Source organism: Erinaceus europaeus, chromosome X (genome assembly GCF_950295315.1).
Source record: "Erinaceus europaeus chromosome X, mEriEur2.1, whole genome shotgun sequence".
In the NCBI taxonomy this organism is placed as follows: Eukaryota; Metazoa; Chordata; class Mammalia; order Eulipotyphla; family Erinaceidae; genus Erinaceus; species Erinaceus europaeus.
In genome coordinates this window covers 2,476,641-2,546,962 of record NC_080185.1, presented here as the reverse complement: position 1 = coordinate 2,546,962, position 70,322 = coordinate 2,476,641, and the positions used below count along the sequence as shown (strand labels likewise).

The following is a 70,322-nucleotide window of genomic DNA, read 5'->3' as shown; positions in this document are numbered from 1 at the left end:
CCATATCCTGATCTCATCGCTGGCCTCTGGCTTCCTGGATGCTTCTCAGTAGAAACTGTGTGCATTCTGATGTGGATTAGGACACTCATATGCGCATGTGCAGAAGTTTCGGTCTGCCAATCTAAGCTCAGTGAGTGAGCTTAATGAACCCAAGTGACAGAAAGAGACATGTATGAACACTAACTGGCCTGGAAAAAACAAAGCAGTGACACTGTTTTGGAAGCAAGCAGAGACTAGTGTCGAATGCAGTTTGGACTAAGGCGGGAAGACCAGTCTTTTAAGAGAGGCAAGTAGAAGGTAAAAAGAATGCTGAAAGCAAGAGACATGCATGGGTGGGAAGGGTGTCAGCCCACTTGTGCAGTGCTGGTCAGAGCTTAGGGTTCACTTGTGTTGCCTCTGCCCCCATGGACAAAATGCTATGGGCTCTGCAAAGGCAAGAGTGGTCTCTGAGGTTGGGTACAGAGCAAGCTTTGAAAGTTGGCTCCAACTAACAGTTTTGCGGACCAAAAACCACTGTGCATGCAGAGGCGACAATGGACAGGGGCCGTGCATGCAGAGGAGCCCAGGTTCTCAGATCCTCAGAGCCGTCCTGTCTCCCTCACTCTATCTGTGGGCGGGGGGGGGGGGTGTCTGCTTGACCTACCTCGCTTACACCTGACACCACTGCGCCTCCTGTGCCCTCGCTCGTTCACTCTGCTCTGCCCACGGCCTCTCACACCAGGCGCACTGCTCTGCCCCCCTGATCTCCCTGGCTGTCCTCTAACAACACCAGGCACAGTGTTGTGCCCCCAACCTCCCTGGCAGTCCTCTCACACCAGGCACACTGCTCTGCCCCAACCTCCCTGGAAGTCCTCTCACACCAGACGCACTGCTCTACCCCAACCTCTCTGGCAGTCCTCTCACACCAGGCACACTGCTCTGGCCCCCTGATCTCCCTGGCAGTCCTCTCACACCAGGCACACTGCTCTGGCCCCCTGATCTCCCTGGCAGTCCTCTCACACCAGGCACACTGCTCTGGCCCCCTGATCTCCCCGGCATTCCTCTAACAACACCAGGCACAGTGTTGTGCCCCAACCTCCCTGGCAGTCCTCTCACACCAGACACACTGCTCTGCCCCCTTCCCCCTTCCGTCTCCCTGGCAGCCCTTATACCGGGACCTGTGCTCTGTTCCGACCTCCCTGGCAGTCCATTCACGTCACGCACTGGGCTGTGCTCTGCCCCACTCCACCACCACATTCCTCTTTCCAAGTCTCCCTGGAGGCTTTAGTGCCATGGTACCTTTCCCTCTCTTTCTTTCTCTCTCTGAGAAAATGTGTCTCAGTGTAGCAAAGTCCTAGTGACAACAGCAACAAAGGGAGAGTTCTGAAAGCAGATGCTTCTTTGGGTGTCCAGAAGCAAGTGCTGAGAGTCCTGAGAGACCTGGGTTTGAGTCCCAATTTGACCATTTCCTGTGTGCCCACTGGCGGGTTATTCCAGTCAGAATCCAAGGTGTGCCCTCCGTGAGGTGGAATGCTAAGGCCTCCTAGGGCAGTTTTGAGCCCAGAGCTTGGGAGGCAGGACGTTCTCAACACGCCGGTGCTGTTGCTTACCACAGCTATACTCATGTATGGGCCAAGCCAATTGCCTCCAGTTGAGTTGAGCTGGCCTTGGGTCACCTTCAGACACTTCAAGAGGTGTCTGTGAAATGTCAGTGGGTGGGTGCCTGCCTCCCAGGAGGGCAAAGCAGTGGGAGAAGTTGTCCTGTGACTTGCTGAGCCAGCTTGTTCCGGCTTCCTCAGTCACAAATGCCCCACCAGCCTGGGACAGAGCCAGGGTTCCCACTCCTACCCTAGTAGGAACCCCTCCAGGATCCTCCTTGGTTCCGTCCAGTGGTGGGCCAACGGCTGCTCCACTCCATGGTGTGGGGAGGGGAGGGGACAGTCAGGTCCATGAAGGAAGGGGCTTCTGCCCTTTGCGGGACGTGCAGTCCGGCGGATCTACCCATGCAGCAGGCAGGCCAGCAATCTCGCATTGTAGGATGTACGCCCTGAGCCAAAAGCTTCATTCTCTGCAAAGTCAGCACAGGGGCCATTCAAGCATGGCAGTGGCCTCTGGTGACAAGCAGCAGCCGTGTCCCACAGCTCAGGTGCTTTGCACTGGTGAGCTCATTCAAGACACGAAAAGCTCTGTGATGAGCACAGAAAAGCAGTACAGCCGGGAGAGCATCCGGACTCCTGGTCATGGTTCTCAACGCACTTACCTGTGAGACGGCAGCAGCCAGGTTAAGACGTATGGCTTCCATTTTAGCACGGCTGTCCTCTCTGCGAGTGCTGCAATAAACGGTGGAAAGAAAGCTAGTAAGCACATCTCACTTGCCGTTTAAATCTAAGCTTTCAGTCATATAGGAAAACTAAGCTTTTCAGGGGAAAAAATAGTTTCGTTTCCTTAAGTAACACCATCCATATTAGTGGTGTCACTCTTCCCACAGAGAATATTATTCTGCAGTGTATCTACAAAGTCAAACTTGACTGGGTTTGGTGTAGTACAGCAGATCAAAGGACTGTGGGAAGGAGGGACAGCCAGGAGGGTGCTGGCCAGCAGCTTTGGGGGCCTGGTCCACAGTGGTGAACAAAGATCTAAGTTGGAGGTGAGCGTGCTTTGCAGGTGAGAAGTTGTACCCATGTGTCAGTAACTGTACTGTAAACCATTACTCCCCCTCCCCAATAAAGCTGGGAAAATGAAGCAAAAAATCACCTGGATCCTCAGGAGATGAGTTTGCTATAAGTCTCTGAGCTTCTACTTTTTAAATTACACTGAGAAAAACAAGCTTAAGAAAAAAGAAAGGTATACGAGTAGATATTCTTAATCTTAAAACCAACTGCAATTACAAAAAAAAATGCCTTCCAGTCAATTTTAACTCTGATTCCTGTAATTAGAGAAATTCTCCATTCTCCTGTTCATTAATAATTCATTTCTATCAAAATTAGAATTTTAATGCCTGAGGTGAGAATGCAGCCTCAGAGTACACTCTATTCCAAACTCCAGCTTACTTTTCACCAAAGAAACAGAAGAGAGTAGGAGTAGGAGAAAAGATCAATACAAATCTTTTAAATAATTAGTATCTTTATTTATTGGATAGAGACAGCCAGAAATTGAGAGAGAAGGGGGTGATAGGAAGCGAGAGAGACAGAGATACCTGCAACATTAATTCACCACTCACAAAGCTTTCCCTCTACAGGTGGAAGGCTTGAACCTGGGTCCTTGTGCACTGTAACATGTGTGCTCACAAGGTGCGCCACCACCTGGTCCCCAAAATACTGTTTTTACTATTTAATTTTAAGTCTTAAGTTTTTCTTTTTTAAAAAATATTTTAGCTACTGATTATTGGATAGAGACACAGAAAAATTGAGAGGGAAGAGGGAGATAGAGAGGGTAACACCCAGAGAGACACTTGAAACCTTGCTTCACCACTTGTGAAGCTTTCCCCCTGCAAGTGGGGACCAGGGGCTTGAATCTGGGTCCTTGTGCGTTGTAATCTGTGTGCTTAACCAGGAGTGCCACTGCCTGACCCTAAGCCTTAAGTTTTCCATAACTAAGAATTTGTATTTTGGTTTCAAGATGTTTTCTTTTGCAGACCCAAAAGTGAAAAGCTCTTATTGCTCCATAAAATGAGGAGAATCTAACAATAAGTTTGATTTTAAAAAAAAACCCTCAGGGTAACAACACAGAGGGGAAAAATGATATCTGTGAAATCTCCCAATTCCTTCAACAGACACACAATTCACAGAACAAGATTATTCTTCATAGTTTCAACAAGTGAAAGCCAGTCTAAGAGGGAGAAGGACTCCTTTTCAAATTTCACAAAACTCAGCTTTGAATAGAATTCATTTACTTATTATTGTTATTTTTTAAAAAATATTTATTTTATTTATTTATTCCCTTTGTTGCCCTTGTTGTTTTATTGTTGTAGCTATTATTGTTGTTGTCATTGTTGGATAGGACAGAGAGAAATGGAGAGAGCAGGGGAAGACAGAGAGGGGGAGAGAAAGACAGACACCTGCAGACCTGCTTCACTGCCTGTGAAGCGACTCCCCTGCAGGTGGGGAGCCGGGGCTCGAACCGGGATCCTTATGCCGGTCCTTGTGCTTTGCGCCACCTGCGCTTAATCCACTGTGCTACAGCCCGACTCCCTTATTGTTATTTTTTAACCAAAGCATCCTCCATTCTGGTTTATGATGGCACTGGGGAGTGATCTCTGAGCCTCAGGCATGAGAGTGTTACGCAAACCACTATGCTATATTTCTTAGTCTAAATCCTTTATTTGGGGAGTCGGGCAGTAGTGCAGTGGGTTACATGCAGGTGGCACAAAGTGCAAGGACTGGCGTAAGGATCCCTGTTTAAACCCCCGGCTTCCCACCTGCAGGGGAGTCGCTTCACAAGCGGTGAAGCAGGTCTGCAGGTGTCTATCTTCCTCTCCTCCTCTTTGTCTCCCCCCCATTTCTCTCTGTCCTATCCAACAATGTCGACAATAATAATAACTACAACAATAAAACAAGGGCAACAAAAGGGAATAAATAAATATTAAAAAAATAAAACAAATCCTTTATTTGTGTGGTAAAAACTTTCTAAGAAGTGTTTGTAATTACATACACATATTTATATGATCAAAATAAATGATAGCTTAGAAAGATGATTTTCTGATCAATTTAGACATGCACTACTTAGTAAGTATTGATTTAAATAGTATAAAACAACTAGTTAATGAGTTAATGGAATCATTTGTGATGGGGTTATAATATATCTAATGTGTGGTTCCTACTGGCTTGCTCTTCAGAGCTAAGTGAGTTAGACATAAACACAGGTATAGGTATTTCTGCTACCACATCAATAAAAAGTACAATTTCTAAATGATCCTTTTGTGCATTTTAGGTTTTTTTCTCAGTCTTTGCTTGAATTAATATGTCAGCTTAGCCTAACAGAGCATCTTCTTTCGAAGGGGAGGTACTTCTTCAAGGCTTTTCTTCACTCTGTTCTATGGACTGTCTGCTTTGCAGGCTGTGATCTACCCCGCCTTCGACCAAGAGTAATTATGCCTCTCTCCCACCAAGCTTAGGCCAACTCAGTCTTTCGTCTTTTCTTTTTATTTTTTTAAAGACATATTTTTTTCAAATCTTTTTCATTTATTTATTATTGGATAGAGACAGAAAGAAAGTGAGAGGGGAGAGAAAGTTAGAGAGGAGAGAGAGACACCTGCAGCTCTACTTCACTGATGAAGCTTTTCCCCTCCAGGTGGGAACCAGGAGCTTGAACCTGGGTCCTTGCACATGTCATGTGTGAGCTTAAAAGGGGCACCACCACTTGGCCCCTTTTTTCTTTTAATTCCAGAGAACATTGTATTTATTTATTGGGTAGAGACAGTATAAATCAAGAGGGAAGGGGAAAAAAGAGTAGAGATAAAGAGAGACACTTGCACCTTGATTCATCACCCATGAAGCTTGCCGCTGCAGGGAGGGACCAGGGGCTTGAACCTGGGTCTTGAGAATGGTAACATGGGCACTCAACCAGCTGTGCCATGGCCTCCCTCCCAGTTGTCTTGTGGACATATGATGTGGATGTCTATCAAATACCTGAACATAGCATGGTCCAAAAGTCAACAATTCCCTTATCTCTCACCTTGGGAGCAGAACCACCCTTCACCCATGCCCAGAGAAGACCTTCAGATCACAGCTCCTTCTTACTCAGGTTGTTTCTGTTCTCTACAAAAGGTTATTATTCCATTTTTCTGGCCACCTTGTCTATCAGATGAGTTTCCTGAATATGGTGCACATGTTTCCAAACTCTTCTATGCCCAACACCTAACGCAATGCAGAGCCAACTGCTTCAGAAGTATCTGCTAACTGAAGAAAAAAATCAGCACACCGACTGGTCAACATTCCTCCTGCCAGAACTGTTGGACTTGACACAGTTATTTTCAAGGGAAAGCTAAAGCTTCTATACAGTCCTTAAGAACCGATGAATGTGTGCATACTGACTTCCAAAGTCCCTGCATTATACCTGAAATACACATAGGTGGCGCTACATTCTCCAAGGTGGTGCCTCCTAGTCACACGTGGGCACAGCACAGTCCCCATCAAATGCACAGAGCACTTGGCTGAGTCACAGTGGCCACAGTCCACAGCCTCAGTAGCTGCCCATGGTTGGCAGTCACTGCATCGGGCACAGCACATTTCGGAGCATTTCGGTCACCCCCGAGCTTCTGTTGGACATTGTGTATCAGAAAATATAGTGGCTTGAACTGAAGGAGACACGGACTTTAACAATAAGACATGAGACAGACAAATCACACCATCAAATGCAAAAGTAATCAGGAAGCACACACACTGTTTAAGAAAAGGAATATTGGGAGTCGGGCTGTAACGCAGCGGGTTAAGCGCAGGTGGCGCAAAGCACAAGGACCGGCATAAGGATCCCAGTTCGAACCCTGGCTCCCCACCTGCAGGGGAGTCGCTTCACCGGTGGTGAAGCAGGTCTGCAGGTGTCTATCTTTCTCTCCTCCTCTCTGTCTTCCCCTCCTCTCTCCATTTCTCTCTGTCCTATCCAACAACGACAACAACAATAATAACTACAACAATAAAACAACAAGGGCAACAAAGGGAATAAATAAATAAAATAAAATATTAAAAAAAAAAGAAAAGGAATATTTCAGACTTGAACTAGACTGTGTGCAAAAACCAGGAATTGAGATTCGGGGTAACAGCGGTGACAGAGGACCACATTCATGTCCACTGCTGGTCTCTGAGGAGCAGATAGAAACAGAACTTTCCTTTTGAAAATTTCATCAGTTAATTTAAAAAGGGGGGGAGACAGAGAAGTAGCTAGGAACATTCTGCAAGTTATATTTACATAAAAAACACCTTCCAATTCTGCAAAGAAGAGTTCCTGTGTCTCATCATGTAAAATCTCAAAAAAGGTTACTCTCAAATTGAGCACCTGATGTGCTTACTCTCTCCTCTTAAAGTCTTCATGAGGCCTGATATTCACTGGCAAAGCGCTCAGCACTACTGAAAACTTTAGTGGAAAGGTATTCTTGGCTCACAGAAGCATCTACTACTTGCTGTATATGTGAAACTGTAAATATGAAAAAGGTCTGCGAGATGGTGCAGTGGATAAAACATTAGCCTCTCAGCCATGAGGTCCTGAGTTCAATCCCCAGCAGCACATGTGCCAGAGTGATGTTTGGTTCTTTCTCTCTTCTCGTATCTTTCTCATGAATAAATAAAATATTTTTTAAAAAAAAGAAAGTAAAAAGGTCCAATGAATGCTGTCCTTCCACATGCTGAAGGATGTTTGCCACAGTCATGGCAGAGGTGGGAACCCGAAGGCAGTAAGAACATAATGCCACAAGTCTCTCTTGTTTCCATTCAGCTAGGAACATCTGCTCTCAAGAATGGAAGACAGGAGGGAGTTGGGCTGTAGCGCAGCGGGTTAAGCGCAGGTGGCACAAAGCACAAGGACCGGCGTAAGGATCACGGTTCGAGCCCCTGGCTCTCCACCTGCAGGGGAGTCGCTTCACAAACGGTGAAGCAGGTCTGCAGGTGTTTATCTTTCTCTTCCCCTCTCTATCTTCCCCTTCTCTCTCCATTTCTCTCTGTCCTATCCAGCAATGACGATGACAATAATAACTACAACAATAAAAAACACAAGGGCAACAAAATGAAATTTATTTAGACAGGAAAACCCTCTTGGTTGCAGGTTGTGTAGTGGCAGGGCTCTTTGTATAATGCTCGCTTCCAGTACCCATACCAAATGGATATCCTCACTGTCCCTCCTGGGGCAGCTTAGCTACCCTACCCAAGGTGTGCCAGGACCTTCCTTTCCAACAGAGCACCTTTCAGTGAATGGAGCACTGGGTAGTGTCAACTAAGTAGACATGTATTATTCAGAGTTGGAATGAGCTCATTTTAGGACCCCTATCCAAAGGCACACAGGCAAAGAGGCTTTTAAGCAGCTCCGAATGTCTGTGACCTGAAATGAGTGTTTATCGTCATGCCGGCTTATCCTGAGGCAACAGCTAACAAACCCGGCTTCCCTTCCAGCACCAACCTCATCTCCAGCCAACAGGCGAGAGATATGTGGTCTCTCCATCAACGGTATTCCCAACAGACTATCCCTGATGGCCTCAGTGGGTACTAGGCTGTGCCGTCTAGGCTTGTGTGACCACACTCTGATGTTCATACAACAGCAAAGTAGCTTAACCAATCTCTGCCACTAAGTGACAGTGACGCAGACCTGCACTCTCTGTTACACCCCTACCCCTTGGCAGGCATCTCCCACATGGCGTCTCTTTGGATCCCAAGAGAACTCAGTGACACGTGCTCTCTATCGTCCCTCCTTGACAGAGGAGGAAGCTCAAGCTCCACAGAGAGAATCATCTAAGATCACAACCGATAAACGACAAGTCCCCAGCATGACCTTGGCCTGCCTTCTCCCTCTACCCACCAGGTCACCAGCATTCAGAAGAACGGGAGCAGAATCTGCCTCCTCACTACGCCTAACCTGACAGAACCACTTAAACATTACAGAGCAGCCAATGTAACTTGCCTCACCCAGCTTGTCTGAGAAGGAAAAAAACCAACACCAACAAACCACTTCACTTGACAGGATGTCTCCATCAACCATAGGAAGCCCAGTCAACTTGACATTTTAAAGGTAAATATAGTTGAAACTGCTACCAATTATAACCTGCATTTAGTGATGCATGCAGGAGCAAGGGCTAATAAACCAGGGTGCCTGGAGTTTGTCCAAGCTCGGCTATTTCTGTGTTGAAAGATGTCTGAGCTGTTTTTTTAAAAAAGGCAGACACAGAGAAAACTCTTCAAGTTGAGAGAGAAAATTCTATTTGGAAGAGAAGCTGACGTGCACAGGAAAATCTCCCTCATCTCAGTGACAGTGACTACCTCTCGGTACCAGGGAGAGGAGGAAGCCAGGCTCCTTCAATCCTCAGCGAGGGAGAAAGTGCTGGTCTGGGCCTGCACACCTTCCTTATGCTGCTTTTCCTGTCACCTGTCCACTGGCTTGCCTACCCCCTGGCCCCCACCACACACACTCCCAACACCATGTGTCTGTAACTGCAGATGCTGTTTATGGGGGTTTGACTTGGGCCGGCCATTTTGTTGTTTTCTTTCCTGTCATGAGGGGGGTTGCTGTTACTCCAGAACCTAGAAGGGTAGAGGGAAATGTATCCATCCTCCCCAAGAACAGAGTAGCAGAAATGACAATACCTCTCGCGTATTCAAGTCCATTTGGAACTGTTCTGATTCTGCTCCATGTTCAGGGTGACTCTGTGTTAACCATCAAAGTATGCAGCCTTGCGAATGAGTGGACCACATGCTAAAATCTGCTCATTGCTACACACAGCCACACAAGCCCATCTACACACATCCTCTACAGAATAAACTGCAAGCGAGTGAGAGCCCTACCACCTCTGCCAAGTTGCTTGTGCACGCGACGAGGCTCCGCTCATTTCCAGAAAGAGTGTAAAGGAACTTGACATACTTCCAACTCCTTCTTAGCTTCACTTGTGCAAAAACTCTGCTTTTCGGGGTAGAGGCAGACCGATTCTCCAAGTCCATCTACTAAACCAGATGTGCTGAAAGCCAACTTGTCAGCAGAGCAGTCACAGTCCTGTTGAGCAGGATGCTGCTCCACCATCCTGATGGACTAAGCTGACTCGAGGCCCCACGCCTGAAGAGAGACTCACCACTACTTACAGAACGCAGAGCACCTACACTGAGGGATGTCTCCAGAAATAACCTTTAACCAGAGCGACCCGTCTCAGGGTAGGGCAGACACCCAGAGCCCCACCACTGGATAGAGAGCATGATGGCTTCAAATTGTTTGTGACCATGGTTTCCTCTAACAAGGGTCAGGAAAAAATATTTCTCTACCAGAAAGTGGCTCAAGTTCTCAAAAAATATTTCTCTACCAGAAAGTGGCTCAAGTGGCTGGGTTCAAGTTCTCACTGCCTACCTGTGAGGGAGGGCGGCACTTCATAAGTCTGGTACTATAAGTATCATTATTGAACCACAAACAAAAATAATATATAAGTAGGGGTGTTTGTTTTGCTTTTTAATCAGGAAACTACTCAGTTCTGGCTTACAGTGGTGCTGGGAATTGGATCTGAGACCTTTGGATGAAAATCTTTTTGCGTTACCATTATGCTATCTCCCCAGCCGCAAAGAATATATTTTAAAAGAAGTGTGCATTTTCTATGGCTTAAACAGATAGAGCAGGGGAGCAGGAACATATGGTATGTGTGTTTGCATGTATGTGAGTGTACACATGCACATATGTACACAAAATTGGAATATAGAGAGAAAGTGAAAACAAGAGGCTTGGGAAATAATGGCCTTTTTTCCTCCTAGACTCCCTACTCTACGCACCTTTTCCTGGGCCCATACCACCACTGTTCCTGGCCACGGAAGAGAATTAGTGCCCCTCAGATGAGAACTCAGGGCCTAGAGGGCCAAATATGGCAACAGCATCTTCCCTTCTTCCTACTCAAGCTACAGATAGACCCAATGAATGATGGTGGGTGGTGGGAGTGGCATGTAGACACCTACCACTGAGATATTAAGAGCTTATACCTACGTGCCAATAACTGTCATGTAAATCAACATTTCTCCCAATAAAATGACAAAAAATCCCATTATTTGTGTCATCTGATATGTGTTTGATACATAATTGATATCTGAAGCTAATATATCAAAGCTGATCTGCAACCGAACTTGCATTATACTGGTGAATTTCCATACCGGAATATGACATTTTAAAGAAAATAGTATGTAAAATATGGGTTATTTAAAATTTATCTGACATGTAATTACTCCTATCTTATATCCAAACCACCCTTTTCTTTACTAATAGACTTGCCTCTAACTACTAGTCATACACATCTAAAAAGGGGAAAAAAGGTCCAACCCTCACATATTTCATTCTTTTACAAAGAAAATAGTCCAAATGGGAGAATTTCTACCAAAAGCATATACTATCCATTTAAAATTTATCTGACATGTAATTACTCCTATCTTATATCCAAACCACCCTTTTCTTTACTAATAGACTTGCCTCTACTAGTCATACACATCTAAAAAGGGGAAAAAAGGTCCAACCCTCACATATTTCACTCTTTTACAAAGAAAATAGTCCAAATGGGAGAATTTCTACCAAAAGCATATACTATCCATTTCATAGAAACACCAATTTCTACAGGGCCAGTGCAAACCTCCCTAATGTGATGTTTTGGTTACATCAATTTTGCACACACACATCAAAAGAGGAAAAACAGATAGCAGCAGTCAGTGGTATCCCCTCACCAGAATGGAAAAAAAAAACTAGAAATGCACAATATTCACAAAGGACAGTACACACAGGTGACCACTCTGGCAAGAATCAATGTTGGCACAGCATGAAAGGGACGTAGAGGACACAGGGCAAGTAAGAGTCCTACTGCTCTGGAAGTATGACAGGCCTCAGTAGTCTCTGAACTGTCTCCAGAGTCTATCGTCTCCAGAAGAACACTGCTGTTATGGGCCTCTTGTGGGCAGTGTAGAAATAGTAAGCAAACAAGAAGGGCCCTCAGAACCTGATGGATGTTCTGTGACATGCCCCTTTTGCAGACTTATGGAAGGCGACATAGATGCTGCTTGGTGAGTCATGGATCGTGCCTGGAGCCCAGCCTGGACCCGGCTGCTAACACTACCACGTTCATAGGCAGAATGAACGTCAAAGCTGCACAGTTCCCATCACCTGTTTGTGGAAAATTCATTCCAGGAGAAATCCGTAAATCAGACAAGCAATTACACTAAGACCAGCACTGTGTCCTTACCTTCTGCACCCCATAATGACTCTAGGTCCATACCCCCAGAGGGATAAAGAATAGGAAGACTATCAGGGGAGGAGATGGGATACGGAGTTCTGGTGGTGGGAATTGTGTGGAGTTGTACCCCTCTTATCTATCCTATGGTTTTGTCAATGTTTCTTTTTGATAAATAAAAAATAAAAAATAAACTTTTAGAGAAATTTTATATGCCCACTACTGTATTACACCAGGCCTTTCCCACAAGTATTTAATTGTTGCTGAGGAGTTATTCTGATGCAGTCTCCGCCCCCAGGTTTTTCTATGCCCCGCTAAATCCTAGAGTGCTCCCTTTCAACCAATCCTGGCCCTACACATCACCCCTGGTTGTCGCCCAATAAAAAGCCCCCTCACCCCTCCCCTCTCTCTCTCTGGGCTCTCGGCTCTCTCTCTCTGAGGTCTCGCTCCCTGCTCTCCCCCCGTGGTCGGCTTTCTACACATCCGTAACCCTTCACTATATTTTCAGTCTATCTGTCCTGTATTGAAGCCTGCTTACAAACGCATCACAATCAGATTATAAACACATATTATAAGCATATCCAGGGGCTAAAATATGGAAATTTCCTATGAACTGCAAGTCTTCAGCTTGGCCGTGCATACTTTCTCAACTCCTGTGAGTCACAAATGCAAGGCTGAGAATTTATAAGAAATTGGAGATTCTGGACAAAAATAAAAGTGTTGCAGGCACAGGTGAATGTGAGCATGGCACGAGCAGACTTGGCACACTCAGCACACAACCACAAAGGCAGCCCTGTGTGAGCACACGGTGCTGGACACCAGGCAAAGGGTACACAAACAGCGTGTCCCCAGGAGCCGTCCACCTGCCACTGCTGTGTGCGCAGCTTCTGATGAGGGCTCACCGCCAAACACCTGCGCTGCTGCCTGGGCAAGAAAGGAACGCAGGATGGCTCTGGCCGCTCACCTGTACACAGGAGTGGCCCTCACACGTACCCACCACTCTCTGCTCTCTGTTCCTGACTTCCTCCCACCACCAACTGACAACTGTGAGACCTTTCAGCTCCTGGCCTCTCGTAACAGGACCCCACACATTCACAGCTTCATTCAGAAGAGATCGCTGGGAAAGTTCTCTTGCTTATGTGGCGGTGTAGGGGAAATAGGCGCGTAGTGCACATCTTTATCTCGAGAGTTTGTTATTTGTTTATTTGTGCAGACACAGAAAAGAAAACTGCAGTCCACACTGAGTGCTGCACAGCAAATAATGCAGCTTTCTGTGGCTGACTCCACGCAGACACACCGGCAAAGCAGCGCCTCAAGCACCAAGGAACTGAGGGCACAAGCAGCTTCTGCTTTGCAGAAATTCCTAGTGGGTTCATGAGTAGGTACTAAGGGATTTTGGCAATGTTTGGCAAGTTGATTGGGTTTTTCTTGCAGGTTAGGAAAGCACTTTTCATTTTACCAACTCATACTTATGGAACATTGGCTTCTGATTTCTGAAAATGCAATATGAGAGTTTTAAAGCAGAGTTTAGTTTTGTCAGCAGGGAGGCACCTGTAATGGTAGGTACCATGGTGCAAACTTACTGTTTTCCTACCACTGACAAGTAAAAAAAGCAAATACTCCAAGTAAAAAAAGCAAGTACTAGTTGAAATATTTGTCTTAATTTGAAAGTAATTTAATATTTAAGTAAATTTTTGCTATACTTAATGCTCTTCTTTATAAAAAAATCAATCACTTGCACTTATACTCAGCTGGAAAATATAAATACAAATAATATCACAAAGGAGAATTCAGATACTGGATTGCTCAGTTGTTTGTATTTTTTTCTTTATGGAAGAGTATCTGCTAATGCAATTTCTTTTATTTAAAAAAATTATTATCTTTATTTATCAGATAGAGACAGCCAGAAATTGAGAGAGAAGGAGGTGATAGGGAGAGACAGAGAGACACCTACAGCCCTGCTTCACCACTCATGAAGCTTCCCCCTGCAGGTGGGGACCAGGGGCTTGAACTGGGTCCATACACACTGTATTGTGTGCGCTCAACCAGGTGCGCCATCACCCAATCACCTTGATGCAATTTTTTCATTTTGGTTTTGTTTAGTAACAGAGCATTCCAGTTCTCCACAGCTCATGAGAATATCAGTCTCTTACCTGTGGCTCACAGAAAGAGTCTCGTCATCTGAATCTTGTACTAAATCTGTACCAGCTTCCTCTGCAAGGAAAAGTTCCTGTAGAAACAATGGCATTTTGGAAGCTTAGAATATGCATACACATGGCAAAGTGCCTGGCACATGAGCATGATACAGCAGGCAGGAAACATGGCCTCCATCTCCTGTCCATAGCCACAGCTGACATGCATGTAATGTGAACTTGAAAGGTCCAGCATGTAACAAGATCAGTGCAGAGAACTTCCTGATCACTCGGTCTGAACTCACTGGCCCCACAACACAGGTTTCTGTTGCACCAGTTCTGGGGCACCCTAAGGTGTCCCTGGCACAGAGCCTGGCATACAGCAGGTGCTCTCCAAGTAAGTTACTTGGTGAAGAAATTCGCTGAGCCTGAATCTTCCAGATAAATTCTAAAGGCTGATTTTTGTTGTTGTTGTTGTTGTTGTCGTTGTTGCTTTTTGCAGAGACAGAAACCAGAGTGCTATGTAAAAACAGGTCATGGTGTATGTGTTGGGGATGGGTGGGAGGGACTCCAAACTCCCTCTCCTTCATCCACCTGCCCACACATTCTCTCCACTCCAGATGGTTGGACTGCAGCCCTGGGCTCCTTCTCTAGGTCTATCCAAACCTACACACACACACACACACACACACACACACACACTCACCTCTGCCCTGTGGAATCTGACCCCCTATGCTTTCCTCAGTGCAGCTGCGGGTCTCTGTGCTGTAATGTCCATGTCTTAGAGTGAGCCAGGCCTCAGGTCCTTGGGTCCTGACTCGCTGGCCTGCTCACAGGGGCTGCCTACAGCCAGGCCTGGCTGAGCTGGAGCCAGCAAGTCCGAGGGCACCAGGAATGGAAAGAAATGCAGGTCCCTTTCTTCCTCCCTACAGCTCTTCTTCTCCTACCCCCTCCCCTGTTCCCCTATTTCCTCGTCCCATCAAACACCAGCCTCTGTTCTCCCAAGTAGAAAGGATCTGACAGACCCTGCTCTCCTCTTCTCACTTCTCACAGGAATCCTGCCTGTGTCCACGGCCTCTGGATTTAAGTTCAATTCCCTGTCAGCTGGTCACTGAACACCAGCACAGCCCTCTGTACGCACCAGGGATTTATCATTGGGGCCAGGGGATGAGGGGCCTAATGAGAAGTGGATGTCAAAGGAAGCTTGCATTGCCGTGAGAGAAGAGGTACACGCAGGAGATACTCACTTGTAGCATCTTAGACCTAAGGACACACATGGTCCCCACAAGATAAAACCGATCCTCCAGAGGCAGATTTTCAGCAGTGGACTCAACAAAGTGACTGGGGAAGAAGGTTGTGAAGAGTACCAGAGGCTCTGAGGGAGAGAGACACACACAGGTGACAAGCTAGTAGAAGGGTGCCAGCCTACTGACAATTTTCAGAATTCTGAGACATGGGTTCATACTGCCTCCCCTCTTTCCCAGCTCTTCCTACTCCCCTGGTCAAGAAAACATCACCAGGAAACAAGCATGGGCTCTGGGTGAATTTCAGGCTTTGTTACTACCTTGTGGGTGGAAGTTTCAGTCTCCATAGGGAGAAAAAAAAAAGATTGGTTCCACTCTTAAGGTTACAGGGGGTCAGGTCCTGGCTCACCTGGCTGAGCACACAGTAAACAAGAACACAGGTTCAACACCCCAGTCTTCACCCATTGTCTCTCCCTTTCCCTCTGTATTCCCTCTCTCTCTACAATGTCTTTTTCATTATTATTTCAGTTTATTTATAAAAAGGAAACAGTGACAAAACCATAGGGCAAGAGTGGTACAACTCCACACAATTCCCACCACCAGAACTCCATATCCCATCCTCTCCCCTGATAGCTTTCCTATTCTTTGACCCTCTGGACCCAACATCTTGAAGACTGAAAATTCAGACCCTATGTGCACAAGCTGCTTTGGAGTTTGATTTCCTGTAAATGACACATCATTTCCATCGCAACCCTGAGAGGGATGGTGACCTTACATCCTCCAGGCCACTGGACAAGACCTGCTGATCATCTTGGTCTCTAGGCCCATTGCCATGCTGCAGTATGAGACCTGGAGCTCCCAGTCAGTGGGGCTCATGCGTGACTTGAAACCCACCAGGTCACAAGAAACAGCTCTCTCTGATCTTTGTGGTCCTGTCCTTTGCCCTTCAACTCTGGCGCCCAGGGGCTTCATTCTCTTTAAGGGCGGCCACACATTAGACTCCTGTTATCGCTAACAAGCACCTCTTCAGTTTCATTGAGGGCAAGAGTCACAGTCACCAGCTCAGCCCATCATGTTACTATAAGTTCCCATCTTGTAAATGTCACAATTCATTTTTGTAAGTCTGATAACTGTAACCAAAATCAGTGGTAAAAGGAGAGATTGGAATTACTGGCAGCAGAAAGGCATCTATGTCATCAGCAAAGGACTGCACATGTCAAGGACTTTACTCCAGTCAGTTTGTTACAGACACTACAGGGACAGGAGTCCTGGAACCTCAAATAGTCATGACACATGGTCACTTTGTTTTGCTATGTCACATGCTTTCCCAAACTAGTGGGGAAGAACTTCAAGCTTGCACTGGGGAATCTTAGGACAGTCTTTGGAAAGCATAAGAGGAAGCAAGCACCCTGCACACTCTAGGAAGCTACAACCCAAGAGGAAAGACAGGGGCTCTCAGTAAACCACTGAGAAGCTAGCCCCACGTGGGACAAAGACCTGGCATTTAGGACAAGGAAAGACGCATGGAAAGACCTTTTTCTCGCTCTCTATAGCCCTTGGGGGGGTGTCTATCCCCACAAGCTTTCTTTGCACCTCTTCATGACTTCCACTTCACATCTTCATGACTAAGAGTTTATACTTTATATACTTGGCCATGGAGTCTCCTGTAATTCTTTTCAAGTAGGCACTGTGACTGGACCCTCCTGTGAGTAGACTGGGAACCCTGGGATTCTCCTTGGACCCTGGCCAGTCTCCCCCCAAAACAAGATGATAAAGAGAATTGCTTACCATCAGAAACATCTGTGACATTCAGGAAGATTTTCACATATTCATAACTAGAACTGCTACCATATGCAGCATTTCCTCTTCTTATGTGACAGCAAAACTCAATGTGTTTTCTTACTAAGAGAACAGAGATATAACACATTAGCATTTGTACTTTATATTCTGGTGCCTTGGGCTCTCACATTCTTTTTTTACCATTGTACTGCCCAGTTCTGGCTTATCGTGCTGCCAGAAATTGAATCTGGGACCTCTGGTGCCTCAAGCATGAGAATATGCTGTGTAACCTGCTGTGTTATCCCCCTGGATAGTCTGCAGGATAATTTTATGACTGTCATTTTACTTGGACTAGATGTTACAAAAATCGTATTTTCTGTCTGTGAACATTACCTCTAGCACAGAGTCCACCTAGAACTTTACTTAGGTAATGCTAGTGCAGTTACGCAAGACCTGACATAATATGGGTTCACAAGTATAAACAAAATTTAATAGAGGAGAGATATTTCAACACTGGGATGTATTATTTGTGAAATTACATTCAGTTAAATTTACATACACTCACCAGCTATACTAGATCTCAAGCAATTGTTTTCTTTAGTTCTATGACGATTGCCAACTATCTTTTAAAACTAAGAACTTACTATTTAAAAGAAATAAATGTGGGGGAACTAGATAGCGGCACACCTAAAAGAGCACACTTTACCAAGTTGGAGGACCTGCCGGCAGGTAGGGATTGGGGGCTTGAATTCAGGTCCTCCAACTCATGAGCAGTGGAGCAATACTTCAGGGGTCACTTTCTCTCTCCCTCTACCTCCCGCTCTCTATTTCTGTCTCTATCAGAAAAAAGAAAGGGGGAAGTGGTGGATTTATCATGTAGTCACCGAGTCCCAGTGTTAACACTGTTGCTATATGTATATTTAAAAACACAAAGAAGGAAACAGTACCTAAATTTGTCAAAGGAAGTCTGAAAACAATCTTTCTGTAAATTCTCCTTTTCTCTCCATCAGGCAGAAGGCTCAATAAAGCTTTACCCATGATCTCCTTCTAGCAGGGGAAAGGAAAGAGAGAGAAAAAGAATCAGTGTTGCTATACATGCTGAGTGTTCGCATCCTTTACAGCTGCACCTCCAGGAAGCTTACCACTGACCCCACCTCTGCCACCTGATGGTCAGCCTCTCGAAGTCCCCGCTGACTTGACCTGACTCTGTGACCAGCACTTCTGAACACCAGGACTCCCACACTACCCCACATTTCCATCAACCACCCCGCCCACCACCCCATTCCCAGTGCACATTCATTGTGAGTTATTGCCTTCAAATCCTAACCTCCCTCCTTCCAGACCCAGCCTACATACATCACATGATCCCTGATTAGAACCACCCGCCATGCTCCTTCTCCGACACATTCTTCCTGAAAAATCCTAACTCTGGGGCAGTACTGTGACATATAAGAAGTGTAAATATTTCTCAGATGTATTTAGTCTTCTTCACAACTATTGAATTACAGATTCCCAAAGCCTTAGGATGCTCTGAGTGATGAGAACAACAGAACCTTCTTCTGGTTTAAGATTTGGCTTCAGGTGCTCAGTTCCTGAAATTCTATCTTGGCTCAATTCAGAGTTTCAATACTACATTAATTTAGCAAACAAAATATAGTGAATTTTGCAGCTAATAAATGTTGACAGTAAAGATAGTGTGGGACAGAACTAATAAGGTTTTCATTCCACTGGAGCTTCACCGCTCTGGGCTGACTTTGAATTTCAGATAGAAAGAGAGAGAGGGAAAGGCACCACAGTACCAAATCTTGCAATGTGATGGGGAGGAGGCTAGACTGGAGTCGGGGTTATGTGCATGGTACCAAAGCAAGCACACAGCCTAGATGAATGACAGACACTGTTGGCCCCAGAGCTAAGTTTTCATCTCTGGATCAGTAGCTCAATGTCTCCACAGCCCCGCCCCACTATGGGAAGTCAGAAACAGGCTGGGGGTATATATCCACCTGCCAGTGCCCATGTTTAGCAGAGAAGCAATTACAGAAGCCAGACCTTCCACCTCCTGCACCCCATAATGATCCTGCCTGGGTCCATACTTCCAGAGGGATAAAGAATAGGGAAGGTGCATTGCATCAAAGTAAATGACTCTGGGCTGGAGGGGAGGGTTCAGGTCCTGGAACATGATGGCAGAGGAGGACATAAAGGGGGGTGGACTGTTATGTGGAAAACTGAGAAATATTACACATGTATAAACTACCATATTTTACTGTTGACTGTAAGCCATTAATCCCCCAAATAAAGGAAAAAATAGGGAAGCTTCCCGTGGAGGGCATGGGGCATGGAATTTGGTGGTGGGAACTGTATGGACTTGTACCTCTGCTAGCTTACAATCCCATTAATCATTATTAAATCACAAATTAAAAAAAGAAGGGTGGATTATAAAATAAAATAGCTAATCAAAAAACCTGGGGCAGGCTACATGCTGTTAACATTTAAGAATCATCAAAGTTTGATGAGGAAAATGTACAACTATGCCTCAGGTCTCATCTGTCCTTTCCCACCTTGTTTTATTAAGACTGTAACTTCAAGTCCATACCATGTTTATGTGCAGGTATAGGAAGCTGAAAGTTGTTTTTAAGGATGTCAGTCTCAGGGAGTCAAATCCAAGGTTCAAGATGAACTATTTAAACTCATACCCCAGGTGGGTTTTTTTTGCTTATTTGTTTGTTTGTTTGTTTTTGCCTCCAGGGTTATTGCTAGGGCTCAGTGCCTGCACTACGAATCCACTGTTCCTGGCAGCCATTTTTTCCCCTTGCTGTTGTTGTTGCTATTACTGTTGTTGCTGTTGTTGTTGGATAGAACAGAAAGAAACTGAGAGAGGAGGGGAAGACAGAAAGGGGAAGAGAAAGACAAACATCTGCAGACCTGCTTCACCACCTGTGAAACGACCTCCCTACAGGTGGGGAGTCAGGGGCTTGAACCAGGATCCTTGCTCTAGTTCTTGCACTTTGCACTATGTGTGCTCACAATCCAGTGCACTACAGCACCCCCCGTGCTTTTTATCAAATGGTGACTGCATGTGTGTCTTTGTAAGTGCATGTGTGCATGCATGTTAGATCAATGGGGGAAGGTGACAGAACTTCTTGTGAGTGAAAGCATGAGACCAAAAAACATCAGGTAACAAAGATAATCCGATCACTAACACCATCACTGTGAAAGTCCACATGTAGCAGTGATCCACTTGATTAAATTAAAAAAAAATAAAAAGGAGATGGAGGTTAACAGATGCCCCAAACCAGTAAGAACAAGGCATGGCTTTCCTGTTTGATGAGTGTGTGTCAGTCGCTCAAGCAACATCCACAGCAAACACACTCCCGGCAGCACATCTAATCCTGCCTCAAGAAGCTGTCACGCTGGGGGGCTTCTGCTGGCTCTGACCAAAAGTGCCTTCCTCTTAGGAGAGAGCCTTCAGCAGCAGTCTGCAAGCCCTACTGTGCTCCACTCCCTACCACCCACCCTTTCCCTCTCTCTCTCTCACTCTCTCTCTCTCTCTCTCCACAGTGGTTCATTATCTCACAGCAGAGTTTGCTTTTATATATATTTAAAGCTGAAGACAATGGAGATTATGATTAAAAGAGGTACACATTTTGAGAACATCTCTGATGAGTTACACGGTCCTGAAAACAAGTAATAAACTCTGTAACAACAAACCAGAATAATCACTTGCAAGAAGCTGAAAGAACTTACTGGTAAATGGCCAAGAAGAGAATTGACTCTTTGACTCACATAAACTATCACCCCGTCTGCGCTGAGTATTAATATACAGCCATCTAATGACTAATGAAGAGAAAAATAATAATGTATTTAAACAATGAAATGAAAATAAAACTACAATGTCATTTCTAAATGCATAAACAATCACAATAACGCACAGTTAAAGGATCGTGGCCCTTAAATATCAATGAAACAAGAACAGACTTAATTAAAATTTCATTATTTTGCCTCCTACAGACTCTAGTCTGTGATGTTTATCAAATGACATGAAGTTTATGAGATGCTTATCAAATGCCATGTCATTAGACAAACAACCTTAAATAGACACCCAATTAACACAAAACTCTGCAGAACAAGTTAGGAAGATTCATTTCCACGTGTGTTGGTTGCTTCACATCTGATTCAGAATTAATTTTGAAAGTACTAAGAACATTTATTTTAGCATGAATGTGTATATTCGTGGTTAGTGAGTCATCTCCTTAGAAACATGGAGGTTGCCATCATTTCTGTGCTCTGTCAGATGAATGCTTCCTGGGAGAGACACCTACAATGATGGATATAATTCACATAAACCTGCTATTCATAACAGGACTGAGCTAAGAATCTGATCTCAGGGGACAGGTGGTGGCACACCTAGTTGAGTGCACATGTTACAATGCACAAGGATGCAGGTTAGAGCCCCTGGTCCCCACCTGCAGGGAGAAAGCTTTACGAGTGGTGAAGCAGTGTTGCAGGTGTCTCTCTGTCTCTCTTCTTCTCTATCATCCCCTTCCCTCTCAATTTCTGGCTGTCACTATCCAATAAGTAAAGATATTTTTTATAAAGATATTTTTTTTTGAAAAAAAAAAATCTGATCTCAGAGATGACTGAGCCATGTGAGTTCCAAGGCAAGGAGACAATGGCACTTACACCACCACCCACCCCACCCTCCAACACACAAACAGTGACTGGTGTCAGAAATCAGAGGAAATGAAATAAGAGACTCCAGGTGAAGGACAGCCACTGGAAGGGTGACACTCTAAGTGGGCAAGATAGGAAACTCTAGTCCGGCAAAAGGAAGCAGGAGTGTGCATACTTGTCTCGGCTACAGAAGAGAATGAAGAACAAATGGTTTTCCCACTCGGCCTTTAACTGAGACTTTATACCTGGATGAGTCCACCATTCCCAAGTCTCTATAAAAAGAAACAGAAGTGTTTTCTAGAGAATTATTTTAAAACAGGGCTCAAAGAATTCCTGCAGCAGCTAGGGCAGTAACTCAACTGGCAGGGCACCACTATTCAGGCATTCCAGGAGCCAGAGTCTTGTTCTGGTCTCTGTTTCTCCCCATCTCATGAGAAACTATCTCTCTCACATTTGAAAAATAAAGTAAAGCTTCACCATTTTACCACCATCAACCAGAGCTGAGCAGTGTTCTGGTAAAAATATATGAATATATATAAATAAATAAATAAATAAATAAATAAATAAATAAAATAAAGCTTCAAAGAAATAATTCATGCAGATAAACCTCTAACCTGACTAGCCTAGTACATAAAAATAAGAAATGAAACATTGTGGATGACAGGCAGTATAAACATTGAAATGCAAATCAGAAAAAACAACAGATACTCAACTTATCAGAGATTGAACATGAAACTAGTGTGCTTAACAAGTTTAAATAGACTTCTGGATGTGGGGCTACTGTTCAGCAGCAGCTATGTTTCTCTCCTCTGTTCTCCTGGGTCAGCTAGGAATACCAAAGGAGACCACCTGGGACTGAAACAAGACAGGACTAGTACGACTTCAGGAACCCACCGAATCACTGGTGAGTGCAAACACGTGTGGCTGGTGGACAGAGGAACCTAGGGAGAGATTAAGTAGCTGGTAACAGTCCAGCAGTTTAACAGTTGAGACACCAGCTCCAGTCTGTTTCACCAACAAGGGGATGGCTGAAGGGAGGAGAGGACTCCCCTGAGACTCACCAAATGCAACTGTGAGTCTCCATTGCTACTGTCTTCAGAATCTGGAGCAGTGGCAGGAAGGCCCTATGCTGACACCAGGGGACAGAGCACTAAGCAAGAAACTCAGGAGAAGATCTACCTCAGTGGCCTAGCGGTGGGGCTGTAAACATCTCTTTGCATAACCACTGGATTATCTTTGCCCCGCCCTGCTTTATCTCTTGGTCAGGAGTCAGTGATTAAGCTAAGAAGCCTACTTATAGTTTAAAAGCCCTCACGCTCCCATAGCCTACAGGGAAGAAAAAGCAAAAAAGAGACTTTTAAGCCACTGTGCTCCAACTCAGGGATGAAAATACTATTGAAACAACTATCAACTTCCACAACTGTAAACTCTTTAATTACCTTACTTAGACACAAGTCAATTCAGGAAAGAGTGATCAGTAATTTGAAAAGTATTGAGAGAGGGACCTCATAACATACTAAATAAAATGGTTAAACCAACAACAAGATATATTGGAGAAATGAACCACGACAAGAGTCCAGCTAAAAGCCCCTCAAAGGCATAAGCACAATATAATGAGGTCAACATCCAATGACTAGTTAAGGAAATAATCACAGGAGTGAGTAAATAGTTTGAAAGAATTGTCATCAGAAATGCAAAAAAAAAAAATCAGACCCTGGAAGAAAACACTAATTATCTCAATGTCATTAGAGAGCTGAAAGCTGAAAGAACTAAGCTAAGAACACAACTAGCTGAACAAGCTAAAACAGTATCAGAACAGGGTAACAAAATAGATGAACTCCAGAAAACAGTAGACAGGTGAGAGAATAGAATAAATGAGTCCGAAGACAGAATTAGCAAGATCGAGGATGAATTAGAGACAGCTAAAAAAGAAGTAAGAGATCTCAAAAAGAGATTGAGAGATACTGAAAACAACAACAGAGACCTATGGGATGACTTCAAAAGATAATAATATATGGATTCTTGGCTTACCAGAGGAAAAAATAGAGGGAGGGGAAGAAAGCATTCTTCAGGACATAATAGCTGAGAACTTCTCTAGTCTAGACAACATCAAAGATATAAAGGTTCAAGAAGCCCAGAAGGTCCCAAACAGAATTAACCCAGACTTAAAGACACAAAGACAAAGCATATTTAGAATGGAAAGAATAAGGATAAAGAAAGGATCCTGAAGGCTGCAAGAGAAAAAAAGAAGAGTCACCTACAGAGGAAAACCCATAGGAAAAGCAACAGAATTCTCCACACAAACACTAAAAGCCAGAAGAGAATGGCAAGGTATCTATCAAGTGCTCAATGAGAAAGGCTCTCAACCAAGACTACTGTATCCTTCTAGACTGTCATTCAGACTAGATGGAGGCATAAAAACCTTCTCAGAGAAGCAACAGTTGAAAGAATCAACTATCACCAAGCCTGCCTTGAAAGAAGTTCTGAAAGGTCTCCTATAAGCAGTCAGACCACCATAAATAAGCCATGTATCAGAACACTCTAAAAATCTACAAGAATGGCATTAAAATATCTTCAGCCTTTAATAACAATAAATGTCAATGGCCTAAATTCACCTACTAAAAAACACAGAGTAGGAAGATGGATCAAAAGCCAAAACCCAACAACATGCTGTCTACAGGAAACCCACCTAACTCAACAAGACAAACACAGTCTCAAAGTGAAAGGATGGAAAAGTATCATACAAGCCAGTGGCCCACAAAAAAGTGCAGGGACAGCTAATCTCATAACTGACACAATAGACTTTAAAACATATAAAATTTAAAAAGATAGGGATGGACACTACTTAGTGCTCAGAGAATCAGTAAATAAAGAGGACATAACAATTATTAACATCTATGTACCCAATGAGAAGCCATGTAAATACATATACATCTACTGAAAGAGCTACAGCAATATATTGACAGCAACACAGTCATAGTAGGGCACTTCAACAACCCACTCTCAACTTGACAGACCATCCAGACAGAAATTCAATAAAGACATGAGGGAGCAAAATGAGGAGATATATAAACTAGAACTATTGGACATTTTCAGAGTCATTCATCCCAAGAAACTGGAATAAACATTTTACTCAAGTTCACATGGGTCATTCTCAAGGACAGACCATATGTTAGGCCACAAAGACAGCATCAGCAAATTCAAGAGCATTGAAACCATCCCATGCAACTTCTCAGACCACAGTGGAATTAAACTAACACTTAACAATCAACAAAAAATTAGTAATAGTCCCGAAATGTGGAAGCTCAACAGCACACTACTTAACAACTACTAGGTCAAAGAGGAAATAAAGGGAGAAATCAAAATGTTTCAAGAGTTCGATGAAAATGAAGACACAAGCTATCAATATATTTGGGGCATAGCTAAGGCAGTACCGAGAGGCAAGTTGTTACCCATAGAAGCACATATTAGGAAACAAGAAAAAGCACAAATAAACAGCCTGATTGCACATCTTAAAGACCTAGAAGAAGAAGAACAAAGGAATCCTAAAGCAACCAGAAGGACAGAAATCACTAAAGTTAGGGCAGAAATAAATAACATTGAAAATATTAAAAAAAAAAAAACATACAAAAGATCAACAAAAGTAAACACTGGTTCTTCGAAAGAGTAATCAAAATTGACAAACCTTTACCTAGACTCACAAAACAAAAAAGGGAGAATACCCAAATACATCGTATCATAAATGAAAGAGGAGATATCACAACAGACACCACAGAAATTCAGCATATCATAAGAGTCTTCTATGAACAACTATAGCCACCAAGCTAGAGAACCTGGAAGAAATGGATGATTTCTTAGATACCTTTGAACTTCCAAAACTAAGTAAAGAGGAAGTAGATAACATGAACAGGCCCATCACAGCTAATGAAATTGAATTCTACAGAACTTTCAAAGAAGAACTAATACCTCTACTTTTCAAAGTATTCCAGAAGATTGAAGACACTGGAATACTCCCTTCCAGCTTCTGGTTAGCCAACATCACTTTGATACCAAAAGCAGACAGGGACACAAACAAAAATAAAACTACAGACCAATATCTCTGATGAACACAGATGCTAAAATATTGAACAAAATTCTAGCCAGCTGGATACAGCAGTATATTAAAAAGATGGTTCATCCTGACCAAGTAGAGTTTATCCCAGGCATTCAAGGTTGATTTAATATACATAAGTCAATCAACGTGATACACCACATCAACAAAAGCAAGACCAAAAACCATATGGTCATATCAATAGATGCAGAAAAAGCCTTTGACAAAATACAACATCTCATTATGATCAAAAGACTACAAAAAATAGATAGCAATAGATGGAAAATTCCTGAAGATAGTGGAGTCTATATATAGCAAACCTACAGCCAACATCATACTCAATGGTGAAAAACTGGAAGCATTTCCCCTCAGATCAGGTACTAGACAGGGTTGCCCACTATCACCATTACTATTTAACATAGTGTTGGAAGTTCTTGCCATAGCAGACAGGCAGAAGCAAGAAATTAAAGGTGTAGAGATTGAAAGAGAAGAAATCAAACTCTCTCTATTTGCAGAAGACATGATAGTATACATAGAAAAACCTAAGGAATCCAGCAAGAAGTTTTTGCAAATCATCAGGCAACACAGTAAGGTGTCAGGCTACAAAATTAACATTCAAACTTCAGTCACATTCCTCTATGCAAACAGTAAGTTAGAAGTTGAAATCCAGAAATCAATTCCTTTTACTATAGCAACAAAAACAATAAAATACCTAGGAATAAACCTAACCAAAGAAGTGAAAGACCTGTATACTGAAAAATATGAGTCACAACTCAAGGAAATCGAAAAAGACACAAAGAAGTGGAAAGATATTCTGTGTTCATGGGTTGGATGAATTAACATCATCAAAATTGATATACTACCCAAAGCCATATACAGATTTAATGCTATCTCCATCAAGAACCCAACCACAACTTTTGGGAGACTAGAACAAATGCTATAAATGTTTATCTGGAACCAGAGAAGACCCAGAATTGCCAAAACAACCTTGAGAAGAAAGAACAGAACTGGAGGCATCACACTCCCAGTTCTCAAATTGTATTATAGGGCCATTGTCATCAAAACTGCTTGGTATTGGAACATAAATAGACACTCTGACCAGTGGAATTGAATTGAGAGCCCAGAATTAAGCCCCCACACCTATGGACATCCAATCTTCGACAAAGGTGCCCAGACTACTAAATGGGGAAAGCAGAGTCTCTTGAAGAAATTGTGTCGGAAAAAATGGGTTGAAACATGCAGAATAGTGAAACTAAACCACTATATTTCACCAAATACAAAAGTAAATTCCATGTGGATCAAGGACTTGAACGTTAGGCCAGAAACTATAAGATACTTAGAGGAAAATATTGGCAGAACTCTTTTCCGCATAAATTTAAAGACATCTTTAATGAAACAAATCCAATTACAAAGAAGACTATGGCAAGTATAAACCTATGGGACTACATCAAATTAAAAAGCTTCTGCACAACAAAAGAAACCACTACCCAAACCAAGAGACCCCTCACAGAATGGGAGAAGATCTTTACATGCCATACATCAGACAAGAGTTTAATAACCAAAATACATAAAGAGCTTGCCAAACTCAACAACAAGAAAACAAATAACCCCATCCAAAAATGGGGGAGGATATGGACAGAATATTAATCACTGAAGAGATCCAAAAGGCTGAGAAAGACATGAAAAAAATGATCCAAGTCTTTGATGGTCAGAGAAATGCAAATAAAGACAACAATGAGATATCACTTCACTCCTGTGAGAATGTCATACATCAGAAAAGGTAGCAGCAACAAATGCTGGAGAGGTTGTGGGGTCAAAGGAACCCTCCAGCACTGCTGGTGGGAATGTCAATTGGTCCACCCTCTGTGGAGAACAGTCTGGAGAACTTTCAGAAGGCTAGCAATGGACCTACCCTATGATCCTGCAATTCCTCTCATGGGGATATATCCTAAGCAATCCAACACACCCATCCAAAAAGATCTGTGTACACATATGTTCTTGGCAGCACAATGTGTAATAGCCAAAGCCTGGAAGCAACCCAGGTGTTCAACAACAGATGAGTGGCTGAGCAAGTTGTGGTCTATATACACAATGGAATACTACTCAGCTATAAAGAATGGTGACTTCACCATGTTCAGCAGATCTTGGATAACCTTGAAAAATTCATGTTAAGTGAAATAAGTTAGAAACAGAAGGATGAATATGGGAGGATCTCACTCTCAGGCAGAATTTGAAAAACAAAATCAGAAGAGAAATCCCAAGTAGAACCTGAACTGGAATTGGCATATTGCACCAAAGTAAAAGACTCTGGGGTGGGTGTGGGTGGAGGGGAAGAAAAGAGGTCCAAAAAGGCTGACAGAGGAACTAGTGGGGGTTGTTTTGTTATGTGGAAAACTGGGGAATGTTATGCATGTACAAACCATTGTATTTACTGTTGAATATAAAACATTAATTCCCCAATAAAGAAATAAAAAAACAAGTTTAAATCACACATGGCATTAATAATATAACAAGAGACTCAAAACAGTATAAAGACATACAGAAAGAAGTATCCAATCAATTGTCTAGAGATGTCATCACAAATAAAGCAGAGTTTAGATACAGGGCTTGTGAAAACACTAGGGAAAGAGAGAGACAGGCTGGGAGTATGGATCAACCTGTCAACACCCATATTCAGTGGGGCAGCAATTATAGAGGCTACTTCCACCTTCTGCATCCCACAATGACCCTGGGTCCATCCTCCCAGAGGGTTAAAGAATAGGAAAGCTATCAGGGGAGGGGATGGGATGCAGAGTTCTGGTGGTGGGAATTGTGTGGAGTTGTACTGCTCTTATCTTATGGTTTAGTCAATGTTTCCTTTTTATAAATAAAAAAAATTTTTTAATGAAGAACCGACTTAGATTGCAACATGAAGAAATAGAAGAATAGAAGAGAAGAAAGAAGGGCAGGATAGACAGCATAATGGTTCTGTAAAGAGACTCTCATGTCTGAGGTTCCAAGTCCCAGGTTCAATCCCCTGCACCACTATCAGTCAGAGCTAAACAGTACTCTGGTAAAAAAAAAATAATAATTTAAAATATTTTGAAGTAGAAGAAGACAATTATTATGACGAGAGAGTGAACAGCATGGAGAAGTGTGAGGATGGCTGCTAGACTTTTACATGTGTTCACTCTATTCCACAACTACTCACTGGAACACAGATAGTTCTCAGTTGACCGGGCTCAGAGACAATAGAAAGTGACAAAGGACAGTTTATATGTCCTATCTATCCGACTTCAACAACTGTGGTGATTCAGGCTTTAGTGTGTGGCCTCTGAGCATGATGAAACTAACCAGTGGCCTTGCAACTGGAAAACACGAAGACCTCCCATCCATCAGGAAGAAAATGAGATTGCTGGGGATTGTACCTGGGAGCTCAGAACCTCAGGCATGAAAGTCTTCTTGCATAACCATTGTGCCATCTCCATAGCCCTAAGGCTTTTATAAAATATATTTATTTACTTATTCGGTAGAGACAGCGGGGCTAATAGAGAGGGAGAGAGGCAGAGAGACACCTGTAGCCCTGCTTCACCACTCGCAAAGCTTTCCCCCTGCAGGTGAGGACCAGGGTCTTGAGCCTAGGTCCTTACACATTGTAACATGTGTGTTCAAGCAAATGTGCCACCTCCCAGCCCCACCCTAAGGCTTTTTTCTTTTGAGTTTATCACTCCATACTAAATGAATCTACCAGAAACTGACTTGTCACTAGCCTAAGTAAACACTTGTGCTTAGTCGCTGTCTAGATCAGGATTGCTGAAACCCTTAAAGAAGCATTCAGGGAGCCTTCCAGAAATGCAGGCTCTAAGCCCCTCCAGGATTGATGTTCTGACTCAGTTTAATGTGAATCTTCAGAATCGGCATTTCTACTAAGCTCTTTCATAATACGGATTCATGTGGTCTCCAACCACACTTTGAAAACCGCCATCCCTCATTTACTGGTGCACGTAGTCTACGTATGCAGTCACAAAGCACAAACCCCCCTCTTACCTGCAGTGTCAATCGAATTAACTCTTCATAGCTGTGAAATGGTGGAATCCAGTTTGACTCATCACTAGATGTTTCTGGGCTGACTTTACCTTTACAGATAAAAGGAATAAAGAATAAAGCTGTCACATTAAAAGTATTAGCTATAGGTACTAGGTTTTGCAAGTTTTATTTACTTTTATAGCAAGGACTCTCTTGGGAACGTGCTGAGTGCTGGTAAGGACCTGATACAGACTAATCGCTGGTGAATGATGATAAACAGAAAAGTGTTTAGAGCTTGAAGAGCATCCAAACATATTTCCTACTGTACACAGTATCGCCTCTTCAGCCACCAGATAGATGAGAGTCAGCCTCCGGTTCTTCTCTTTTCTTGACTCCTTTATGTCTCCTGAATTCGACCCAAACCCAGTACACATAACACGCCAAATAAAGTGTGGGCTCAGTTAAGCGTCGACAAAGGCCTTACCTAGAAAAGCTCTAGCACCCATCTTAATCTCCTCCGGTGTTGACACTGACCCACCTGCTACCCAATCCCCCTTCTTCGAGGCTTCCTGCTTCACCCAGCGAGCGGTGTCTCTGTCCACCCAGAACCTTTGCTGCCAACGCCTGCCGCCTCCACCTCTGCTAGCCCACCTCCCCCAGCACCTTCAGGAGCACGTGCTCCACTCTGGGATGATATTAGTGCATGTCAAGAAATGTCCACTTCTTCTTTTCACAGATGAGTTATAGACCTAGGCCATAGGGTTTGACCCCCATTCAAGATGCAAGAGCCCCTACAGGGTTAGCTCTGAGAACAGCACTTGCTTTCCCAGTGGGTCTGAGTCTCAGAGCCTTCCTAGGAGAAGATCTGGGAAAGAAGGAGACCAAGCCCAAGCTCCTGAGTTCTCACTGAGGAGGGAATGGGAGGAGGACATGGAGCTCCTGGGAAGAAGACTCAGCAGAAGAAGCAGCCACAGCAGCTGCACAGCAAGCAGCCTCCAGACCAGCCCTCCTGCTGGCCAGGGCTCCTGAGAACCATTGTGTTCCTCAAATGCAGGACTCAGGCCACACTGCTGTCCTCTGGCTGATTTTCTAAGTCACTGCCCTGCTGACTTGCGGCTCAGCCTAGTGACCTCCACCTCCTATGTGCCCTCCAAGGAAATGAAAATGGCAGAAAAGAGTACATTTATTTCTGGGCGGAGGGAGGGTGATCATTCATCATTCATCCATGAAGGAAGAGGTATTTACTGAGCTCCTGCTCTGTCTCAGAGGTTCAGGAGACAAGACCAACAAGACAAAGAAGGTGATGGTCTCAGTGTCTCCTGAAACTGGCAGGTGGAGGGAACAGGAGAAGAACCAACAGCTTGCTGCTCTTTCACGATGGTAGTTGTGACGATGTCAAGGAAAGCTTTCCTGAGAAGCTACCGGGTGAGCAAAGATCTGAAGGCTGGGCAGACACAGCCACGGGAGACCTGGGGGCAAAGCCCCGCAGACAGCGCTGGCATCATCCACAGTGGAGCGGAAAAGGGCCTGGCCTGTTCAGAGAGCAGAAAGAGACCCAGCAGGCAGATCTCAGCAAGAGATAGAGGCACAGGGTGGTTGAAAAGGGAGCCGAGAGGAGGCAGGCAATACGGTGAGTAATTGGCGTTTCTTCTCAGTGGAACATGAAGTACTTTAGAATGGAGGGCAGCCATTTGGGGGAAGCGGCATGTAAAAGATCACTGTCTGAGATTAGCAAGCACATAAAACGAGGGGTGGAGAGTCCAGCCAGACGGCTAAACTGAAAACAGCAGATGATCATGGCTTGGACCAAAGCGCTGCTGGGAGGCTACTGAAGTGAAGAGACATGAAAGGCTTTGGAATGCGCTTTAGAGGCAAAGCCAGAAGATAAGGATCTGCTGGTGGGACGGGTGTGGGCATGAGAGAGGTGGAGGGCAAGGAACGACTTGTGGATTTTCTGTTTGAGTGGCCAGGAGAATAACTGATGATCCCCGTCACCACAATGCACTGAAGAGAGCTTTGATGGTATGGCCTCTCCCTCTCCCTCTCCCTCTCCCTCTCCCTCTCCCTCTCCCTCTCCCTCTCCTCTCTGTATGAATGAAGAATGAAGAAATGGCTCTGGCAGTGAACCTGAGCAGTACACAAGGGTCCAGCTCCACAAAGAAACAAAGAAAAGACGCAGCAAAGAGCAGAGCAGGAGCAGCCAGTCAACTAGGAAAGTAACCAGGTAAGCATCTTTTCCTGGAAGCCAAGAGCAAAGGGTTTCAAGAAGGGAGTGGTTATCTGCCCAGTGTTTTTGCAAGGTCACGAGCCAATGAAGAAGTTAAAGGATTGAGGAAATCAACAATGTGGAGGCCATGGGGATTCCTGGTCATGTTGCTTGGACCGGAGGCCTAGGGGTTCCCTCAGTGAATTGGGTTAGGCAGAGAACTGACCACGAGGAAGTGCAGATGGCTCTGCAAAATCAACTCAAGAAACTGCTGTGCAGGCAACACAGAAACAGACCTTCAGCCTCATTCTCCCGTCAATCTAGTCAGAGCTCCATACTGGCTGGGAGGTCCTCTCATGCGCCTGATGCCATGACAGTTCCGAAAGGAACAACTATGGTCAAAAGGGAGGACTGCACATTCCGGGAAAGCTGCACCTTCTTCAAAAAGAGCCAGCTAAGCCCTCCTCACCGCCCCCCGCCCTCCCCAGGAAGCCTGACTGTACCACATGGTGTGCTCAGTCCACACTCCCATTGCATGCACTGTCCATAGTGCCCATGTACACATTTCTACCTTTGCTCCTGCTGCCTTTCGGAGTCTTGGAAGCCACTTTCTTACAGCTCTGAGAACTTTGTGGCTGATCAACACTGGTACTGGTAGTAGCTGGAGGTCAAGAAAAATGCCGTTTTTAGAGAGCGGTTTTTACATCATGATCGTATACTTACAAGCGCAACCCACACAGATGTTTTGAGCTAAACCTGCTGAAATATTTCAGGCCCCAGTTTATACCCTGGGGCCGTGTCTCCCTTAGCTGCATTTGCTATGTGGCCTCAAGTACCTGAGACGCAGACACCTGCTCTACTGCTGCCTGAACAGATTTCCACTCATTCACTCCTTTGCTCCCTTTCACATAAGCCTCACTGATATTTCTGCATCGGCCTCATGCACAGTTAGCACTGAGAAGCTAAGCAGGTGCGTCTAAGAAGCGCTTCCACGTGGTCCGGAAGGAGGCACAGTGATAAGGCTTTGGACTCTCAAGCATGAGGTCCCAAGTTTAATCCCCAGCAGCACATGTGCCAGAGTGATGTCTGGTTATTTCTTTCTCCTCCTATCTTTCTCATAAATAAATAAAATATTTAAAAAAGAAAGAAGAAGAAGCACTTCCACATCCTCTAGTCGCTCCAGCCTCCCATCCATGGGGAGTGGCTGAGAGGCCTGGCGGCCCCGCTCACAGCTAACTTTCCACATGGTTCATGGGAAAGCTCTCTGGAGAGGACTCTCCGCTCAAACCTTCCTCCTCTTGGCCAGGGTCTGTGGCGGCCTGTGGTGCTTCAGCTCCGGCTTCTGTCACACAGTAGCTGGATCTCTGCAGCATGGTATTCAGTTCCTCAAATAAGCTGTGGCATTGGGCCTTTTCACTGACTACACCCCTAATTGACAAAAAAAGAAGAAATCGAATTATTAGTGGTGAGGGTAGGTCTGGAGGGTCAGAAGGACAAACAGTGGATGACGAGAGATAAAAGGAGGCAAACAGGGCATGGGCAGTGGCTCACCCAGTTACCTACTACCAAGTGCAAGGACTCGGGTGGGTTCTGACCCCCACTCCCCACCTGCAGGGGGTTCCTCTTGCTTCACGAGCAGTGAAGCAGGTCTATAGGTATCCATCTTTCTCTCTATCTCCCCATTCTCTGTCAATTTCTCTCTATCCTACGTAATAAAAATAAAAAGAAAAAATGGTAATCAGGAGCAATGTATTCATAGTGTAGGCACTGAGACCCTGGGGTAGCCTTGATGGCAAAATAAATAAATAAAAGAAGGAAAGAAACACAGAAAGAAAGAAACAGAGAGAGAGAGAGAGAGAGAGAGAGAGAGAGAGAGAGGCGCAGAGGGAGATAGGAATGTCAACACCTGGGCTAAACTCCAGTGCTTTCTTGTGCTTATCAAAACAAAGAAAGGGAGAGCAAGGCCATTGCCACCAGACGGGGAGACCTGGGTCCAGGCATGGCCAGGAGTGCCTGTCTCCTTGTCTCCATTGCAAGGCTCAGCGCAGTGTCTGGCACAGAGGGCAAGGGCTCACCGAAGATAATTTACATCTAAATCAATATGAATTTAATGTTGGAGTTGCCATCTACAGTATGTTCTTACGCACCTTTACAAAAATCCTTCTGAGTAGGAAAAACTCGGCTTACCTGGAGAGTGTGCCCTCTCTGCCATATACTTGGCCCAGGTTCCCACCCGGCCCCCAAACGCTGGAGGGAGCTTTGGCACTGTGGTCTCTTTCCCTATCTCCCTCATCTCTCTATCTGAAAAAGTAAGACAGGAGCATGAAACCCAGCAGTGACAAAACAACAACGACAACAACCAGTAATTACTATTGAGGCCACTGCTCCTCAGAGGGAAGACTGAGATGTTAACTGAGTTATTTCACCTTTCAAATCATAGACCATACTAGAACACATTGACAGAAACTTTTTTTAATTACTTTAGCCATGCACCCTGGGAAACTGATGTCGTCCATCTTCTCAAACGTAAATTTTGGCTCTGGGCAAGCCAAGGCCCCCAAACAGGCTGCGAACACACCAGAACACACGCACTGCCCATCCATCTGGTGTCAGCTCTGGGAAGCCACAGCAAGGTGCAGAGGATAGAGCTTGATGAGGGAGGCTGTCAGGTGCATAGGCAATGGGCTAAGAGTCATGAGACACTTGGAGCTGGGAGGTGTGAGAAACCCACTGGAGAGGGCACATTTTCCAGAGTGAGTCAGGCTTCCCTAAGGAAGCAGGATTTTGCTTGTTTTGAGATAGAAGGCGAGGAGGGCGAGAGGGATTTGAGGAAGTATCAGTCAGCTATGGATTCATACCTCTTCTCTTTCTCTCTTTCACCTTCATCCATTATTCAGTGATGTAACGAAGAATTCTGAAATCAAAGTGAAGCAATATTCTCCTAATAATGTAGTCTATGATGAATCACAGAAAAACAGTAAGTCAAATCAAACTTTTTAACTGCACACCAACTCTCCCTCAAGGAATGCCCGCTCCCTTTATCGAGAGGATTTCATCATGTGCCAATACCCCCTCATATGTTATGTAGATGTTGGAGATTTGCTTTACTGTGTGATCCCCAATGGATGTTTGTCACAAGAGCATTGCCAATGAAGAAATATATTTGAAAAACATTCTGTGAAGTCATGCAGTTTATCCCAAAAGTCAAATCATTGTAGCTTTATTTCCACGCCCTTAGATTCCTGTCACTCACAGTAGCTTCAAACCTCTTAACTAAAACAAAGACAGGTGTGCACTAAAAGCATCACGTCTAGCCAACATATATTCCACAGTGGAGAAACTCTGTATTTACTGTTACTGATATCACAGAAATCCTGGGTCCCAAAATTACCAAAGTCCTCTGCTTGGAAATTCTATGTTGAGACCTATCACCTCAGTCAGTCTCAAGGGAGAAGTCAATGACATTCAAATATAGGTATGTTAAACAACAAGAAACAGTTAAATTATAACAAACATCCTCCAAATGTTCTCACAAAAGTACGGGAAAGCCCAGGGCTCCACCACCAGAGAGACACTCACAACAAAAGCTGGTTACCACATAAGCCTGTGTTGCTGTGGGAACCGGGACCCAGCTGTGCAACACAGGAGCTGGGGGCATCAGTGCCCTCTTGGGTGAAGGTGACTCCAAGCAGGAACTGAACCTAAAACTCACCGCACTTCTCCGCATAAAGCCAGGGCCCCCAAAGACTACAGTTTCATCTAAAAAAACTCCTCAACTCATATGTGAGGACCTGGGTGGAATCCCCTGCACCATATAAGCCAGAGTGATGTTCTGGTTATCCCTTCCACTAAATAATAAACCAGTAAAATACCAGCAATTCTTCAGCAGCCAGAGAGTGGAAACCGCCTAAATGCCCATCAATAGATGACTGGCCAAAGAATTTATGGGGTATATATTCCATGGAATACTACTCTGCAATCAAAAAAGATTAAAACAGTGCCAAGGGATGTATACCCTTAAACGGTTATTGCAAAACAATAAAAGAAAAGAAAAGAAATGAGCTAAGCAGTCAACAAAGCAAATGGAAAAATAAGAGTAAGTAAAATAAAAGAGAACCGAGGGGATAGGACCAGAAGACAATACAATAAAAATAAAGCTAAAATAGATCAGATAGGAAAATCATTTATTTAAAGCCAATATTGTAGGGGCCAGGTGGTATAGCGTCTGGTAGAGGACACAGAGTACCATGTGCAACAATCTGGGTTCAAATCCCCAGTCCCCAACTTCAGGGGAGAAGCTTCATGCATGGCTGAGCAGTGCTTCAGGTGTTTATCCTTCTGTCTTTCTCTCCCTCTCTCTCATCTTCTATACAAAAGTCAGCCACTAAGAACTGCAGAGCGGCACCAGGAGGCACAAAGCCTCATGACATCCCAGGTGGTAAAAACAAAACAAAATAGAATAAACATTGTCGTGGTAATGGATGAAAAAATGAGAGAGGAAACACACATTAGAATGAAAGTGGGCAGCTACGAATAAGAAAAGGGTGAAATACCACTACAGTCAACTCCATGCCTTTCAAAAATGAGACAAAATGGAGTTCTTCTTCTTCTAGCATTTGCCACAAAATGGAGTACGTTCTTAAAATGCATCTTATTCATACTTGTTGAATTATGCAAAGAAAAACAGAATTAATCTTATGAATAAGTATGATAATTCAGCAATTAAAACTTTAGCCAAAGAATAATAGTCTAGCTGTGACTAAACAAAACAGCCCCAATGGCTTACAGATAGATAATTCCAAGCATTAAACACAGGTATCTCAGATTTCATGCAAATTATGCCAAAAACAGAGAAGTCACTCACCCAACACATTTTATGAGACAAGCACAGGTGTCAGGTGGTGGTGCACCTGGTTAAGCACACACATTACAGTGTGAAAGGACTCAGGTTCAAGCCTGTGGTCCTACCTGCTGGGGAAAGCTTCATGAGTGGTGAAACAGGGCTGCAGGTGTCTCTCTGTCGCTTTCCTTCTGTACCTCCTCTTCCCCCACTCAATTTCTCTGTCTCTATCCAATAATAAATAAATAAATAAATATGTAATTAATATATATTAAAAAGATAAACACAGTCTATATTCCAAACAGAAAGGACAAACAAAATTTATGTCTATTTCATTTATGATGCATATTTAAAAAAGTCCTTGGAACCTGACTGCAAAGGAGAACTTGTGGGAGGGGGAAGAAGGGTTAGATTGTTATGTGGGAAACAGAAATGTTACACATGTACAAACTACTATATTTTATATTTATATTTTCGAATGTCAATGATTAGTTCCCTCAATTGTAAAAAACCTTAATTAACAACATTCAAGATTTGGGCTAGTTTCAGAAATACTAAGATAATTTCACAGAAGAAGAAAATGTTAATGCAATATCATCAGGTACCTTCGCTGAGCTCAGCCTTGCGTAGAGCTCTAAACTGCCAGCCAGTGATCACAGCAGGAGACATTCACTGCACTCTGGGTGCTAGCTACTATTCCCTCCTCACTTTTCATACAAGGAGAGCTGGTCCGAGCTGTCTTGCTAGTGTCACCCAGAGGGTCAGCGGCAGTGCCTGAGGACTCCTTCAGGGACATTGTGCCTCTCTGTGAATTAGCACTTGTGCTCTTCCAGCATCCCAACCTTTCTGTAAATGTAGGGTGTCACGTCCTGTCTCCCCTGTTTGCACCTCCCTTTCATGCCCAATCATGGCCTTCCAGCCCCCATGAATAAGCACAGACATTTCACATTTATCCCAACTCCACTCCCCCAACCCATCGGCTCATGACTCCAACGTCCTGCACACCATATGCATGTCCCATAGCCTTTCTGCAGCAGGTCACGCCCTTCAAGCTCAACCCAACTCATGAGAACACTAACAAGCTTGTTCAAGTGCATCAGTGCCATTTGCTGAGCAAAACATGGAGTTTGGTTTCTCTCCAAGTAATCATCACCTTGAGAGCAGGGTGTGAGGCCTGGGATTGAAATATATGAGGCCCCCAGGGCTATGGCTGAATGGGACTGAGCAGGGTGGTACTCCAGACAGCACCCAGCCTGAGAGCAGCAACTCTGGGCTCTGCAGGAGCATTCCCTCAGCCCCCTGGGCCCCCTCGCCCAGGTTTCCGACAGTTGTGCCCCTGCTGTCCCTTCCCCCAAGAGCTCTCCAGGAGCCCCTCTGGGTACCCACTGCCATCAGCATGCAATGGATGATCCTGGCACCCAACCCAGGCCAGTACTCTTAGAGCCACTCAAAGATCAAGCACACACTACTGGGAAATTTACCCGGAAGGCTGCTGGCTTCCTGGTCCATGCCCTGGTGCCCTGTGATCACACACCTCGGGGCTCGCCAGCGATGCCGAGCAATCAGAGTGGGCTGCTCACCCGTCCACGCTGTGAACTCTCTCCACAGCCTTTTACTCTGCTCTGCTCTGCTCTGGCAGTTCTTTGCTCTCCTGTCAACATCTAGTCCCTAGGTTCCAACCCACAGATGAAAGCCCAAGTGCTGCTCTCACGGACAGCAAACACAGAGATGTCTTTTGGGGACTCAACTCCATCCGCAAAGGAAACCACATCAAAAAGAAGTGAGCAGGGTAACATCAGACAGGAATCTTTTTATAGCAACTCCCCCAGTTGACCTCCTGCTCTCCAAGTACCCTACTGCTTGCCCCCAGGTCTCCTCCTGTCACCTCTAGGTCCCCTCCCATCCCCCAGATCTCCTTCTGTTGCCCTCAAAGGCCCCCTTCTGCTGCCGCCAGGTCCTCTCCTGCACCCCAGGTCCCCTCCCACCACCAAGGTACCTTCCACCCCACAGTTCTCCTCCTGTCATCCCCAAGACCCCTGTGGCACCAGATCTCCTCCTGTTACCCCCAGATCTCCTTCTGCTCCCCCTCCAGATCACCTCCCACCCTGCTATCCCCAGTTACCTTCCCACAACTATGTCTCCTCTTGTCAACCCTAGGTCTCCTCTTGTCAACCCCAGGTCCCCTCCTGTCATGTCTAGTTATCCTGATGTTGCCCCTAGATCTCTTACTGTCACCCACAGGTCCCCTCCTGCCCCTCAAGTCTCCTTCTGTCGTCCCTGGGTCCCCTGTTGCCACCAGGTCCCCTATTGCACGTCAGGTCACTACCATCACTCAGGTCTCCTGTTGCCCCCTGCACCCGTCCTGTCCCCTAGGTTTCTCCAGTTGTCCCCCACTTCCTCTCCTACAACCAAGTTCACTTCCTGTAGCTCCCAAGATCTCCTACCTGTCAACCCTCCTGTCATCTCCAAGTCCCCTCTTGCCCCCAGATCCCCTTCACCCCCAGGTTGCTTCCTGTCTCTCCCAGGTCCCCTATCATCTTCCCTGGTCCCTTCTTGCATCCCAGGTCTCCTCCTGTCTCCCCTAGGTCCCCTCCTGCTCCCTGGGTCTCCTATGTCGCTATGGGGTCATCAACTGACCCTCCTTAGATCCACTCTTTCCCCAGATATCCTCATGTTGCCCCCAGGACGCCTTCTATCACCCCCTCATGGCCCACCCTGCCCCCTAGGTCTCCCCCTATTGCCTCAAGGTCTCCTTTTGTCACTGCCCAAGTCTCCTCCTGCCTCTCAGGTCCCTTCCTACCCACCCCAAGTCCTCTCCATTCCCCCAAGTCCCTTTCAGTCCCCCCAGGTCCTCTCTGCCCCTCAGGTACCACCCACCCCCTTTCAGTACCCCCAGGTGCCCTCCTATCACCCTCAGGTCCCCTGCTGCTCCCCAAATCCCCACAAGTCCCCTCCTATGGACCCCAGATCCCCTCTGTCCCCCCAGGGTCCCTACAGTCCCCCAGGTCCCCTCTGTCCCCCATAGATTCCACGCACCCCCCACCACCCCTCTCACTCCCAAGTCCCTTCTTATCGACCCCAGATCCCCTCCAGTCCTCCCAAGTCCCCTCCAGTCCCCCCAGATCCCCCATTCCTCCCATGTATCACCCACCCCCCTTTCAGCCCACCCAGGTCCCCTCCCACTCCCAGGACCCCTCCTATAGCCCTCAGGACCCCTCCCGTCCCCCAAGTCCCCTCCTATAGACCCAAGGACCCCTCCATTCCCCCAAGTTCCCTCCAGTCCACCCAGGTCCCCCCCCAGGTTCCACCCTCCACCCACTACCCCTCCTGCCCCCTAAGTCCCCTCTTATGGACCACAGGTCCCCTCTGACCGACCCCAAGTCTCAACCCCTACCTGAACCCCCCCCCGTCCCCCTCCCGCCCTAGCGTCCTCCCCAGAGGCGGCCCTGTGTCCAGGCCCTTGTTACACTGCCTGCACCGCATGCATTTGGCCTGAGCAGCCCCGCCCCGCCCCGCTTCGCCTCGCCCCGCCCCACCCGCCTCCTATGGATCCTGCTTCCAAGCTTTCTGGAAACTTCTAGGAATGAAAGGGCGCCCCATCCCTTCCTTGCTGCACCATGGCCGTGGCGCCCCCACGTGTCCACACCCCAGGTGCCCCAAACCATCTCCACTTCCATATCCCCAGGCTCCCCACTACCAAAAGTCCCCAAATGTCCCCACCCCCACCCCAACCAGTACGACCCACCCCTTCAGGCGTCTCAGTCCTCAGGCCTCACCAAGTGGTCCCACCCCTATGGGGTTCCCCCACCCCATGCGGCCCCCTAAAGTCCCCTTCATCCCCCCAACTGTCCCCGCCTCACCAGACATCGCGCCTCTGTCCATGGGTCTGTCCTTCTGTCCCTCCCGCCCACAGGCCCAGCTTGGGAGCAGCTCCCTCCCGGGGGTCCCCTTCTGCTGGGGGTTCATCAGGGAGCGCCGTCCAGGGCCCAGTATCCACAGAGACAAGTCCGTGGGAACAGCGTCTGGGGGAGACCATCTGTCACCCCACCCACCCGGCCACCCGCCTACGCAGGGGAGGGGATCCCAGCCTACTAGGCCAAGGCCTTTACCTCAGGGGTTATGGGGCCAGCGGGTGCACGCAGTGGCTCTTTAGGGACAGACTTCAGCGGCAGCGTCTAGGAACTGACTGATGGAAGGACAGACAGACTGCTTGACGGACAGACGCCCCACAGGCAGCTGGGCCTGCGCTGGGCAGGGAGCCCCAGCTGCTTCTCGGCAACTGGCAGCCGCTAAATGGACAACAGCTCTGAGGGACCTCGCTCTCCAGATCTCCCTGGAACTCCCAGCAGGCACCGCGGGGGCACTTCCGGTGGGGTCTCTGCTCTCTCGGGGGGATGGAAACCACTTCCGGTCGGGGAGCAAGGGGTACTGGGCACTTTCTTCCGGGGAGCTCAGGGCAGGCAGAGGCGCGAAGTTCCACTTCAGTTTGAGACCCACTGGGATCCCAGGGCTCAGCCGGCAGTGGGAGTGGCCCCAGGAGAGGGGGGCTTCAGAATGCTGGGGGTCCTCCAGCAGAGGCCTGGAGCACAGACCCCACCCCATGGGGACATAGTTGATGTCAGTCTCTGGATTTCACGTTGACAGTGTCATTCCTCTGCCCCAGGGCTCACCATGTGATACGGGCGTCACCTTGTGACCTGGGGTACACCTCTCATCCCTGTTTCCTGAGGTTTCACCATGTGATCTGGGGTCCACCTCGTCCTCCCCATTTCCTGAGGCTTCACCATGTGACCTGGGGGGGTCCACCTCTCATCCCCGTTTCCTGGGGCTTCACCATGTGACCTGGGGTCCACCTCATCCTCCCCGTTACCTAAGGCTCATCACCCCATGACAGGGGCATCACCATGTGACCTGGGGTCCACCTCGTCCTCCCGGTTTCCTGGCACTCACCACACCATAACACAGGAGTCACCATGTGACCAGGGGTCCACCTCGTCATCCTCGTTTCCTGGGGCTTCACCATGTGACCTGGGGTCCACCTCATCATCCACATTTCCTGGGGGTCACAACCATATTGTCACCATGACACAGGCTTCACCATGTGATGTGGGGTACACTTTGTGATCCCCATTTCCTGGGGATCAAAACCCAATGACACAGGCTTCACCATGTGACCTGGGGGCCAATTTTTCATCCCCTTTCCAGGGGTTCACCATGTGACACGGGCTTCATCACATGACCTGGGGTTCACCTCTCATCCACATTTCCTGAGGTTCACCATCCCTTGACACCAGCTTCACCATGTGACCTGGGGTCCTCCTCCTCATCATCTTATTTTCCTGGGGCAAGTTGTTTGAAAATCACAACACCATTACTTGAATCGTTAACCACTTTCCATTTCTAATTTTTATTATCTTTATTTATTGGATAAAGACAGCCAGAAATCAAGAGGGTGATAGAGAGGGAGAGAGACAGAGTGACACCTGTAGCACTACTTCACCAAATCGCAAAGCTTTCCTCCTGCAGGTGAGGACAGGGGGCTGAAACTTGAGTCCTTGTACATTGTAATAAGTGCGCTCAACCAGGTGCACCACCACCCGGCCCCAAGCACTTTCCATTCTTAATTGATTTCCCTGGATTTAGATTGCTCCAGCAATGTAGTTGTTAGGATCCATTAATAGTTCTGTATGAGCCACTTGTAACAAAGAATTTGACTTCGGAATATACATATCATGAGAAAAATTAACACTATTAATGTCTAAACATGATTCTGTTCAACACCAGACTTTAGGAGGCGAACAATTTATAAATAGTGGAAAACAGCATACATCATGTCTGATGTCCTTTACTTATATTAACAGTTGGTGTTAAATGGGAACTATCTATTGCAATTGGTAGATATAATCGATGTGCTTTGCAACACATTAACTTCAAAATGTTAGTCATTAATAATGACACTTTGTGACTGAATGATAGGATGACTTAGGGAAGTTCTAAATGTGGACAGAATGTTAATGCCAGAGGAGGACTGGAGACGGTGAATGGAGAAATACGTGCCATTATATTTTCAGATGTCTAAATTGGCCTCAGCAAGACATGTCTCTTTTTCTGGCAGATAGAGACCTATTTAGGAGAGGACAGGATCCTGTGTGTTCAATTCCCCCCGTTCTTTTATGTGCTGGGAATTCTGTTTTAAAGATAATTTTGTTGAAATATATTCTAATAATTCACTCTTACAAACTAAGGCGATTTAAGTAAACCAATAAAATGTATTTACATAAGTACCCTTTAAAGAATATCAGAATGGTGGATCGGGCAGTAGCTCAGCGGGTTAAGCGCATGTGGAACAAAGCGCAAGGAAAGGCATAAGGGTCCCGGTTCCAGACCCCGGCAGGAACTCCCCACCTGCAGGGGAGTCGCATCAAAGGCGTGAAGCAGATCTGCAGGTGTCTGTCTTTCTCTCCTCATCCCTGTCTTCCCCTCTTCTCTCCATTTCTCTGTCTGTCCTACCCAACAATGACAACATCAATAACAACAATAATATCTACAACAACAATACAAAAGAGGCAACAAAAGAATATCAGAATGAGGAGCTAGGAGGTGGTGCACCTGGTTAAGCAGTCACATTACCGTGCACAAGGACCTGGGCTCAAGCCCCTGGTCCCCACCTGCAGGAAGAAAGCTTCACTGGGGGTAAAGCAGTGCTGCGGGTATCTCTCTCCCTTTACCCTTCTATCTCCCACTCCATTCTCAATTTCTCTCCGTCTCTGTCCAATCGTAAAACAGTTGAAAAGACTTTAAACAAGGGATATCAGAATGATGCATCTACACGACAGTTGTCTAGAGTTGAGTCGAGGCAGACAGATGGAGCTGCAATGCTCCCGGACAACAGCCAGTTCTGAGCTGGTGTGAAGGTTTGATCAAGTGCCTGAGAAGATTTCCTTTATGGGTTGCCTCTGCATGTCAGCACTTGGGAGGAGTTTAGCCTTGTCTGGAACCTGGCCCTCATCCTTCCACCCCGCTGCTGCTGCTGCCAGGTCCTGCAGCTTTGGCCTGTGCGGTGCTCAGTTCAGGTCCTTCTGGGAAGCCCCCCCACCCCAGTGCTTACCACTGAGCTACCTCAAGGGGGGGGGTCTAACTTCTGTCCATAGCAAGACCCCTGGGTGGCTTCTCTCTCAGTTGTGTCTTCCCCCCACCTGTCCTCAGTGGTTCCTTTCTCAGAACCAGCTCAGCAGTGCTTCCGCTTCCTTGCTTTGGTTATGCGGCTCTGCTAGAATAACGCCATTGCCTTACTGCTTTGCCCTTGACCTCTGGGTGTCTTATGCTTTTGCCAGCCAACTCACAGCTACTCCTGTATTTCAGTACATGGACACAGCACCTCTCTCTTTTAAATTACAGAGTGTTTGAATGCTTTCTTTAAAAAGCTTTTAAAGCTTTATTTTTACTTTACACCCAGCTAGGCCAGCAAACATCCCCCCACCCCACCTTGGAGCCCCTGTTCCACACCCAGCACTCTGTGTTGTTTTCACTTCAGTGGCTCCTACTGATATTTTTGCTGTTGCTGTTGTTGTTGTTTTGGTTTGGTTTTTTTGCCTTCCTAGTTACTGCTGGGACTCCGTGCTGGCACTACAAATCCATGGCTCTTGGAGGCCAGTTTTTCCATTTTTTACAGGATAAAGCAGAGAGAACTGAGAGAGGAGGGGGAGATAGAGAGCGAGGCAGAGAAACACAGACACCAGCAGATCGGCTTCACCAGTTGCAATGCGACCTCACTGTGGGTGGGGAATCAGGCTCAAACAAGGATCCTTGTGCTGGTCCCTGAGCTTTCTACTATGTGCACTTAACCTGTTGTGCTACTGCCTGGCCCCCAAATGGTTTTTATCGTCACTGGAAAAGATACCATGAATTTATTTTTAGCACTTTCACAACACTTAAAGAATACTGTTTTTACTTTTGTGTGTGTGTGTGTGAAGGAATGTTCTTCCACTTCTGTTTTTTTATTTGATATATATATTTTTTCCCTTTTGTTGTCCTTGTTTTTTATTGTTATTGTAGTTGTTGTTATTGATATCGTCATTGTTAGATAGGACAGAGAGAAATGGAGAGAGGAGGGGAAGTCAGAGAGGGGGAGAGAATGATAGACACCTGCAGACCTGCCTCACCGCCTGTGAAGCGACTCCCCTGCAGGTGGGGAACTGGGGGCTTCAACCGGTATCCTTACGCGGGTCTTTGCAATTAGTGCAATGTGCACTTAACCTGCTGCGCTACCGTCCGACTCCCTGTTTTTTTTTTGTTGTTGTTGTTAAGAATATAGTAAATTTTGGAACTTATATCTGTTTTTCAGACTTACTAATCTACCTGCCAGATCATTTTATTCTGCCCAGTACAATCATGTTACACTGAATAATAGTCATAAAAGCTCCCTTTCACCTGCTGCCTACAAAGCTTAAGGAAAGTTTTTTTTTTTAGATTTAATTTATTTATTAATGAGGAAGATAGGAGGAGAGAGAGAGAACCAGACATCACTCTGTCACATGTGCTGCTGGGGATCAAAGTCAGGACCTCATGCCTGAGAGTCCAACGCTTTATCACTGCACCACCTCCCGGACCACTTAAGGAGAGTGTTTAAAGTACCCTCGGATATATATTTTGCTTCACATTGACCTAATTGTGTTGAGTAAAGTTCACTACTTTTGAATCTCAGTAAACAATACCAACAATAATTTGCTAAACACAGTGCTTACAATCTGTCTTAAAATGTGTCACTGTTAGAACGAATTCCTTGCCTGTGTGAGACCGTGGGTTCAATCTGGGCACCAAAGAAATGGGAGGGTAGTGTTCAGGTCTCTCTTATTAACCTTCTTTCAATAAAATGTAGAAACAAAGAAAAATATGTGATAAACTCCTCTTATTTGAGCATTTTGATGTCTGTGTCTTATTTTTATTTTATTTGGATGGATAGTAAATACTGGCTTTGTGCTAAGCAAGATTGCTACTTCTGCAATTTAAGTGCTCCTACTCACATGCACGATGTGAAGTAAGAAATGTTGGTTCATGACTGAGCTGGACTTTCTGTTCCAGACAATAGAGGACTTGGAGAAGAGGCAGGAAGTTTGTTTTATTGAACACGGTGAAGGGCAGCAAGTAGACAGAATAGAGGAGCGCAAGGACAGTGCTGTCACCCGAGCTGTAAGTAACGTGCATTTCAAGTGAGGGGCTGCTGTGTGTGTGTGTGTGTATGTGTGTGTGTGTGTGTGTGTGTGTGTGTGCGCGCGCACACGTGTGCATGTGTGTGTGACGGAGACTGAAGAGTGTGAGCGTTTTCTGGTGCCTTAATTGACCAGCATGGGCACGACAGCTACCTAACATGCAGATGTTTCACCTTCCATTTCCTGAAACAGCAAGAGCAAGAGCTGGGAATTATTCAGAAGTCTCTCAATTCCCTCTTGTTCTGATGACTTTGAAGAAGGCTCTGGCACTCCAGATATATGGTACACATAACGGCGTTAGATTAGCTTCACTCAAGGACATGCCTGTGGTTTATCAGTCCTAGTTGACACCAGTTTGTGCTGCTCATCATAGTTTGTTTGTTAGTAAGGGACCCTCTTCTTTCAATACTTCTGTAAGAACTGACCAGCTTATGACTCGCAGAAATACCCACGTTACGAAATGTAGACACCTTTCAGCCAGTTCCTGGTTCTATGACATTTGTACCTGACGTTGCCAATGAATGTCACCAATAAAGATGGTTAATTTAAAGTTTGGCCTCAGTGACTCTTGATCAGATGATGGAACAAGGTTTGGAGTCTGCGTTGTTCGGTGATGGGCTTAAAGTCTGTGTCATCTGTGCATCTTTTAACATTGGTTCACTGTGATCTGCAGCCAGTTACAAAGAAAAACGGTTTCAAAATCAAAACGACGTATTGCTTCGTAAAAATATTGAGAGGGGTTGAATATTGTTTTAATAGCCTGGACTTCTGAAACTAACTCAGAGCATAGAGATACCGAAAAGAATTTGATTCAGAGCACAGGAGGGATCAGCCTGTCCATTTTGTATTCTTTTCTGAGTCCTTGAAAGTGCTTTCATGTATCATTCCAAAATACTCCCATTTTGAGGCGAGGTGAGACTATCTTCTGTATTCTTGTTTAACTTTTTCACACGGCCATACATCCCTCCCCTTTTATTAAGCGGGTACACAGCTCCCTGAAAACAAACACGGCAGTGTGGCGTCTCTTTTTCCAGCTTTAGGAAGTTGTAGGGGAATACGTGAATTTTCCACCATTTGGACAAGACTTAGATTTTTCCATTTTCCGTTTCATTAGAGGACTTTCCTTCTAAGGCTAAACATACTCTTGATGTATTGTGCAAGAGAGAGATGTGGAGAGGGCAAAAGAGAGAGGAAAACTATTTCAGGGGTGTTTCTCCCATGTGGCCGGAGCACGACCATCCACACTGCATGGGAACACTCCTACAGAGCTGAGTGCAGATTATGGTTAGTGGGAAAAGGCTTTGGGTCTTATCTTCACTGCCTCCTCCCTTCATCGGTCACGCAAAATGTAAAAAAAAAATATCTCTCAGTTGTACAAAGATGAAACTTTGTCCTTTTACGACAGAATGGATGCAACTGAGGTGGATTGTACTTAGTGAAGTAAACAAAGAGACAAAAGGCAATGGCCAGACGGTCTCACTCCTGTTCAGTATAGATCACACACGAGGTTGCAAAAAGGTTAGAAAGTAGTAGCCAAACTATCTCAAAGACTTGGTATGAGCTGTGGTGGTTATTGGACAGGTGTGGTGGTCTTGAGGTTTCTGTGATAGGTACACTATAGAGCTGTACCTTACGGGGGCTAAGAAGTGGCTTGTCTGCTTCAGCACGTATGCTACCATGCTCAAGGATACGGGTTTGCGCCGCTCGTCCCCACCCTGAAGGAGAAAGCTTCACCATTGGTGCCGCAGTGCTGTGGGTGTTTCTCTCCCTCCCCTCTCTCAGTTTCTCCCTGTGCTATCCAACAAACAAAATAAAAAAAAACTTTCAAATATATAACTATAGCGTATAGTCCTTTAATCTTCTCAACCACTGTTGAGTCATTAGTAAAAATTAAGAAATGCATAAAAATAAAAAGGCTGGGGAGGCAGTATAACGGCTATGCAGATGATGACTTTCTTCTCTGTGGTTCTGAGCCCCCAAGTTTACACAAGGACTTTCTGTAGCCAGAGCTAATGAAAGCAGCACTTTGGTGGAAAGAAAAGAAGAGGAAGAAGGAGGAGGAGGAGGAGGAGGAGGAGGAGGAGGAGGAGGAGGAGGAGGAGGAGGAGGAGGAGATGGAAGGGAAGGGAAAATTGAAAAAGTTCAGAAATTTCTGCTGGAGAGGTGACCCTGCTTTATCTTGTGGATGAGGCCATGGGCCCGTTCACTGGAAATATAAGAAAAGAAAGCAGGAAGGGAAGAAGGGAGTCAGAAATGCGAATTCAGACTTCTCAAAAAGGCACTTCTGTGAGAAATTCGACTGCAGATGTCATGGGAAAAGATGAGTGCAACTCTGCTGTGCATTCACTGCCAGCCTGCCCGTGCGCCCCCAGTGACGGGTGCAGTGGGCTCCCCTGCCACCTGGGTGAGGGCCATTCCAGAGCTGTGAACCTGACAGCTGCAGGCCATGATGTGTTGAGTACGTGAGCATGACACTGCTTGGGATTTCAGGCACAACCCATCAGTGGGGTGGCTAGGATGAAGATCAGGACAGCAGCTGAGGGAGGGGTCACCTCAGTCAGATCTGGCCCCCACTCACCCGAGGCCACGCCCCTAGAGGGGGCATCGTGCCAGAGGACTTGGGTGAGGGGAGAGGTCATAGCATTTTGGAATGGCTCCCGTAGATACCCAGTTAATTCAGATATACTCAGACCCACACACTGTCAGGAGCGCAAAGACAGGGACCTCTGAAGGACGCATCTAAAGAACCACCCGGGAGGTCACTCACTCCATCTATTGCCGGGATTCCCGCAATGCCCCACCTGCATCTGAGAACAGCTCTGCAGACCGTGTCAGGAACGGCGCTGGCGGTTCAGCCACCCACCCAAGGATGAGAGCAGAGGCACTGGTGACAGGCTGGGCTTGCCCACCAGGGCCCACCATTCAGGGAGAGAGCCAGCCTAGGACAAATGCAGAGGCCCCTGAACAGGAGCTCAGGCATGAAGGGAGCCCAGAGTCCACACAGCCGGCCTCAGATCCAGCTCCACAGCCCCAATGTGCGTCTGCTCCAGAGAAGGGAGAGTTGCTGTCCCAGGCACCCTGGGCCTCTCCTCAGTGGGGCAAAGAGGACAACCCAGAGGGTTCCGGCACTTCACTCATTCACACACACACACACACACACACAGGCACATGCACACGCACAGGCACAGGCACAGGCACAGGAAGGTAGGGAAAGAGAAGCCCTGGGCTCTGGTATCACACACAGTGCCTGGGGCTGAGCCGGCGCAGTGCCTCCTCCACACAGCGTAGAAGCCAACCACTGCCTGGGCTCAAGGTTGGCCTCACTTTAGGTTTATCCTTGGAGAAGAGGAGTAGAAGCAGGGATGGATGGACTGAAGGAAGGATGGACAGATGATGGACTGAAGGATGGGTGGATGGAAGGATGGAGTTGGTGGAATGATACATGTATGCATGTATGTATGGATGGATAGATGGATGGATGGATGAATGTATGGACAGACTACAGATGGATAGATGGTGCATGGAACAAAGGATGGGGATGTATGTATATCTAGACTGAAGGATATATGAAGGAAGGATGGATGGATGGATGGAAGGATGGAGAGGGACGGATGGCTGGACAGATGATTCCATGGAAGCATTGGAAAGCAGAAGCTACACCCCTACTCCCCCATGTGAGACACTGAGGGCAAGCGCCCTGTGATGAGTGCCCCCTGAGGCCCCTGAGAATGAAAACACTCAACGTCCTGTTCAGCCTTTCCTGTTTATTTTCACACCCCAAGGTTTCCGGATGAATGCATGGGGGTCATACAGCTTCTCCAAGCAACAGCATCAGCTCAGCAAAATTAGGTACAACAACAACTACAACAGCAACAGCAACAGAAGCTTGTCTCCATGAGAGGAACAACTGGGGGAGGGGGATGTACTCTAAGGACGGCTGTGCCAGTGCCTTGCACCACAGCAAGGGGCGCTGGAAGAGGGTGGGCCCCCCAGGTCTCAGGTCCCAAGTCCTGGGGACCCTGTCCGTGGCCCAGAAGCACAGGCCAGTCTCTGTGCCCGTGGGAAGAGGTGTCAGCATCAATCTGTGCCCAAGCAGGGGAGAGGGGGACAAAGAAGGAGCAATGGCAGGGGCTGGGCGGCCATCCACGATCCAGCGTGGACAGAGTTCCTGTCACAGAGAGGAGGCGCTCACCTCGCAGGCAGTCCACCCGGCTACCAGGACCTACATTCTCCCAGCTACAGCAACCCTTTGTCCTGGGGTCCAGTCCTTAGTCCTGATTCCAGGAGAGGGAGATTGTGGGTTCTGGGGGACAATGGAGGCAGGCTCAAGGCTGCCACACTGAAGCACAAACAGAAAACTACATTCTGTAAGCCTGTGGTGAACATATGCACAGGGTGGGGGTATCTGGCCAGGGCTGGGGGACCCAGTGAGCAAGGATACCTTGGGGAGGCTGCGAGAGCCAATGAGCAAGGCCACTATGGGGGACTGGAAGAGCCCTGTGAGCAGGGGCTCTGTGGGAGGCTGGGAGACCCCTGTGAGCAGGGGCTCTGTGGGAGGCTGGGAGACCCCTGTGAGCAGGGGCTCTGTGGAAGGCTGGGAGACCCCTGTGAGACCCTGGGGGGACTGGGAGACCTCTGTGAGCAGGGGCTCTGTGGGAGACTGGGAGACCCCTGTGAGCAGGGGTTCTGTGGGAGGCTGGGAGACCCCTGTGAGCAGGGACTCTGTGGAAGGCTGGGAGACCCCTGTGAGACCCTGGGGAGACTGGGAGACCTCTGTGAGTAGGGGTTCTGTGGGAGGCTGGGAGACCCCTGTGAGCAGGGGCTCTGTGGAAGGCTGGGAGACCCCTGTGAGACCCTGGGGAGACTGGGAGACCTCTGTGAGCAGGGGCTCTGTGGGAGGCTGGGAGACCCCTGTGAGCAGGGCCACTATGGGGAGGCTGGGAGACCCCTGTGAGCAGGGCCACTATGGGGAGACTGGGAGACCCCTGTGAGCAGGGGCTCTGTGGGAGGCTGGGAGACCCCTGTGAGCAGGGGCTCTGTGGGAGGCTGGGAGACCCCTGTGAGCAGGGGCTCTGTGGGAGGCTGGGAGACCCCTGTGAGCAGGGGCTCTGTGGGAGGCTGGGAGACCCCTGTGAGCAGGGCCACTATGGGGAGACTGGGAGACCCCTGTGAGCAGGGGCTCTGTGGGAGGCTGGGAGACCCCTGTGAGCAGGGGCTCTGTGGGAGGCTGGGAGACCCCTGTGAGCAGGGGCTCTGTGGGAGGCTGGGAGACCCCTGTGAACAGGGCCACTATGGGGAGACTGGGAGACCCCTGTGAGCAGGGGCTCTGTGGGAGGCTGGGAGACCCCTGTGAGCAGGGACTCTGTGGGAGGCTGGGAAACCCCTGTGAGCAGGGCCACTATGGGGAGACTGGGAGACCCCTGTGAGCAGGGGCTCTGTGGGAGGCTGGGAGACCCCTGTGAGCAGGGGCTCTGTGGGAGGCTGGAAGACCCCTGTGAGCAGGGACTCTGTGGGAAGCTGGGAGACCCTTGTGAGCCCCTGGGGAGACTGGAAGAGCCCTGTGAGCAGGGGCTCTGTGGGAGGCTGGCAGACCCCTGTGAGCAAGGCCACTATGGGGAGACTGGGAGACCCCTGTGAACAGGGGCTCTGTGGGAGGCTGGGAGACCCCTGTGAGCAGGGGCTCTGTGGGAGGCTGGGAGACCCCTGTGAGCAGGGCCACTATGGGGAGGCTGGAAGACCCCTGTGAGCAGTGGTTCTGTGGGAGGCTGGGAGACCACTGTGAGCAGGGACACTGTGGGAAGCTGGGAGACCCCTGTGAGCAGGGCCACTATGGGGAGACTGGGAGACCCCTGTGAGCAGGGGCCCTGTGGGAGGCTGGGAGACCCCTGTGAGCAGGGCCACTATGGGGAGACTGGGAGACCCCTGTGAGCAGGGGCTCTGTGGGAGGCTGGGAGAGCCCTGTGAGCAGGGGCTCTGTGGGAGGCTGGGAGACCCCTGTGAGCAGGGCCACTATGGGGAGACTGGGAGACCCCTGTGAGCAGGACCACTATGGGGAGCCTGGAAGACCCCTGTGAGCAGTGGTTCTGTGGGAGGCTGGGAGACCACTGTGAGCAGGGACTCTGTGGGAAGCTGGGAGACCCCTGTGAGCAGGGCCACTATGGGGAGACTGGGAGACCCCTGTGAGCAGGGGCTCTGTGGGAGGCTGGGAGACCCCTGTGTGCAGGGGCTCTGTGGGAGGCTGGGAGACCCCTGTGAGCAGGACCACTATGGGGAGGCTGGAAGACCCCTGTGAGCAGTGGTTCTGTGGGAGGCTGGGAGACCCCTGTGAGCAGGGACTCTGTGGGAGGCTGGGAGACCCCTGTGAGCAGGGCCACTATGGGGAGACTGGGAGACCCCTGTGAGCAGGGGCTCTGTGGGAGGCTGGGAGACCCCTGTGAACAGGGACTCTGTGGGAGGCTGGGAGACCCCTGTGAGCAGGGCCACTATGGGGAGACTGGGAGACCCCTGTGAGCAGGGGCTCTGTGGGAGGCTGGGAGACCCCTGTGAGCAGGGGCTCTGTGGGAAGCTGGGAGACCCTTGTGAGCCCCTGGGGAGACTGGAAGAGCCCTGTGAGCAGGGGCTCTGTGGGAGGCTGGGAGACCCCTGTGAGCAGGGACTCTGTGGGAAGCTGGGAGACCCTTGTGAGCCCCTGGGGAGACTGGAAGAGCCCTGTGAGCAGGGGCTCTGTGGGAGGCTGGCAGACCCCTGTGAGCAGGGCCACTATGGGGAGACTGGGAGACCCCTGTGAACAGGGGCTCTGTGGGAGGCTGGGAGACCCCTGTGAGCAGGGGCTCTGTGTGAGGCTGGGAGACCCCTGTGAGCAGGGCCACTATGGGGAGGCTGGAAGACCCCTGTGAGCAGTGGTTCTGTGGGAGGCTGGGAGACCCCTGTGTGCAGGGGCTCTGTGGGAGGCTGGGAGACCCCTGTGAGCAGGACCACTATGGGGAGGCTGGAAGACCCCTGTGAGCAGTGGTTCTGTGGGAGGCTGGGAGACCACTGTGAGCAGGGACTCTGTGGGAAGCTGGGAGACCCCTGTGAGCAGGGCCACTATGGGGTGACTGGGAGACCCCTGTGAGCAGGGCTTCTGTGGGAGGCTGGGAGACCCCTGTGAGCAGGGCCACTATGGGGAGACTGGGAGACCCCTGTGAGCAGGGGCTCTGTGGGAGGCTGGGAGAGCCCTGTGAGCAGGGGCTCTGTGGGAGGCTGGGAGAGCCCTGTGAGCAAGGTCACTTTGGAAGGCTGTGAGACCCCTGTGATCAGGGTCACTGTAGGTACACTAGGAATCCCCTGTGAGCAGGGCCACTGTCGGGAGCCAGGAAGACCCCTGCGAGCAGGGGCACTGTGGGGAGGCTGGGAGACTACTGTGAACAAGGGCTGTGGGCAGACTCTGAGAGCAGAAGCAGAAGACAGGGGCTGAGGGGTGGGTATGAAGGCAGATGTTCACTGCAGGGACTGAGGGTGTGGAGTGAGAGCAGAGGCTGAGGGCATAGCATGAGGATGTGGAATGAGGACAGAGATTGAGGGCAGAGGCTGGGGGCTTTGGCCCTTAGGGCTTTGGCCGCGGCCCAGCCCGTCCATTTCATCACTAGCGCCTGCCCCCGCGGGCTGCCCTCTTGCGCACCATCCTGAGGATTTCCCGGTCGAAGAGCTCCTTCTCGCGGTAGTGCACGGGCGGGCCCTGCAGGTACTTGGCCTGGGCGGCCTCGTAGTCGAGACCCTCGAGGGCGGCCAGGCCACAGATGATGGCCTCGGGCAGCAGCACCTCCACCACGAAGCTGACGGGGTCGTTGCGCACACGGGTGATGTGTCTGAGGTCCAGGCCGTGGGCCAGGGCGCGCAGGTGGGCCACCAGGGTGTCGGTCTGGTCCTCGTCCTCCAGGTAGGTCTCCACGCAGGCCACGCGCCTGCCCCCGCGCTTGAAGGCCTCGAGCCAGCGCGAGGGCCGGCGGCCCTGCACCACGGCCAGCAGGTGCGGGTCTGCGCCGCGCTCCTTGACGATGAAGTCCACCAGCTTCTGGTTGGCCCTGTCGCGAGCGGCTCGCGTGCGGTCTGGCAGCAGCTTCCTGGCGGGGCGCGGCCTGCGGCGGCGACCCTGCCCCTGCCCCTGCCGCTGTCCTTGCGGCTGCTCTTCCTCTGAGGACGAGGAGCACTCCAGCGTGGCATAGTCGACCCTGGGGAAGGCCATGGGCGGCTGGGCCTGGTCCAGGATCCTGCGCAGCGGGAGGCTGGCATCGGTAGCCCAATAAGCCAGCAGCGGCCCGGCGAAGGCACCGCTGGCCTGGGCCTCCCTGTGCTGCGCCACCAGCGCCAGGCACCAGCCCAGGCCCTGGGGAAAGCGGCGGGCGGCCTGTGCTCGCAGCCGGGACTCCTCTCTGCAGTGCAGGGCTTTGAGCCTGCGCAGGGCCACGGGGATGCCGCGCCTCTCGGGCCTCATGGCGCCCTCCAGCAGCAGCACGCGGGCCCGCCGGCCCTCCTGGCTCACTCTCTGCACCACGGCCGGCCAGTAGGGCAGGTCCTGGCCCTTGAACCACACCACTGACCCGCATCTGATGGGCTCGGCCTGGCCAGCGAGGGCAGTGCCCTGGGCCCGGCTCCGGCTGCTGCAAGGCTCCTCCTGTTGGCAGTTGGGGTGGTCTCTGCCTGCAGGCTGAGAGGCTCCTGGCTGGGGGCACGCTGGGGAGCCCTGCTTCCTTTTCCTGCCCCCCAGGCTGGAGGCGGCTGGGCCCCGGCCAGGCTCAGGAGATGAGCCAGCTTCTGCCTGCGCCCCAGCGCCTGGTCTGGGGGCTGCACTTGCCGAGGCACCTTCCAGGCCATCCTCGCTGGATGAGGTGGAACTCTGAGGAAACAGCGCCCAAGGGCGGGTACGGGTACGGGTACGGGCAGCGCGGGCCCGGCGCCTCGGGCCCTGGGGAGTGGCGTGGCTGGGGCCGGGGGCCTCAGAGGGCAGCTCACCCATCTGCTGGGCCTGGCCTCTGCCCCTCCTCGGGGACCTGGCTCCTTTGCCCACCTTTCTCTTCCTCCTCCTCTTGTTGACGCTGCTGCCACCTCCCTCCTCTGGGGTCGCAGTGCCCCCTGCCTCTGCAGGGTCGGGTCTTGACTGGGGCTCTGGCCCTGTGCCAGGACTCTGCAGCGATTCCCCGCGGTGCTTGGAGGGCCTCTGCCCAGCGCGTGCCCCGGCTCCCTTCGGAGCTCCAGGCCTCTGTGCAGGCGGATCCTGGGGGCCCAGCTGAGCCTTAGGCCTGGGTCCAGTCTGATCCTGGGAGCCCATCTGGACCCCAGGCCTTGGTGCTGTCTGATCTCGGGGTTCCTTCTCTGCTCCAGGCCTTGGTCCTGTCTGATCTCCGGGTTCCATCTGAGACTCATGCCCACTGTCATATGCCTCTCGGGGTTCATTCGGAGCCCCAGGTCTTTCTTCTGACTCATCCCTGGGTCCCATCACAGACACCAGTCTTCCCCGAGATGGACCTCCCAGTCTGCCCTGAGCCCCAGGCCTTGGCCTAGACTGCTGCTCAGGACCCCACTTTGGCCCTCCTGTCTCAGCAGAGGGCAGTCGGTGACCCTTGTCAGCCTGAAGTGTTTGCCCAGATGGTTTGTCTTGTCCCCTCTGAGATCTGGGCCTGGGCCCCACCTGCTCTGCAGGTCCTTCCTGAGCGGGCCCCGTGGTCTCAGTGGGGCCTGGGTACCCTGCTCTGCCTCCTTGCCTTCTCTCCTTCAGGATGTCCAGCGCCTCCCTGAGAGCCCTCCTGTGGGTCTCTCGCTGCCTGTGGGGGATGCCTCTCTGGCTCTTGGAGTTCAGCCAGTAGGTGATGGACTCAGTGTAGGACTCGGTCAGGGCCTTGACGTCCGTGTCTCTCACTGTGACCCTGTTCCCGGCAGCCAGGATCTGCAGCTCCAGGTCTGCCGGTCCTCTGGCCGCGCCTTCCTGGGAGGGCCCGGGGCTCGACAGCACCCTGGCCGGCCACAGCTGGCCTTTCCAGAGGCAGAGGACGTGCTGGGCAGCCAAGGCGGCTGCTGGTGGTGTGATGGTCTCCTTCTCTTTGCCCGAGGCAGCTGGGCTGGGGCAAGGCCTCTCTGTACCCCTTTCTTCAGGGATGACCCCAGGGTGCGGCCTGTGTGGCCCAGCCTCATCCACTTGCACCTCCTGGGCCTCCAGGGACCCAGGACTCGACTGGCGATCCTGTAGGAGGCTGGAACAGGGGAGCAGAGGGGCGATGGTCACACCCTGCTGGGGGGGGGGGCTGCTGGTCAGGAGGAGGGTAGTGTGAGGTGGTCAGTGCTCAGGGCCGGAGCTGGGGCAGGGGACGCAGCCTGTGCCCCTCAGGCACGCACACCCCATGGCCAAGGAACCTGGGGTTCAGCGGGGAGGGCTTACCTGGCGCCGCTGGGTCCTGGGCACTGTGTCTCTGATGCTTGGACGCCTCGCTCCTCATGCTCCGGCTGCTGTTCCGCACCCCCGGGGCCCTGCCCTGGGGTACTGCTGGGAACGGCCTTCCGGGGACCCTGGGGCATCCTGAGCACACACCGGGCCCTGGGCCGTTTCGCGGGAATCCTGGGAACGCATGGGCAGAGAGAGGGCATGTGTACTTCTGCATGCGGGGCACCTGCCCTCTGGCCCCCAGTGAGCACAGGGCAGCTCCAGTGTGGACTCCAGGCTGGACCTCTGCTGGCTGGCCCTGCTCTCCCCTCTCCCCCTCCCATCTCCCTACAGCTGCTGCTTTGAGGCAACAAGGCTGGGATAGCAGCAGTGTGTGTGTGTGTGTGTGTGTGTGTGTGTGTGTGTTTCCTTTAGCCTGTCTTTCTTTTCAAGTAGGTGTATCTGTGTATTTGTTTGTGTCTCTGTTTTTTGGTCTCTGTGTGCCTGTGTTTTTGTATCTGTGTGTCTCTATGAATGTGTCTATGTGTATATCTGTTGTTGTGTCTGTGTGTGTATTTGTGTCTGTATCTTTGTGTCTGAGTGTATCTGTCTCTCTTTGTGTTTATCTGTGTTTGTGTGTCTGTCCATGAATGTGTCTTTGTGTGTGTGTTTCTGTGTGTGTGTGTGTGTCTGTGTTTGTGTGTGTGTGTGTGTGTGTGTGTGTGTGTGTGAGAGAGAGAGAGAGAGAGAGAGAGAGAGAGAGAGAGAGACTGCAGGAATAACCCCAGGGGCTTCTGGGCCTGCAGCAGAATACCTCTTTGTGGTATAGAGCACGAGTGGGTTTTGTGAGTGACCAGGCCCACAAGGCACACGGTGCCCTCTCTGTGGGTGGCTGAGTGGGGTACCCACACTCACACGCACACGACACCTGGGACCCCTGCCTTCACGGGGACAGGGCCACCTCCCAGTCAGGCAGTGGGTCTCTCTGTGCAATGGGGCTTCCTTGGCACTTGTGGCTTCATGAAACACGATTCCCAATGGGGACCCGTGACAGGAAGGGGCATGTGTGGTGGTCCGCTCCCCCAGAACCCTCAACCCAGGCTCGGGTCCTGGACGGCAGGCCCGTATCAGAGGGCCCAGCACTGGTTGTCCTGGGGCATGAAGATTCCTCCACACTGCTGCCCCTGCTTTAGGCCCCCAGCGGACAGCTCTCAAGGCTGAGGTGTCATGTGAGCACGGGAACAGGAGGAGATGGTGACTCACCACCGCAGTGTCCCTGCAGCAGGACCTGCCAGCCCCGCACACAAACACAGTGCCCACCTCCAACCTGCCCCCCCAGCCTGAGGCTCCTCGCAGCCCAGTGCTCATGGCAGACACACCGGATACACACAGGATACATGGCCTCACATACACACCACGGAGACACAGGCTCACAGACACAAACACACAGACATGGGGTCAAACAGACTCATATCTACTCTTAGGGACTCACACAGACAGACTCACAGATACATGCACACACACACACACACACACACACACACATACAGATACAGGTGCTTACAAGAATCATAGACAGAAACACAGGCTCTCACACATACACACAGACATCACACACTGTCTCACACACACAGACACAAACTGACAGACACACACATATGGATACACTGACTCACACTCACACACAGGTTCAGACACATAAACTGCCTCATACCCACACAGGCTCTCCCTCTCTCTCTCTCTCTCTCTCTCTCTCTCTCACATACACACACACACACACACACACACACTCAGTCCACGCACACACAGAATCACACCCACACTCAGACTCACACTCTCATAGGCTCATGCAGAGACAGACTTACACATACACACACAGAATCACACACCCACACAGACTCAACCCGTTCACACAGACACACACACAAAACCACATGTAAAGCCAGTGTGCTCACTATTGCTATGCTGACACACACACAGTGTCCCCTCATATCCCTGCTGAACCTCCTGCTGTCAATATTCTCCTATGATCTCTCTCTCTGTCTGTCTCTCCCTACTTCCTTCCCTCCCTGCCCCCTTCTCTAGCTTACCCTGTCCCTACGAATTCACACACACACACACACACACACACACACACACACAAACACACACACACACCTGGAAGAGACAGTGAGAGAGAGGCCACCAGCATGCCTGGACTGGGGTGCACGACAGAGCCACGCAGGTGAGGATCACCAGACCTGCTCTGAGCTCCCAGAAGTAGCTCTCTCAACAACACCGAGAAAGCTGAGGCAGGCTCTGGATTGCAAGGGAGAGAACACTGAGCCTCCATATTCCGGCCTCCAGGAGGCCCTGGGCTACGTCTGGTCCCCACACTCACAGTGAGGGTGTGTGCTAGGCAGAGACAGACAGGGTAGACCGGTGATGCCCCTTTCCCACACTGGGGATGCTGCCCTCACGTCCAGCACACTGCTCAGTTCCTCCCACCCCAGAGAGCTGGGCAGCACCCAGGGGCCCAGGCTGTGCAGGGAGCACTGGAGTGCACACAGAGCAGCAGGGGTGACAGTCACAGGTGGAGGGAGAAGCGATGACGTGGCCCCCACCCCCCATGCTTCACGCATGACAGCTCCCCCAGGCTGTCCTCAGTGTTTCTTTCCTCAATTGGCTTTTGCTCACTTCCACTTGCTCTTCCACTGAGAAGAACGTGGTAACGATGAGCTTTCATTGCGGAAATGAACACTCAGGCTTTGGGGAAAGAATCCCTTTTGGCAGCGCTGACTTTCTTGTGAGAGAGAGAGAGAGAGAGAGAGAGAGGGGGGGGGGGGGAGGGGGGGGAGAGAGAGAGAGAGGGAGAATAAGCAAGACCAAAGAGAAGAGAGACACAAGTGCAGTGCTCCACATAAATGGAGCTTCCCTGGAGCTGTCCCGAGGACCCTGCAGGGCCCCAGCGTCCATGGAGCCCCCCACGCCGAGCTGTCCCTGGTGCTCCCGAGGACAATGCAGTGCTCCACCATCTGTGAAGCCACAGTTCTGCCCTTTCCCGTGATGCCACAGCACCTGTCTATTCCTGTGAATTCACACACCCCATGTCCCTGTCATTACGAAGTCACAGTCACAGCCCCTGTCCCTGTCTCAGTGAGCACACAGGCCCTCTCCCAGTTCCAGGGGAACCTTACTTACTGTACCTGTTCCTGCGGAGGACAGAGTCTTCTCTCTGCTCTATGAAGTCACATGTCACTCTCTGTCTTGATGAAACATGACCCCTGTTCAGATCTTATGAAACCTCAAGTCCCTGGTCTCTTTACCCACGAAAACACAAGTTCCTGCCCCTGTCCCTATGAAGACTCACACCACTGTCCCCTTTCCTGTGAAACCACAGTCCCTGTTCTGCTGCTATGAAGCCACAAGTCACAAGTCCCAGGAAATATCAGAGGGAGGCACAGTCCTTTGTCCCCTTCCGGGTCCCTGCTCACCTGTGGGAGTCCTCTGCACCCTCACTGCCCAAGGCGCAGGGCACAGAGGGAAGCCGGGTCTGAGCACTGGGGGTGCCACCTACCTGGGACGTGTGCAACAGGAGCAAAGGCTGTGGCTCCCCTGCTGGAAGCTGCTCCTCTGATCCTCTCACAGTCTGAGGCGTCCTCCCACTCAGTAGCGTGTCCTGTCCAGCTCTGCCGCTCCTGGATCTGGTCACAGAGGGCAGTGCACTGTCACAGGCCCAGCCCCGAGCAGGGCAGCCAGAGGGGAGAGGGGCCCCACGCTCAAGGCCGTAGCCACCCCCTGCGGGCTCAGGGTGCCCTGAGGACATTAGCCGACTCTCTTGAGTGGGTGCTGGTGCCCGGGCCAGGGGCTGGCTGAGTGCCAGGCCCAGTGCCCGGCTGCCTCAGGCTCATCTGCCTCCAGCCTCCACACAGCGCTTCTCTGCCTCCAACTGCCTGGCCTCACTGCCCGTGGGGTGCAGGTGCCGGGGCCCCGCTGGCTGAAGGGTCCTGGGTGCAGGCGCCCTGAGAAGGATGGGGCCCTCTGCTGGAAGGAGCCAGGGACAGGACTTCCACAGGTGTCACCCGTAGCTCTAAGGGGCTGAGGCGGCCGCTGGCCCCTGCCACGCAGACCCCAGAGCAGCCGCTGTCCCTAGTCACTCGGGTGACCAGGCTGCGCGCCCCATTGCCGGCCTGCGCGGGAAGCACAGACACACAGTCACAGTCACTCACAGGACAGTGGGAGCCTGGTCCACTGTTTCTAGTAACTCCAGCTCCGGTGTCTGTCTGCGAGGGTGCCTGGCAAAAGGCTCTGCTGCCAGCAGAAGGCTGCCCCTGTCACCATGGAAACCAGCATGTCATCAAAACGCTCTCCCCTGGAGCCTGGACCCAGTGCTGCATCATCAGATGTCAGAGCTGGGCTCCTTGTCACTCAGCCACACGCCCTGCTAGTGAGCATGAATGAAAGTGCGCGCGTGAATGAAAGAAGTGGGAGTTCCCTTCTCACTTACCAGGGACTAAGCTCTGGCGCCCTGGAGTCTCAGGGTGGACTGGAGGGGAAAAGAGAGGGTGGCCAGGGTCCTTGGCGTGGGGGCCAGCTGAGCACTCCCCTCTAGCACCAGCCCTTCAGCCAGGTACCTGTGTCCCCTGGGTCGGGTGCCTGTCCTCTCCGCCCATCTGCATGCAGCAAGACTGAGCCAGGCCTGGGCACCTGAACGCAGGCTCCTTGCTCAGGCTGGCATCCTCCAAACCCTGGCTCTGTGATTGACAGCTGGGCATTGGAGGTGAGGTGTGGCTGGATAGCAGGGACTGGACACAGGCTTCAGCCTCACCGTGGGCAGACTCTCAGGGCACTGAGCCCCCAATGCCCATGAGGACACCCAGATGCCAAGATTGGGTGCCAGGATGCTGCTCATGCACTTACTGCCCTCTCTCCTCCCTGGGCGCCGCTGCCCCTAGTGAAGTCCATCAGTTGTGGGGGAGTCTCGCAGGGTCTCAGTCGTCAGGCTGACTGCAGAGTGGGTGCTGGTGCCAGTCTCGGCTTCTTGCCTCTGAGCTCCCCATCTCTGTAATGCCAGCACCACACTGAGCTGAAGTCCACCCCCCCCCAACCTGAGGTGGTGTTGGCTGATGTGTGGGGCAGTGGAGCCAGACTCTTCTCTCCTGGGGTAACCAACAGTTCGGGAAAGCCCCCGTCTCTCACTCCCCGGGCACTGGCCAGGACCCACAGCCTGGTGGGGACCCTGCCACAGGCAGCCCCACTCACTTATAGAATGCAGATGGTTCTGTCACACCATGCTGTCTGCAGCCAAGCCAAGGGGCTCTGAGTGGAGAGGGCAGGGGTGCCCACACCCACCACCTCCCAGCTGGTGCATCTCTTCAGATCAGAGACTCTGAAAGGTGTCAATTTCAGCCTCAGTTTCCCTATCGTCAGCTGTGTGACTTTTCCATTGAGTCCTAAAGTCCTTCTCCTGCCTCCCTGTGCTCGAGGGGTGAGGCTGAGGCCAGGGAGGACACACGGGGTCGCACACCAGGGAATGCCAATCCCTGCTCCACTGACCAGCATCGCTTCCCTTCAAATACAGAGTCATTTCCTCAGGGAGGACATCCTTCCAGCTGATGGGTTTCGTTTATTGCTAATTCTCTGAATAAACTAACAGATTCTTGGGCTTTCTTCAGAAACGGCAGGCAGGTCTTTGTTGCCGCTGTCAGCTGTGTCTTAAGGGTTGTGTCACTGAGCTAGACTTTACCCACCATGTGTGAGGTGTTCTCAGCCAGTGCAGTATCGGGACATCACATCCATTCTCACTGTTGGGGACCAAGCATCTTCATGGCTGTGGTGCCCTATGGGACAGAAGTCCTTGTGGGAGTTCTATTTCCATGAAGGAGTCACTCTTCATTTCCAGTGCCCACCACCTATGATCTCCAGTGACCCTTGTGTCTATAGAAGGTCTTCTGTCTTGAGCCTGAACAGATCATGTGGCCAGGGCTGAGTGGGCTTCATCCCTTGCTGGGGTGGTTCAAAGTTCACCCTCACTGTAGCCCCTATCTCTGCACCGTGTCCATCTGTGAACATCCACCTGCTGGCTTTCTGTTTGCCCGGTAACTTATGGAAAGGACCCCTGGATTGTCGTTAGTGCTGCCATGTGCACCTAGTTATGAATGCCTGCTTTTCATTTTTGATTATTCCTTGAAGTGAGATCAACACATCAACTTCTCATTACTTGTGAAAGTCTGTTGTACTACCAGTCTACTTCCAAGACACTCTACTATTTTATATCCCCACCAGCCTTGTAGAGGATTCCCAATTTCTCCTCACTCTCATGAATTGCTATTCTTCTCTTTCCTAAGTTTGAGACTTCTTTATTACTGTTAACAGCTATTGTCTTTGTTTTGATTTCCATTTCTAGTGACAAATGCTGTTGAACATATAGCCATATGATTTTTTTTTCATTTTTTATTAATGTTTCTCCCCCAGAGTAGTGTTCATCTCTAGAGTTCTATTTTATGGTGGTGTAAGGGATTGAACCTGGTACTTTGGAACCTTAGGCAGCCTTAGGCACCTTAAGCACCTAAGCATTAGCCTTAGAGTTTCTTTGCATAACCATTATGCTATCTAACCCCCTTTCATTTTATTAACCTTTGGATGAATATTCTCAGATAATTTACTTGGTCATTTTTTTTCTTGTCATTGTCCTGTTACTAGCATTTTACTGTCTGAATAAGGTACTCTCGTCAGATACATGGCTTACTAGTGTTTTCTCCCACTTTGCAGACTGTCTTCACACTCCCCTCATACTATTGTTTAATTCAAGTGGGACTTTGGCTTTAAGCATGGTCAATCTGTCCACTCTTGCCCTCAGTTGCTTATCCTTTTGTTCTAATAGATCAGAAATTGTGCTCAGGAATGCGCATTTCTAGGTTTTGTTTGAAGACCTTGGTGATATTATCTCTTATTTGTGTTATGTAGGTTTTGTGGATCTTTTTTTTTTTTTTTTGATTTTTCCAAATTCACTCACCTGCATGTGGAGATATAATAGCTTTTCTTGACGTAATATGAAGAGACAATGGCAGTCATATTGTATGGTCATCTTAAACCATCACTCCCCAAATGCATTGGGGTGCTTGAATAAGGCAATAAATTGTTGAGCATCACAATAAATAGAATTAATTGTGAAATTGTCAAGTGTTGGCTGAGCCTTAAATTAATACTGGAACTAGGCAATCTGAAAATGTGATCAAAGTAAATAGAATAGTCATGTGTCTCTAAACCATAATACAAGAAGCAAAATTGTCATTAATAATAGTAAGTTAAGGCAGGTCAAACATAAGGAAATCTATATACATATATAGTTTAATCATTATTCTTATTTAACCAATGCATTGTTCTGCTCTGGTTTATGGTGGTGCCAGGAATTTAACTTAGGACCTTGGAGCCTCAGCCATGAAAATCATCTGCATAACCATTACGCTATCTCCCAGGCCCATGACTATATTTTCAAACAATATAAGAACAAGAACTTGAGTACAGAGGAAATGAGAAGACTTAATGGGAATACACACCCCCCATTAGAAATCGTGCAACATGTCTGTGTAGTGAAGTGTGAACTTTATACTATTTGTAAATCCATTATTTATAGAAAGGATTTTATTTATTAGTGAAAGAGAAGCAGAGCATCACTTTGGCACCTGTGATGTGGTGGATGGGATCTCAGGGCCTCATGCATGAGACTCCAATAATTTATGGTAACTCAGGTCAGGTGATTCACGCAGCAGGTGTGGCCTCAGTGCCCTGTCTTCCATCTTCTTGCTGGTGTGCAGAGTTCTGGTATTTTCCTGGCAAGCCAGGAGGACATTTGCAGGAGGCTAACAGTATGCCACCAACCATGAGGTTGGTGAAGTTGAGCTGACAGTGCCCCTGCCAGGCAGGTGCTCCTGACCAGTGAACTCTGGGCTCCAACCTCAGTAAGCTTCAGAGTGACCCAAGGACCAGTTAAAAATGCAGATTCATTCCTAGGGCCAAGGGAAATGGTTGAGTAAGAAGAGTATCTTCACCAGTGAGGCAGGCTGAGAGTTCTGTCTCCAGCACTCCACATACCTGAGTGGTGAGTGATCTGGTGTAATCCTCAAATTGTTGAGCAACATAGGAAGTAACTTGGGTCTGTGTAGGGGGAATGTCAGTTCATCAGAGAGGTCCATGGTTGGTGGGCTGTGTGCAAGCAGAGGGAGGAAAGGCCCCACCCAGGAGGTGACAGGCCAGGGACGGGCATCTCCATCCTCAGACAGGGTGGTGTCAGCTCCTGTCCCCCAGCTGCTGTCCTGGCGTGGGCCTGCAGCAGGAGGACAGGAGAACTGCAGGAACAGACACCCGCAGGGCTGCAACATACATGCGCACCTCGCCTGGAGGCAGGGCCTCACCCATCACGCAGGCGTGAGGCTGGCCAATCGCCATCAAGCAGGCGTGAGGCTGGCCAACCGCCATCAAGCAGGCGTGAGGCTGGCCAATCGCCATCAAGCAGGTGTGAGGCTGGCTAACCGCCATCACACAGGCGTGAGGCTGGCCAACCGCCATCACGCAGGCACGAGGCTGGCCAATCGGCCAGTCGGCGTGGGTTCCGCTCAGTGGGAGTCGTGGGATTCGAGGCGTCGCCTGCCGTGCTGGTGCTCAGAGAGGCCTACTCTTGGTAGGAGGGCCTCATGGCAGGCCGAGGGCCGAGGATGGCGTGGGGGCCACACAGCTGGGCTGGAGGGCCGGAAGGGACGGGGCGGGGGCTCAGCGGGCTCCGCGGAACTTGTGGTGTCCTCAGGCCAGTGGGGGGCGCGATGGGGCGGCGCTGGGCCCAGAGAGGCTGTGGGGACCGGCAGGGAGGGAGGGGGAGGGCAGCCAGGGCCTGCGGCGACTAGGGGAGCAGCCGGGGGCCGCGGGGTCTGAGAGACCACTCAAGCCAGTCAGGGGTTTGGGGTGACTTGGGCACCCACCGCGAGGCCCCGGGGTATCTTGGAGGCGAGCAGAGTGGCCTGGGGTGACTTGGGGACCAGCGGGGGGCTGGGGTGACTTAGGGACCAGTTTCCGGGACCCTGGGGTGTCTTGGGGACCACTCGCGAGGCCCCGGGGTATCTTGGGGCCCAACCAGAGGGTCCGGGGAGTCCTGGGGACCGGCCAGGATGTCCGGGGTGTTGGCGGGCCTGGCCGGGGAGCGGGGGCAGGGGATCTTGGGGACAGTCCGCGGTACGCGCGCGGCATCTTGGGAACCAGCCGAGGGGCCTGGCTTTGCTTTGGGGACCATCCCTGGCTGCTAGGGACAGTCCCCGACGACCTCTGATCCTGGGCCTTGTCTCCAGGCTTCCCTGTACCCTCCCGCCAAACGGGCCCCACCCAGCGCAGGGCCTGCCAGGAGGGGAGAACCCCGGCTGCCAGGGTCCGGATGCCCCCGGGGAGGGACTGGCGTGCCGTGGTCCCATCACCCGCGACCCCTGGGCACCGAGCGGCAGCACCCGTGTCGCCGAGCCCTGGGGGCCAGGTTGTGGCAGAGGCAGCCACCCCCGTGTTCCTGGGCAGCTGGGGTCCTTGCTCCGCGGTGCAGGGCTGGGGCGTGGGGGGAGCCAGTGTCACCTTGGCCCCGCCCGTCACCCGCGTGGAGACCAAGGACACGTGGCTGCTGGCCTGCCCCCAGGCCCACCCTGCCCGCTGACCCTCCAGCCCACCCTGCCCGCTGACCACCCAGCCCACCCTGCCCGCTGACCCCCCAGCCCACCCTGCCCGCTGACCCCCCAGCCCACCCTGCCCGCTGACCACCCAGCCCGCACTGCCCACTGCCCACCCTGCCCACTGACCCATTTGCCCATCCTACCTGCTGACCACCTTGCTTACTCCGTCCTCTGCCCACCCTGTCGGATGACCGCCCTGCGCAAACCTGCCCACTGCCCACCCTGCCCACCCTGCCTGCTCACCAACTTGCCCACCCTGCCCGCTGACCACCCTGCCGCCTGCCCAACATGCCCGCTGTTCACCTAGCCCGCTCTGCCCACTGCCCACCCTGCCCATCTTGCCTGCTGCCCATCCTTCCCACTGACCACCTTGCCCACTCTGCCCTCTGACCACCTTGCTCATCCTGCTTGCTGCCCGCCCTGTCCACCCTGCCTGCTGCCAGATGTGCCCACCCTGCCCACTGACCACTCTGCCCACTGACCACCTTGCGTACCCTGCCTGCTGCCCACCCTGCCCGCTGACCACCTTGCCCACCCCGCCGTTGCCCTCTCTGAAGTTGCCCACCCTGCCCACTGACCCTGACTCCTGTGTTCTCCCCTGCGCAGGCAGGGTCTGCACTCTGGACGCACCTGACATGGACGCACCCTCCAGCTCAGGGAGGAAGCGCCTCGCCTCTCTCCCTACTGCCACCATCCCCTCCAAGAAGGCCCTGAAAGAGGCCAATGTCTTGCTCATCTCTGACAGTGAGGCAGGAGAGCCAAGCAGTTCCAGCGCCCCAGCCCATGCTTCCAAAGGTACCTTCTCTGGTTCCCGGGGAGGGAGGAGCCAGGCAGCCAGGATGGGGGCAGGATGGTACTTGGGCCCAGGGACCCCCCTCCCCTCTGCCTTCTGGGCCTGAGTTCTGAGGCTCAGCTGACTTTCTGTGGTCTGAGCCAGGAAAGGCTTCTGCAGAGGCAGCCCTGCTCCTGGGGCCTGCTCCCTGGGCTGCTCTCAGCTCAGAACATGCTCCCCAGTTCTGGGTCCACCTTCTGCTGGCAGGCAGGAGGGCTGTCCTCCACAGTGAGTGAACTTGTCAGGGGTGCGGGCCCAAGGAGCATGCCTCACCCCAAAGGAGCCTCCACTTGTGTTTCCATGCAGGATACAATCTGCCGTCTGAGGAGCAACAGCGAGAATGCTCTGAAGAACCAGATTACGTTGATGAAGGGTAATGTGTTTATAGTCACTTTCCCTTGTGTGGTTGGTACTTTGTGAAAAGCGATGGTCTTCTCCGGAGACAGGTGTGGTATGACAAACTCTTGCTTGAGTTGTTCCTTCCAATGCTAGCTTAGTGTGCTACATATCCTCACTCAATTAAGAACTCAGTGTGTTTTCTTCACAGGGGTCAATTAAAGACTATACTGGATGCCTTCCAAGGTAATGCTTCAGGGCGCATTGCATTTTAATAAGTATTCATAATGGGAAACACTAAACTTGGCTTAGAGGGTTGTGTCTACTGCCTTTTTCTAAGGTACATTTGCCACAGAGCTTTACTTTGACTTAGATTTGGCTGCATAGATTTTGCTAGTTGTCCTTTCACCCTAGTACTAGGAGTATCTTGGGCAAATTTTGAAATGAATGATGCTTTTTATTTATACTGTCATTTCTGCTTACGACAGTGCAACATTTATTTTTTTGGATCAACAGTTAAAATTTCTTCAGAAATTTATGTTGAAACCTAAGTCTCTGTTATGTTTTTATTAATACCTAGGTAAGTTAAATTGAAAACCAGCTTTTATGAAAAAGTGTGATGGCAAGATGGTCAGAAACATAGACTGTAATTGTCCTGCATATGGCACTTATGTTAACTGGGTACAGGACAGAACATGTTAGAAAGCTTTCGGTTCTGATTCCTATTTGTGGATCTTTCTTAGAAGGATTTTTTTCTTTAATATTTCTTCTAGTAATTGATAATCAGGGGCTTGATTTGTGAGTTACCTCATAAATTGATTATAATATATGATGAAACAGATTTCAAAACATTTTTGGTAATAAAAATTATAACTACCATTGGCAACTAACTGTTGCTAGTAGATTCCTAATAGAAGATAATTTCAGGGAAGTATTTTTAGAATCACTGAACTCTAGCAATTTCAAGTCTTTTGTAAATGCCATTAAATTTTTTTTAGTGTGCATTTTTTAAAAAGTGTTTAGAAAATGTACCTGAAGAAATGACTATTTCATTAAACTCACCATTATCTTTGGCTTTAGTTTAATTACATTTAAAGTCTTCTGTGACCAAATTATAAGAATGTTTCTCACTTTTCATTTATTTTTATCCCATTTGCAATCTATTTTCCTTTCTTTTACCTTGCCTTTCATTCTATCTTTCTTTCTTTCCTTTGCTTTCTCTGTCTTTCTTTCCACTCTTATTCAGAGCTTTATCACTCTGGGGCATTGTATTTCAGAGGGGAAGGGAGTGGGTTGAGGATGGGAAACACGCTGGCACAGAAGTGCACTGGGGCCGGATGCAAACTGGATGAAGGCCTGACAATGCAGGCACATTCCCATGTGAGCTGTCTAGCCAGCTGTTATCATGTTCTCATATTTATTTATTAAGAGACACACAGGCCAGAATACCACTTCCACCATATACAGTACAAAGGATCAAACTGAGTCACTTCCTCAGCTATACCTTTAGTGATATTAAAAATAGAGTAGTATTGCTTCATTTATCCAGTTCGAGCAGCTATCCATATGAATGTTTTCTTTGATTTTGAATATATTTTCGATTAATTTAAAAAATACCTGTTTTCTCACCAAAATAGTCAAGACTCTGAGACCATTGGCACAGTCTGGAAAATAGCATACTTTGTCTTCACCGTTTTCTTTTCTCAATTAAAAAAAAATGATGTGCACTTGTAAAAAATGAGAATTGAATATCAGTAACTGAAAGATTTTGCAAGAAAGAAGGGGAGTGGATTTTCTTGATTCTTGGTTTGCTGCCTTTTAAAGTCAAGTTTCTTTCACTAGAAACTGAACTCTAACTCTGCCAATATTGTTCTAGATAAGTTTGCAAAAATAATTTCCTACATTGAATCTTAACGGTTGTATTTTTACAATATAGAGGACATGAAGAAGGTTTTTCAAGCAAAGAGGAAAAGATTACGAATGAGTACTGCTGCTTCTGTAAATGCTGTCAATCAGAAAATTGAAAATATTTGGAAAAACCAGGAAAAGCAAAGGTAAACTTTGTTGTATTTTAGGGTCTAAGTGTATACGTAATTTCTTTGTATTTGTAAGTACAGATTAGTTAGGAATGTTGTCTTCTGTTATGGGAGTCTCTAGAGAGAAATAATTCTCAGGTGATAATTTATTAAAGCAAAGAATTTGTTTAATCATATAATCTTATACTTCTTGAGTTGAGTTGTATTATTTTGATGGGGACAAAGATAATTTTTCCTGTTGAAATCATAGTTTAATTTACTTAGTATCAGAAACATGTCCAGTCAGGTGGGCAATATAGATAACCTGGGAGAGTTATGCTTTCTTATGTCCTCGACCCAGGTTCGAGTGTGGTCCCTACCCTACTGGGGCTCTTGGTGCTATAGTGTCTTTCCTTCTCTCCTTCTGTGTCTCTGCTTCTGTATTTCTCTTCTTGTCTGGAAATGTCCACCCAGAGCAGTGAAGATGCAGAGATAATGACAATAACAGAAATGTGCATATTCATTCCTAGACTAAGCTAGCTAAATAAAAGACAAATTAGTTATGATAGCTGACTGTTTGCAATTATGTACAAAAATTCAGTCTTTAATTTAAATATTTTAGAAATGTATTTCTCTTTTTTTGTAATTCATATGATATTATTTTGACGAATGGGGGAAAAGTGAAATAGTCCAGTTTGGAAATCTTTTAAGCGCATGTGATAATCTAATAGAATTAATTCATCTATCACAACCCATTTGTTATTCGGCAAGAAAATTAAAACAAATTAAGGGTAAAATGAATTTTCTTGACAACATTTATGAAAACAGATCTCCCTTAGTTTTCCAGAGCCAGGGCATGTGCGATGGATTTTCTAAACCAGTTGGGAACCACAGCTCCAGGAATGAGAGTCAATCACCCATTTCATATGCTGCTTCCTTCAGATAGTTCTAGTTTATTCTCTCTTTTTTTTAAAAAAAAAAGTATTTTTCAAATAAAAATGGAATTATTTTATGATCCAGCAATACCACTCAAGCA

The 70,322-nt window shown here is 48.9% G+C and overlaps 3 protein-coding genes and 3 long non-coding RNA genes across 7 annotated transcripts in view; 1 reads left to right on the top strand and 5 right to left on the bottom strand.

Annotated features, from left to right (window-relative positions):
* Positions 1 to 14,012: 14,012 nt before the first annotated feature.
* LOC132535905 (uncharacterized) lies at positions 14,013 to 17,092 on the bottom strand. Its single transcript, XR_009547623.1, has 3 exons — positions 17,019 to 17,092; positions 15,234 to 15,361; positions 14,013 to 14,084 (listed from the first exon to the last, which is right to left on the bottom strand). It is a non-coding gene; the product is annotated as an uncharacterized LOC132535905 (long non-coding RNA).
* Positions 17,093 to 17,976: 884 nt separating this feature from the next.
* LOC132535906 (uncharacterized) lies at positions 17,977 to 29,877 on the bottom strand. Its single transcript, XR_009547624.1, has 3 exons — positions 29,794 to 29,877; positions 20,751 to 20,840; positions 17,977 to 18,056 (listed from the first exon to the last, which is right to left on the bottom strand). It is a non-coding gene; the product is annotated as an uncharacterized LOC132535906 (long non-coding RNA).
* Positions 29,878 to 51,677: 21,800 nt separating this feature from the next.
* Positions 51,678 to 52,245, bottom strand: LOC132535904 (uncharacterized). 2 transcript variants are annotated; one of them, XR_009547622.1, is made up of 3 exons: positions 52,184 to 52,245; positions 51,856 to 52,036; positions 51,678 to 51,745 (listed from the first exon to the last, which is right to left on the bottom strand). It is a non-coding gene; the product is annotated as an uncharacterized LOC132535904 (long non-coding RNA). The 2 variants fall into 2 exon arrangements; XR_009547621.1 differs by having other exon boundaries at positions 51,684 to 51,745; positions 51,929 to 52,036.
* A 545-nt stretch (positions 52,246 to 52,790) lies between these two features.
* LOC132535901 (PWWP domain-containing DNA repair factor 4-like) lies at positions 52,791 to 55,677 on the bottom strand. The gene is made up of 2 exons (XM_060183431.1): positions 53,188 to 55,677; positions 52,791 to 52,859 (listed from the first exon to the last, which is right to left on the bottom strand). The coding sequence occupies exon 1, from the start codon at positions 55,500 to 55,502 to the stop codon at positions 53,652 to 53,654; it is 1,851 nt and encodes a 616-aa protein (XP_060039414.1). The 5' UTR covers positions 55,503 to 55,677; the 3' UTR covers positions 52,791 to 52,859; positions 53,188 to 53,651.
* LOC132535911 (uncharacterized) lies at positions 55,576 to 64,967 on the bottom strand. Its single transcript, XM_060183448.1, has 8 exons — positions 64,791 to 64,967; positions 64,494 to 64,556; positions 61,034 to 61,153; positions 60,482 to 60,589; positions 59,894 to 59,976; positions 56,439 to 56,615; positions 55,768 to 56,253; positions 55,576 to 55,597 (listed from the first exon to the last, which is right to left on the bottom strand). Exons 1-8 carry the CDS (start codon positions 64,965 to 64,967, stop codon positions 55,576 to 55,578), a joined length of 1,236 nt encoding a protein of 411 aa, XP_060039431.1.
* A 4,244-nt stretch (positions 64,968 to 69,211) lies between these two features.
* The window catches only part of LOC132535903 (synaptonemal complex protein 3-like), a 6,783-nt gene continuing 5,672 nt past the window's right edge, over positions 69,212 to 70,322 (top strand). The window contains exon 1 of the mRNA XM_060183435.1: positions 69,212 to 69,325. Coding sequence (XP_060039418.1) covers positions 69,213 to 69,325 — 113 coding nt within the window. The 5' untranslated portion in view covers position 69,212. The remainder of the gene's footprint in view (positions 69,326 to 70,322) is intronic.

What these genes read in the sequence shown, in the direction of transcription:
- LOC132535901 (XM_060183431.1), bottom strand. Translation starts at nt 55,502, where the DNA reads ATGGGACCCAGGGATGAGTCAGAAGAAAGACCTGGGGCTCCGAATGAA.
- LOC132535911 (XM_060183448.1), bottom strand. Translation starts at nt 64,967, where the DNA reads ATGGCGGTTGGCCAGCCTCACGCCTGTGTGATGGCGGTTAGCCAGCCT. An exon ending in AGGCCCTGCCTCCAGGCGAG is followed by an intron (nt 64,557 to 64,790) that starts GTGCGCATGTAT and finishes CCCCCTACACAG; the next exon opens with ACCCAAGTTACTTCCTATGT. An exon ending in ACCCGACCCAGGGGACACAG is followed by an intron (nt 60,590 to 61,033) that starts GTACCTGGCTGA and finishes CTTCCCGCGCAG; the next exon opens with GCCGGCAATGGGGCGCGCAG.